The 54,411-nt window shown below is 57.7% G+C and overlaps 3 protein-coding genes across 3 annotated transcripts; all 3 read right to left on the reverse strand.

Annotated features, from left to right (window-relative positions):
• Nucleotides 1-4,312: 4,312 nt before the first annotated feature.
• Nucleotides 4,313-12,260, reverse strand: ABCF3 (ATP binding cassette subfamily F member 3). The gene is made up of 21 exons (XM_004603058.2): nt 12,125-12,260; nt 11,768-11,915; nt 11,591-11,670; nt 10,981-11,027; nt 10,690-10,787; nt 10,476-10,598; nt 10,064-10,330; nt 9,817-9,897; nt 9,675-9,734; nt 9,534-9,590; nt 9,410-9,432; nt 9,247-9,302; nt 8,941-9,141; nt 8,781-8,857; nt 7,270-7,314; nt 7,046-7,178; nt 5,824-5,912; nt 5,633-5,724; nt 5,408-5,540; nt 5,177-5,264; nt 4,313-5,103 (listed from the first exon to the last, which is right to left on the reverse strand). Exons 1-21 carry the CDS (start codon nt 12,195-12,197, stop codon nt 4,945-4,947), a joined length of 2,130 nt encoding a protein of 709 aa, XP_004603115.1. The 5' UTR covers nt 12,198-12,260; the 3' UTR covers nt 4,313-4,944.
• A 2,534-nt stretch (nt 12,261-14,794) lies between these two features.
• On the reverse strand, nt 14,795-24,016 carry AP2M1 (adaptor related protein complex 2 subunit mu 1). The gene is made up of 11 exons (XM_055128429.1): nt 23,863-24,016; nt 21,983-22,098; nt 20,201-20,466; nt 19,287-19,369; nt 18,664-18,799; nt 18,430-18,571; nt 17,885-18,004; nt 17,649-17,784; nt 17,464-17,561; nt 16,986-17,097; nt 14,795-15,407 (listed from the first exon to the last, which is right to left on the reverse strand). The coding sequence occupies exons 2-11, from the start codon at nt 22,054-22,056 to the stop codon at nt 15,273-15,275; spliced, it is 1,302 nt and encodes a 433-aa protein (XP_054984404.1). The 5' UTR covers nt 22,057-22,098; nt 23,863-24,016; the 3' UTR covers nt 14,795-15,272.
• A 1,542-nt stretch (nt 24,017-25,558) lies between these two features.
• Nucleotides 25,559-43,661, reverse strand: DVL3 (dishevelled segment polarity protein 3). The gene is made up of 16 exons (XM_055124576.1): nt 43,241-43,661; nt 35,664-35,733; nt 35,144-35,265; nt 34,908-35,017; nt 34,683-34,818; nt 34,478-34,571; nt 34,296-34,365; nt 33,544-33,683; nt 33,368-33,444; nt 33,221-33,288; nt 32,951-33,100; nt 32,394-32,525; nt 32,044-32,211; nt 28,632-28,847; nt 28,132-28,542; nt 25,559-27,306 (listed from the first exon to the last, which is right to left on the reverse strand). Exons 1-16 carry the CDS (start codon nt 43,399-43,401, stop codon nt 27,275-27,277), a joined length of 2,157 nt encoding a protein of 718 aa, XP_054980551.1. The 5' UTR covers nt 43,402-43,661; the 3' UTR covers nt 25,559-27,274.
• Between the last annotated feature and the right edge of the window lie 10,750 nt (nt 43,662-54,411).

Genomic DNA, 54,411 nt, shown 5'->3' on the forward strand with positions numbered 1-54,411 from the left:
TGGATTCAATACCTGGCAACTTGTATGGTCAGGAGACCCTCCAGGGGTCTCAGTAAGCCCTGAGCATGGAGGGTGTTGGGCATAAACCAAAAATAAATAAAAAAGATTATTTACTCAGGACAGGGAGTGGGCCTCAGCAGTAGAGCACAGGTCTGCATGTGGGTTGATCGCCAGCATTGTAAAAACAAAAACAAAACAACTGACCCAGGAAAGGCTGGTTTGCTGGATGGAGATGCCATGAGTAGACCAGACTCATCCCAGGCCTGCCTTTCCCACTGCACCTGGAGTTTTGTGGTGCCAGGGAACAAACCCAGGGCTTCATCCATGCAGACCAAGTACTCTACTGTTGAGCACCTGGCCCTGAGCCCTGCCTGAGTTTTATTTGCTTGGGTTTTAGGCCACATCCGGCAGTGCCCAGAGCTTCCTCTTGGCTCTGCACTCAGGGATCACTCTTGGCAGGGTTCAGGGGACTGTACGGGGTGCTGGGGATCAAACTGGTTTTGGCCGTGTGCAAGGCAAACATCCTGCCTGTTGTACTCTGTCTGGCCCCGGGTTTGGTTTTTCCACCACACCTGGCAGTTTTCAGGGCTTACTCTTGGTTCTGTGCTTGCTCCGGGATCAGTGGCCGTGCTTGGGGGACCATATGTGGTAGCGGGAGCAAAGTAGGACTAGCTGTGTGCAAGGAGAGTGTCAACCCCCAAACTATCTATCTCTAAGGCCGCCGCACAATTTTTCAGTCATTGACAATTGACGAACAACCTGGTACCTGAGCTGCGCAGGGAGGAATAGACACATCTGCAAGAGTGTCAAAGAAGTTGTTAAGAGGACAAAGAACCTCCAGCTCTGGGCACATCTTTTTGATTCCACCGTTCTTCCTGCACTAACATACGCCTCAGAGACCTGGGCCCTACGAAAACAGGATGAGAACGCTATCAAAAGGGCTATCTATGCTTGAAATATCACGTTTCACTCAAGTGAGAAAAGGAATCCGGAGTTCCGACCTCCATCGACGATCAAGAATCAGGGATGCTGCCTCGTTTGCCAAGGCATCGAAAATCAGATGGGCCGGACATGTAATGCAATTTGGAGACGACATCTGGACTAGAGCTGTTACCGACTGGATTCCACGGGACATCAAAAGAACGCCTGGCCACCCACCTAGGAGATGGTCAGACTTCTTCGTCAAAACCCTGAACAAACGGTTTGAGGCTCTTCACGTTCCTGGATCGACAGACACCATTGGGCTACACTACCATGTGACAGGGACGAACGGAGACCTAACTGGTGCCCGCTTGAGCAAATTGATGAGCAACGGGATGACAAGTGATACAAGTGATACAAGTGACAGTTGACCATGTCGAGTCAGCCACTGAGCGTTGGTCGAATGGCTGGTGAGCTGTGCTGAGAGCCATGTTGGTCTAGCCCCGGCCTGTCACCCACTGTCATTTCCTCACCTATGAAATGGGTGACTGTGCCAGCGCTAGGGTCACGAGGATTGACACAGCAGGTCAGGTACCCACGTGGTGCCCATCATGCAGTGGAAGGCCAATGAAAACTGTCAGCCTGCTTTCTCAGTGATGAAAGGAAACAAAGGCAGCTCCTAGCAAAGGGCCACTGCCCTGTCTGAGCCCCCATACTGGCTCCACTCTGGCCCGGCCCAGGGGCCCTCCTGGGTCTCATGTCCCTCCTCCCTGCCCTTTCTGTGCTCAGAGGTCACTCCTGGTAGCTCTCAGTGGACCATAACGTAGTGCCAAGGACCAAAGACAAACTGGATCTGGGTTTACTCCTATACTCTCTCTTGGGTCAAATAGCACAAGGACTTGCTCATTTGGGGGCCACACCTGGCTGTGCTCAGTGCTCACTCCTGGCTTCATGCTCAGGGATCATATGCTGTGCCAGGGAGCAAACTGGGAAGAGGTGGGTGCAGGGCAAATGCCTCCCCCCTTGTAGTCTCTCTGGCCCAGGGAACCACAATCCTGTAACGCTGGTTTATGATGGAGAAAGGACAAACCCACGGTCTGGAAGCTTTGGAGGCCCTTGGGCCGGGCCTGAGCCCAGCCTGCTAGTGGCTGGAACTCCCCTCGAGGGCTGTACCGGTAAGCAGGGTGGCTGAGGGAACAGCCCCAGGCCCAGGGAGGGGCCCCTAAATGACAAATGAGGCTGGAGTCTGGCCATGGAGAGCCGGCAGCACCTTCCCCGCACTGGTCACTAGTTTGCTGGGAAAGTAGTGGGACTCTGGCTGTGTCCGACACAGCTCAGCCGTGCTATGGCACCAAAGTGGACAGTGCTCTCAGTGGCCCTTGTGAACGCCTCGTAGAGCTGGCAGCCACTCAGCGCCTGACCCCTACCCACTGGGGTGCCTGTGGCGCTGGAGGGAAGGCTGGCAGGGAGGCCAGGGTGCCCAGCGGGCTGCCGTGGACACGTTAGTTCTCCCTAGCGGCCGCCAGGAGCCACTGGGTGGGGGGGTCACATGGCAGGCTCTCTGCCCTCTGCATGGGACTGGTGTCGCACCTCTCATTTTCTGCTTTTTTTCTTTTGGTTTTTGGGTCACACCCGGCGATGCTCGGGGGTTACTCCTGGCTCATGCACTCAGGAATTACTCCTGGCAGTGCTCAGGGGACCATATGGGATGCTGGGATTCAAACCCGGGTCGGTCGTGTGCAAGGAAAACGCCCTACCCGCTGTGCTAATGCTCCAGCCCCTCACTTTCTGCTTTTAAGCCAACTGTTCCTGCTGAGTCTCGTCAGGGCTGGAGCCCACCCCACACTGCCTTTGGCAGCAGCAGCTGTTACCACCACCCCTCCTACGGAGCTGGGGCTCACACCCAGGACTCACACATCCAGACCAAGTGCTCCACTGCCGGGCCACCTCCTAGCCCCCCTCTGCCATCCACGTTAACAGCCTTCTCACTACTTTTGTAGTGGTGCCAAGGGCTGAACCCAGGGCCTCGCTGAGGGGTATGTGCTCTGCGCTGGGCCCCTCCCCCAGGCTAAGCTATTCTGTTCTGATTTGTTTGGGCCGCACCCATTGATGTGCAGAGATCACCCACGGCAGTGCTCGCACGCATAGGGCCGGATTGAAGGAGGGACGGCCTTATGCAGGGCCAGTGCCTTCACCCCTGCAGGGCCTCGACAGGTGGCCTCTGCCAGTCAGACAGGGCGCAGCACTCAGCAGAGCACTCTCAGCGCGCAGCACTGCCCAAACCATCCCTGACGCCAGCTGGTCTAGCTCGCAGGTCACCGCGAAAGTCTCCACTACCTGATAGAGAGGAACTGTGAGCTTCTATTACCCTCAAAGTACCCTGCGAAGAAACCAGATAGGAAGATTCAGTGATTTGTTGTGATTCTCCAACAAATTTTGGTGACCCCAGTGAAACTAGAAACGCAGCTGGCACTTGGCCTCACCCAGCTCCAGCTTCACACACAAAGCCACCCTTCCTCCCCAAGAAACCTGGGGTGACAGCTCCATGGGGGCGGGGCACATGCTCCCCCGACCAGCCTGAAGCAGCCCCCAGAAGAGCGGGGTGCAGCCCTGAATGAACACTGCCGGGTGTGCCTTAGCCCCAAGAAATACAGCAGAGCAGCAGACACACCGGCTGGGGTGTCGCAAGGGGCTCCCCGTCTGACAAGGGCGGAGAGCTGGGTTAACTGGCCGCCCCCTTGGTCCCACGCAGGCCTGGAGGCTCTCAGGGGCTCTGAGAGAGCAGAGGCCTGGGTCCAACTGGGGAAAACACCCTTCTTATGACCCCCCCCCCGACTTCGGCCACCTGCAGGCACCTTCCCCCTGTGCCAGGAGGCGCCAGCAGTGCCTCCCTCTGTTCGTCCCTCCTCCGACCCCCACCACACCCACAGCAGTCCACCAAGATGCCTGGCCGAGTGCCTCACTCTCGGAAGTCCACAGCCCCTCCAGCTGTCGGTGGGCGCGAAGCACGGGCTCTACTTCAGTGCTTTCTGCGTAACGAGTACAGGTCAGCGGAGTCTCGGAGAAGTATCTCCAAATCACACTAAGGCTTCCGTTTTGTTTCTTGGGCCACACCCAGCAGTGCTCAGGGCTCACCCCTGGAGGGCTCAGAGACCACTTGGGGTGCCAGGGGCTGAGCCCATGTTAGCCAGTGCAAGGCAGGCGCCCTGCCTGCTGTACCATCTCTCTGGGCCCATAAACCCCTCTTCCCTTCAATGCTTTCCCCTCACCCAAGAGGCTTTCGTCTTGGCCAGGAGTCCTGTACCCATGAGTCTCTCCCGACTGCCCTGCCCACCTCCCCAGCCCAGCCCGACGGGGTCAGAGGGAAAGAAAGCACAGCAGACTACGCAGGCCAATGGGCGACAGTTTCTCAGCTTCACTTCTGCACAGGAGAGGGCCGCCCGCCAACAGGTCGAGGCTGGTCCCCCTTGGTTCACATCCCCAGGGCCCCCTTCTTCAGGGGAGGCAGAGCCTGGCCAGGCCCCCATCAGTGCCGGGACACTGCGAAGTCCAGCAGCTCGCCCAGAAGGTCCACCCGCAGCTCCCGAGCCCAGAGTCTGTCCAGGGCTCCTCCCAGTGACGGGTGCTCGGAGGCCGCCAGGATTCCCTCAGAGGATCAACACCAAGCATCCCGGAAAACGCCAGCCAGAGCAACGCCAGCCAGAGCGGGCGGAGCGGGGCCTCCCTGTGGCTCTGCAGCAGCCAAGACCGGGCCAGGGAGATGCCGGGGAGGTTTAATGGACACAAGGGGGCAGTGCTGGCAGGCACCCTGGTCCCCTTGCCCCGAGACCAGTCCTCAGAGACACGGAGAGGACGCCACTGGCCGGGCGGGGCATGACGTGCTCCGGTCAGGAGGTTCGGGAGTAAGGCTGTCCCCTAAGTGGAGGCGAGTCCATCGCCTGGAAATGGCGGTCAGGGGTGGCCCAGGGGTCTGAGTGAGCAGTCCACGTCCTGGGCCCAGTCCTCATGCTGGGGGCGGGGGTCCTAGAGGAAGCCCTCCCGCCGGAACTGTTCCTGGAGAAGGGCGCGGTACTGGTCGAATCCCCCCTCGACCCGGGTCACTCCACCGCCTTCACACACCCACAGCTCCTGGCAGACCAGCCGGATGAAGCGCTCGTCGTGCGACACCAGGATCACTCCGCCCTGGAAGACAGCGGGGTAAGGGGGGCTCAGGGAGGAGGGGGGCGGGGCGCAGGGGGTGCAGGCACTCACGTACCCTGAAGGTGTTCAGTGCCCGGCCCAGGGCCTCAATCGTCTCCATATCCAGGTGGTTGGTGGGTTCGTCCAGGATGTAGAAGTTGGGGCTGGAAGGCAGAAGGCAGGAAGGTGGGCAGAACGCCCCCCGCCACGGAGGCTAGAGACTCATTTTCTTTGCACTCAGGAATTACTCCTGGCTAGAGACTCATTTTCTACCAGACAAGGGGGGAGCACGGCAGGGAGGCCTCACCAGGGCATGGTCATCTGGGCAAAGGCCACCCGGCTCTTCTGCCCCCCGGACAGGCTGACGACAGGGCGCATGGCCAGCTCCCCGGAGATGCCATAGCGGCCCAGCTGGTGCCGGTACTCTTCCTCGGGCCGACCTGGGAGAGAACCATCCATCCGAGGCTGCCACCGCCTCTACACCGACTTGGGCTCCCCGCAGGGAGGCTGTGCGGCAGGGGTCAGGACGCACCGGGAAACTTGCGTGCCAGCAGTTCCACGGCGCTGACGTTCAGGTCCAGCTGCTCCACGTGGTGCTGGCTGAAATAGCCGATTTTCAGGTTCCTGCAGGGAGAGGAGATGGAGGGGCGTGGAGGGCAGGCTCCGAGTGTGGGAATGTGCCTCCAGCGGAGAAGCACTCGGCGGGCAAGGACGGGCCCTTACCTGTGAGCGTGCCGGATGCCCCGCACGGGGGCCAGGTCCCCCATCAGCAGCTTCAGCATGGTCGACTTCCCAGCCCCGTTCTCCCCCACCTAGGAGGAAGGGGAAGACTTAAGAGTGAACACGGCAGAGGGAAGGCAGAGGGAGGCAGAGGGAAGGGAGGAGAATCCGTCTTGGTTGGGCATGATGGATCCTTCCTTCACCAATGGAAAAAAACATTTCGTTTTGTGTTTTTGGGCGGTGCCCCGTGGCACTCACTCCTGATCCCAGGTGGTGCCCGGGACCATGTGTGATGCCCAGGTCCAGCTGAAGTCAGCAGTGTGGGAGCCTGTCCTCTGCTCTCTCTCGGTCCTTTCCCCTGCCCCCCTTCTTCGGGGCCACACCTGGCAGTGTTGTTCAGGAGCGACAACCCCTCCTGAACAATCATCACAAATGGCCTTGCTTGGGGGGAGGGGGAGTCCCTGAATCCCCGGGAGATTCAAGGTCAGTCACAAGCAAGATAGACCCCAAGAAGCAAGCCATCTACTGCTTGACAATGGGGTACGCTCCACGCAAAGAAGACGCAGGTGTTTTGTGGGTGCACTTCCAGAAACCTCCACTGTAGGCACAGTGTGGACACGGGGGTCCCCGTGGTGCGTGCGGTCCACCCGGGATCGGAATGGGGCTCTGCAGACACCACTGTGGAGGGGGAAGCCGATACACAGAGGGAAGCAGCACTTGGCCACCTGCTCTCCCGGAAAGCCCGACAGCGCTGCCAGGTCAAGGCTGAGGACACTGTTTGGAAACCAGGCTGGGAAGCGCAGGGACAGGACCTGCAGCGACACTCCTGCCTTCACCTTCCACCGAGGGAGAACTCAGAGCTGAACCCGTGTCCTCTGAGAATTCACACAACACCACGCACGGGCCTTCCTCGCTACGGGGGGGGGGGGGGGCGGCGCTGGGAGGGTAGAGACTGGCACAGCAAGCCCTGCCCAGGCCGACTCCCGCTCCCACAGTGGGTGGGAGCAGCCACGCTCAGAGCCCAGAGACAGCCAGCAGGGTGGAGCCGGAGCACCGCAGATAGGGCACTTGCCTTGTGCATGGCTTACCCGGGTTTGACCCCCGGCACCCCAGAGTCCTGAGCCCTGCCAGGAGTGACTCCTGAGCACAGAGCTGGGACTAAGTCCTAAGCACAGCTGGGTGTGACCCCCCCCCAAACAACAACAACAAAAAGAAGCCAATGTACCACACAGATGCGAGACTCGAGATCGGCAGAGACGGACAGACGGTTGAAGATGACGTGCTTCGGATCATAGTAGAAGTCCACCTCGTCAAGCTGCAGGATGGGTGGAGAGAACTTCTCAAAGCCATCGGGGAACCTGCAGGAGGTGGCGGTGAGGAGAACAGAGCACTCACCCCCCACCCGCCCCCACCCCAGCTTCCCCGCTGCCCCCACGGCCCAGCACTCACTTCAGCACTACCTCGACCTCCTTGTCCACAGGTTTCAGCTGGGGTCTGAGGCGAGAGAGGGGCAGGATTTGATTTACAACGAGAAACAACCCCCCAAACCCACCTTCATTTGTTCTTCTTCCCCAAGTAGCAAAATGTACGCTTCCAGCAACAGGTAACACTTTTAGAGTACATTCTGCTGATTTACTATATGCAGAACCACAAGACTATTAGCTCTGCCACCTCCCAGTTACTGCACAGTGACCCGTGTCTCAATGTCACCAAACCCTAAACTTGTGACATTAGGTTTCCCTACCAACAGCCCCTCTGGAAAGACTGCTTGAAGATTCAAAGCTCCAGGGGCTGGAAATAGGGGTCAAGTGCACAAATGCGTACACTTACCGAGTTTGATCCTTGGCACCACATCTGGTCCCCTGTATCACCAGGAGTGACTGCTGAGCACAGAGCCAGCAGTAAACCCTAAGCATGCCCGTTGTGGCCCCAAACCCAAATATAAATAATGCCCCAGGGCTGGGAATGTGGCTCAAGGCCAAGTTGTTTGCCTTGCACACCTGTGACTACGTTTGATCTCTAGCTCCACAAACATAAGTAACAACGAAATGTTTTTAATGGGGAACTGGATAAATCGTACAGCAGGTCAGGTGCTTGCCTTGCACACGGCCGACTCAAGATTCGATCCCTGTTACCCCAAAAGATTCCCTGAGCCCTGCCAGGAGTGATCCCTGAGCACAGAGCCAGCTGTAAGCACTGTGCACTGCCCTATGTGGTCTGAAAACCAAAATCAAAACCAACTTTTTAAATGGGAAAAACCAGAGGCCCATCAATTGATGAATCAAATAAAACACAGTCAACCCAAATAATGGAGTATAATGCGGCCACAAAAAGCCATGAAGGTTTGCCTTGCACATGGCTGACCCGGGTTCGAGTCCCAGCATCCCATTATGGTCCCCTGAGTACTGCCAGGAGTAATTCCTGAGTGCAAAGCCAGGAGCAGCCCCTGAGCATTGCCAGATGTGACCCAAAGAGAACAAACAAAAAAAAGCCATGAAGCAAAGGGCCAGAGAGACAATCCAGTGGCTGGGGCGCTTGCCTTCCACATGTCTGACCCGGGTTTGATCCCCCGCGCAGGGCCGGCCAGGAGTGTTCCTTGAGCGCACAGCCAGGAGCACCACTGGGTGTGGCCCCCCAAACACACGAACAAACAAAAAGGCCTGAAGCAGACCACACACGGTGGGCCGGGGAAACACGGCACACAAGTCACGGGGCTCTGCGAGTCCACGAGTGCAACCTGCCTAGAACAAGTAGATTCGTACAGTCAGGCGGTCGCCAGGGGCTGCCTGGGCAAGAGGACCCTCCGAGAGAGCTGAGGATATTCTGCTTTCCTGCAGAGGAGGGAATGAAGGCTGGGGTCCAGAAAGGAGGCCTAGAATGGGGGCGGGGGAGCGGACTGCCGGGAGAAGCAGGCCTTCCGAGGACCGGAGCCAGGGCCGGGGCAAGGTCATGGTACTCACAGCTTCTCCAGCATTTTGATCTTGCTCTGCACTTGAGAGGCCCTGTTGGCATTGTAGCGGAAGCGGTCAATGAACACCTGTGGGCGTGGGCGCAGGCACTGGTCAGGCCCTCCCCCCGGGGACCCTCACGCCAGCCCCCCAGCCCTGGCCGCCCCCACACCTGGATGTGCTGGCGGTACTGCTGCTGGGCTTCGTATTCACGCTGCTGGTTGAGCAGCCGCTCCTGCTTGCTCTTGATGAAGGTCTCAAAGTCGCCCCGGTACCCGTCGAGCCGCTGACTGTGCAGGTGAATGATGTCAGTGGCGACGGCATTGAGGAAGTTGCGGTCGTGGGAGACGACGAGGATGGTGGAGGGCCACGTCTGAGGGTCACGGGACAGGAGGCGCATCATCTTCCCGTCTCCCAGTGCTCTTGGGTGTGTGGGAAGCCCCCCGCCCAGACCTGCCCAGCACCCACAGGCACTGACCTGCAAGTAATTCTCCAGCCATAGGATGGCCCTGACGTCCAGCATGTTTGTGGGTTCTGCGAGGGTGGGACAACACGTTTGGGGTTGGAAGGCCGGAGGACTGGGGACTTGGGGTGCTGCCAGCCTTTCCACCCAAAGTCAGGGGGTGATGTTTCAGCCTCACCATCCAACAGCAGAAGATCCGGCCTGCCGGAAGAAAGACCATGAGTGAGTTCCAGGGCCCCGCCCCGTGGCCTCCACCCAAATAACCGAGGCCTGTCCTCCCCACTCGGACCCACTAGACCTACCTAGCGAACAGGGCCCGGGCCAGGGCCAGCCTCATCCTCCAGCCACCGGAGAACTCCCTGAGGAAAGACAGAGCCACATCAGGCTGGGCCCACTGGCCAGAGCCGACGGTGCTCGGAGTCAGGACTGCGGGGGCCACTCACCGCGTGGGCTGCTGCTGCATGGCAGGGGTGAAGCCCAGCCCCGCCAGGATGACCGAAGCCCTGCGAGGGAGAGAACGGAAGTGGGCGCGAGCAGGCGAGAGGGGAGGAGGGGAAACCTGGGCAGAGGGGGGAGTCCACGTACCTGGCGGGAGCCTTGTCCGCCTCAATTTCCTCCAACTTGGCGTAGATTTCCGCCAGCTGTGCTGCTTCCGAGCCCTCAGCCCTGGGGTGCGCGGGGGGAGAAGAGCAGTCAGGCAGGAGGGCGGGCGACGGCTGCCAGCACAGGGACGCACACACAGCAGCCTGGGCGCGGGCAGTGGGCCTGCCGCTCACTAGGACGGCCCGTGGCCCAGGAGGGGGACGATGCCCCTGCTGCCCGCAGCCCTCACCTGCCAGCCGCGATCTGGGCGCTGAGCTCGCGCTCCCGCTGAAGGAGGTCCTCGCGCACCGTGTCGCTCTGCAGCACGCTCTGCAGGGCGGGGGTGTCGTCCCCGGCCACCTCCTGCTCCACGTAGAGCAGGGAAATGTGGGCCGGGATCCGCAGGCTCCGCGTGGCCAGCATCTTCAGCAGCGTGGTCTTGCCCAGCCCGTTGCGACCCACCAGCCCGTAGCGGCGCCCCCACGCCAGGTTCACGTCTGCCCCTGTCAGCAGGACCCTGCCAGGAGAGGGCGAGGAAGACAAGGGAGTTCGAGAGAAGGGCGCCCCGCAGTGTCAGCCAGAGGGCCGCCTTCATGAAGATGCCCCCACGTCTCCCCGAGGAAGCAAAGCCCTGGCTGCCGCCGCCCCGCCCCCTCGCTGACCTATCACCAAAAGACACGTCGAAGTTCTCGATCCGGATGTCATAGGATTTGTTCTTGCCAGATGATTCCAAGCGACTCTCTTTCCTGCTGCCTGCCTGGCTGGCCGAGGCCTCTTCCAAGACTCTTTGGAGGGAGACAGAGATGCCTGTAGCACCCCAGGCCACCCTTGTGCCACAGCTCAGCTCCTGCCGCCACCCTTCCTGCCAACACTCACGGGGTGCCGCCAGTCTTGAGTGTGTCCTTTTCCGAGCGTTTCTCCTGCTTTGCCTTCAGTCTCGCCTCGGCCTTCTCCAGTTTCTTTGCATTCACGGTCTAAGAGTCCACAATCCATCCAGTCACTCTGGGTAGAGGCTCCGAAGGGCACCCCACAGAGAACCCCCCTCAAGTTAACCTCCCTCAACAGATGACGCATTATTGCCAGAATCAGAGACGCCGGGAAAGTGGGAACCAGAAATCGCACGCCCCCACCCCGCAGCTCCTCCAGACCTGCCTCCCACGTCCTCACCGAGGACTGTTCCCGCTTTAGCAGTCCGGGAAGTTTGGTGTCACAGTCTGTAAGCAGAAGAAAAGCAGTCACCTTCTCCCTGAAGGAAGGGGACCTAACAGCAGACGCAGACATTTTCAGGAAGGCCGCACAGTCCTGGAGCTACCCTCCCACTTAACCCAGCCAAACCCACGCCAACCCTCACCGACGAAGAAAACAGGGGCTGCAGCAGAGAAGCCAGCTGGGTTTGCTGTGTTGTGATGTGTCCTGGGGAGCCAACCTTGCTTGCACCCCCACCCTCGACATCCTCCACTAGCAGGCCGCTGGCTCTGAAGCTGCAGAATTGGGGGAATGAACCCAAGCCCGGGCCTCTCCAAGGTCCAAAGGTTTCCCACCACCCCCGAGAGCTTGGCCATTTCTCCCACCAGCTCTATTTGCCTTTAATAGATACAAGAGATACTATTGCCTTCAATAGACACACTAGCTCCTACCATCTGGCGGGTGAAAAGAGGTACCAGGAGTTCTGAGCTGGAGGCAGGGGTGGGGCGGAGGGGAGGACAGGAGGGAGGGGAGGGGAGGGGGAGGTGTCTGAGGGACGAGGGCTGACAGCCGATTGGCCCGTCGCGCTCACCGTAGTTCTCTGTTATCTTGGATAATTGGATGGGCGCGTCCAGTAGGACCTGGCTGTTTCCCTGGCTCTGTGGCTCGGCCCTTGGGGGTAGGCAGACAGCACGGGGTTAGGGGTCGCGGGGCAGGGCTCGGCGGCCCGGGGTGTACGCCCTGCCCACCCCCGGGCCCCGGCACGTACAGGCGCAGGGTGTTGTACATGCGCTGGCACACTGCCCTGATGCCCGCGTCATCCTTGCTGTCCCCGGACACCTCCTGCAACAGTTCTCCCACGGCTTCCACCAGGTCATCCACCGACTCGAAGTCCGCGCTGCCGCTGTGCAGGACGCCTGGGCCGGCCGCGATGGGGCGGGGAGGACGGTCAGCGGGAAGGGCGCGGGACCCGCACGCAGTCCCCCTGGCTCCGGGGCCGCGGCCCACGGGACGAGAGGTCACGCAGAGGAGAGGCCTAGCGGGCGGCCGGCGCCCCGCCCCCCCCGCGGCCGGGCCCTCGGCGTCCCCGTGGGGCCCCCCGGCGCGCCGGCTCGGCCAGGCTCACCCGTCACGTAGTCGAAGACCTGTCCATCAATCTCGGGAAACTCGCTCCGCAGGATCTCGGCGCAGGTCGCCATGTTCCAGTCGGGCTCCCGTCCGCGCAGCCGCCGTGGAACCCGGGCCAAGCCCCGCCCCCTGTGAGTCGGCCCCGCCCCTACGGCGCCAGCGTCGCGGTGACGTCAGAAAGGCGAGGCGGCCGCGGAGGGGCGGGGCGGGGAGCCGGCCGGGGCGGCCGTGCGCAGGCGCCGTGGAGGCGCGGTCCAGCGGCCCGCTCTGCGCTTGCGCGGTGGCCTCCCACCACCCCCACCCGGGCGGGGGGCGGGGCCTGCTGGGACAGGGGGCCGCGCGGGGGCCGCTGCGACTCCCGGCTTATCTCGCCGCGCGACAGCTGGGGCCGCCCGAGGGACGGACGTCGATAGAGCCGCGCTCGCGTGTCTGCGCGCCCATTCGGGCCCGCGTCCGAGCCCGCCCACAGCCCTGCTGACTCACGGCCGGCTCCGCGCAAGCGGGAGCCCCCCGGGGCGGGCCTGTGCCACCGCGGGATTTCCCTCACCCCCCCCCCACCCCCGCCACCTGGCGGCGGCATCACGGCCCTGTGGCCTGTTGGCCTTGGGTGTACTTGAGAGTTCTGCCCGGCGGATTCTGCCCATTCAGCCTTTCCTCTGGCCCCGGGCACACCCTCCTCACCGCCAGAGAAATCCGCGCCAAGATTTGGGGACAAGGGGAGGGGCACACCCGGCGGTGCTTGGGGCACCTTATGGGGTGCCAGGGATCTACCCTGGTGGACAAAGCAAATGCCTGTTGTCCTACCTCTCTGTCTCTGGGACACCAAAGGTGTGTGACCGCTCACTGACCTCTATTCCAGACCTAGATCCTTTCATTGCTGCTTTATATGGAACTTGTATGTTCTTTAACGCCTAAAATGGTTCCATGACATCGGTCATTCGAATTAGGCAGGTGACAATGTGAAGAATCAATCTTAATATTTGGGGTTAAAAAAAAGCGAGTATACCTTTAGCTCGAAAAGGATACTGAAAATGTTAGGAATTCTGATGGAGGAATGACAACTGATTTATTCAAAACACATTCCAAAGGGCTGGAGTCATAGTATACATTGGGGAGGGCACTTGCCTTGCTGGTTACCTATACCTGGGTTAGATCCCGGCAGCCCCACCAGTGATCTCTGAGCAGCGGCACCCAGAGTAAACCCTGAGCACCACTAGGTATGGCCCCCAAAACATTGCAAGAGGGACTGGAAAGCTCAGAGGGTTGAGCACATGGCGTTGCCGTACAGGAGGACAGGAACCCCCAGCACAGAGCCAGGAGTAGCCCCTGAATATTCCAAGGTGTGAGTAACCCCCCCTCCACTTCAACACTCCAAAATAAAAATAAACTCCAAATGCTACAAAAGCTCAAGAGAGAATTTATAACGTAGCTGAGCTTGAGAGAATTCATTACGCAGCTGCTTCAACTGGGTTAGACTCAGGATGACTATCCCGTAGTTATGGAAGAAAGACTGGGTATCAACAAGAGGTTTCAAAGTTAACCTCCTAGTGAATCTCAGGAAGGTATTTCTCAGGGGAGAAGGCTTAGGCAGCCTCCACTTCTGAGACTGAAGGAGCACAATGGATCTTGTTCAGCTTTCATGTGACAAGTTGGGGAAAAATTTCAAGTGGATGACATTTGGCAAGGATGGAGAGATGGGATGTTGTGTGAAGGGCTTTGGCCAACTGCTGGAGCCGGATGATGAAAATGAGGGTTTGTAACTGGCAAGTTCTGTTGGAAATTTTCTGATCAGTATGTTTACGTTGGTATGTAAAAAGGTAAAATCAAACTGGTGAGAGCATGTCTTTTTTATTTCCTTCCCCCTCCCACCAAAACATCAGCAAGACAGGGGATACTCTGCTGGTATGACGGGGTTCTTGGGTAGGAGGCAGGAGAGAAGTGCAGAGATTGGGAGAGGCCGAGGCTGGGATAAGGTGGCATGATGAAGCTCAGAAGTCAGTTTCTCAGACTGGACGGACGGGCCAAATGAAAATCTAGTGGCATCTGCTAGCTGGGCAAGCCCCAAAGTGCTGGGTGAATTAGGGAAGAGTTTCTCCCCTTGCGGACCTGGAACCAGGCTGCCCAAGTTTTCCTCCCGGAGGTGCCAGGAACCAGCAGGTGAGGGGAGGAACTTGGATGGCTGAAGCCTTTTTGCTCTCCGGAGAAGCCTGCATTCTTTCTTGAATGTGTATCTCTCTCTCCTCTATAAATTTATTTCAATAAAACTACTTTGCTTCAGGGGTGGGAGAACAGTCCAGGAGGGAATGCATTTGTCAGACCCAGATTTGATCCCTGACATCCCAAATGGCTCCCAAGCACTGCCAGAAGTGATTCCCGAGTACACAGCCAGGAGTAACCCGAGCATTGCTGGCTGTTATCCCCAAACTTAAAAAAAATGAACCAACTATTTTGCTTCACCTCCTCTTGTGCACGCACCCCCCCTCACACACACATCCCTAAAGATTACTAAAGAACTCAGATGGCCCGGAAGGGGCTTGCATTTGCTACGACAAGCATGAGCCTTGAGAGCAGGGAGCTTCCAGAATGGAAACCTGGACTCCAGGGAAGGGCAGCCGCTCGTGCCCCGCCACGCTCCCCACCCAGCCCCCACATCAACACAGCCAGCAACTCCGTTCTACAGAGTTTATTGGGTTTATAACTGGACAAAGTCACACTTGTACAAAATGAAGCTCACACTATCCCAAAGCAGAGCAGGGACTGAGGGCTGGGGAATCCGTTACTGGCCTCGGGGGGAGCTCTGAGGGGACGGGCAGCCAAGCCTTCCACTCCAGAGAGATGTGGCCACAGGGGAGGGAGGAGAGAAGGGCCCACCTGACTTTGGTCACAGAACTCAGAGCTTAGCAATGGGCCAGGAAGACAGATGGATGGAGGAGTCGGAGCCCCTGGAACCAGCCTGCCCAGGGGGTCCAGGGACCGCCCCCCCAGTTCCGCTCGCAGTGTGGTTGGTCCAGACCTAGACTCAGGGGCTGGTGCAAAGGGAAGGCAGCAAAGCAGGAGGGAGAAGACACGGACGTGTGGTGGCTGGCCAGGGGCACACGGGCCTTTGGAGAGGGTGGGGGGGGCGGCAGGCTAGCGACGGCGGGAGGCTAGCAGCGGGTCTCATAGATGCCGCTGCGGCCAATGTAGCGCACCCATTTGATCACATCGTGGTCGCTGTAGTTCAGCTTCGGTTCAAACACCTTCAAGTAGCGCACCTTGAGGCCAGAGGGTGCGAATGGCACCTGGAAAGGGACGGTCCAGTTAGGAACAGGGCCTGCCTATGCCTACACGTTCTGACTCCTAGGAAGCCCTGCCCTGCCTCACCGCACTCTCAGCGTGAAATAGAATGAATGGGGTCTCAACAGCAGGGGCGGGGGCGGGGGGGTAGATGAGGGGTAGGAGGACAGAGAGCTAGGACAGGGGGTAGGCGTTGCCTTGCACAGGACAGACTCAGCTCTGATGTCCAGCACTGCGATTAGTCCCCTGAGCCCCAGCAGGAGTGACCCCTGAGCACAGAGCCAGGAAGGAGCCCTGAGCATTCACAAGTGTGGCTCAGAAAACAAAACAAAAAAACAGCTAAGGGATCCTTGAAGAGATTACTAAAGAAAAAATTATATCCTAGCGTAACTAGCAATCATTTTAGGTTTAAAGTCAGGCCCTGCTTGTAATAACTTGAATCAATTTGCTTTAATCAGTAGGAGGCAGCAACCAGAAATGACTCGATACTTAAGCTGTTCAATATTATGCGCTTAAAATAAGGCAGAGAAAATTATATGTCTAAAATACACAAGCAAACTCAGCCCTTTTTTCTGCCTGCAAGGAAACTTTTTGTCTTATCTAGCAATCAATTTAAAAATATTCAAAGAACTGGGGCTGGAGTGATAGCACAACGGGTAGGGTGTTTGCCTTGCACGCGGCCGACCTGGTTTGATTCCCAGCATCCCATATGGTCTCCTGAGCAGCGCCAGGAGTAATTCCTGAGTGCAGAGCCAGGAGTAACCCGTGTGCATCGCCAGGTGTGACCCAAAAAGAAAAAAAAAATATTCAAAGAACTGTTTTAAGAACACACCAAATGAAGCTGAAGGTTTCTGTCTGGGTGGTGGGGACGGCTTAAATGAAGCCATCTTTGCACATGGGAGGCCTGGGTTTGGTCCCCGCATCTCAGGGTTCCCCAAGTACCACTGGGGGTGTGTGTCCCCCAAGCATGGAGCCAGAAGTAGCCTCCAAGCACCACTGGCACAAAAACAAAACAAAAATATTCTTTCTTTGGGGTAGGGGTGGTGGTGGTGGTTTGGGGCCACATCTGGCAGTGCTTAGGGGCTACTGGCTGTGTGTCCAGGAGTAACCCCACACAATGCTTAAGAGACCATACATGGTGAAGGAGACTCAAACCAGGATCACAGCTGACACTGCCTTCGGGACTCTGGCCCCTGGACTCTCTCTGGCCCCCCTCAAAAGACTTCTGTCAGTGTGAATAGCAATTTCTATGGAAACTGGAAGGGGAAAGAAACGGGTCCATGCCTCAAGGTCACTGTGCCTCTCTAGGGCTTGGTTTTTCCTTCTGCGAGGTGCAAAGGTTGATCAGAAAGATCTCTCTTGGGCTGGAGCGATAGTAGTGGGTAGGGTTGGCCTTGCATGTGGCCAACCCGGGTTCGATTCCCAGCCTCCTATATGGTCCCCCGAGCACCGCCAGGAGTAATTCCTGAGTGAAGAACCAGGAGTAATCTCTGAGCATTGCTAGTGTGACCCAAAAAAGAAAAAAAAGATCTCTCTTTCCTGGCACCCTCTGCCCTGGTTTAAGCCCCTCCTCCCCCCCATACCTCAAAGTTCATGGAAATGGGGGGTCGAGCCCATTTCTTCTTGTCGTTGGTCGGCAGCAGTTCAATCTCTGCACTGATCTGAGATTCCTTCATGCCTGCCATGCGCTTGATCCTGGAAACAAAGGCAATGGGCAACACTTGCCCCTGGTAACCTGAAGGACCCTCAGGGAGGGTGGGGTGTGTGTGTGGCGGGGGAGGGGGGTAGCAGAAGTGCTCCGAAGCTTATGGGAGGTCCCTGAAGAACCAGTTGCTGCGGAGCCTTGGGTCCGTTCATTCCTTAGCACTGTGGGTGGCGGCTTCTATGGGGAGCCACTGGCTGACCGCCCTCTGCTCTCGGTTCCACAGGACTCTGGTCAGTGCGTGCACGCATGCACTCACACACCAGGAAGGGGCGGCAGCCCACCAGCAGAAACACCGCCAGCTCCCCAGCACCCACCCACCCACCCCTGGCTCCCTCTCTCAGGGCGAGCAGACTCACTTCCACACGATGGCGTTCTCGCTGGCCTTGTACTTGGCCTTCCCCTTCATGCAGATCACCTGCACCCCACTCGTGTTCAGAGGGGTCGGGATCCTCACCTGGAAGGGACACGGGCATGCTCAGGGGGACTGCCCAGCCCCGGCAGCCGCCGCCCTGGCACCTCCTCCCCGGCGCCTCCTGCTCACCTCAATCTTCTGAGCAAGCAGGGAGGGCTTGAAGTTGGACTTGATGACCACCTTGACCTCCAGCTTGGTGCGCCCCACCTCCCGCACCAGCGGGATCACGCGGAAAGGGAGGATGATGTCCTTGGTGGTGCGATACCTTCAGCGGCAGGGAGCAAAGGGGGGTGTTAGCCTCTCCCTGCCAGCTCCCTGCCCCGTCCCACCCCGCCCCCTCGCTCCGCCCCCACTACCCCCAGCACCTCATGAGCTCAAACTCTCCGTCGGGAGGGATGAAGCTGATGCTGCGCTCCGAGTCGAACTTGCTGAGCCGCACGCACTGGTGGAAGGTGCAGTCATCGATGGCGATCGACTGCTTCCCGCTGTGAGCAGGACACAAGGCTGCTTCAGGCCCCAGCGCCGTAGGGGGCGTGGCCTGTCCCCCGAGCCAGGGAGAGGTCTGCACCTTGAAAAGCTGACCCGAGTACAGCTTTCTGACCCAGAATGAGCGGGGGAGCGCGGGAGCTTCACAAGTGCATCATGTGCGGGTGGGGGCGGGAAGGAGGTGTCTGTGGCCCCCGACCCAGAGGGGCAGAGGCCAGGAATATGCACAGAAGCGCCTCTGGTCCCAGAAACCCGACAAGGGGACAGTATGAGGCTGAATCCCCCCACTCCCTGAAGCAGGGACAAAAGCACAACCACCAGCCACACGCTTGCGAAGAGGCACCGGGACCAGACGCAAGGCCCGCGGAGCTCGCGACTGACTAGAGCCACTCGTCCCTCCGCCCGCCATGCCCGCGCTCTGCACCTCTTGCTGGTCTCGTCAGCTGTGCCTTTGCCTTGCTTCTCAATGACAATCTTGTCGTTCATCCCAAACTTGCACTCGGGCATGCCGCTCAGATAGCTCTTCATCACCACCCGGCCCGACACATGGGCGCTCAGCACCTGTCCTGGAGAGGGACAGAAAAGCCAGGGAGCTGAGTGAGGCCCAGCTCCGGGGCTGGCCCCTGCCGGCTGCCCCCGGGGGGCCCCGAGGCCTTACCCTGTGGGGACATGAGGAGGTTGACGCTCTCCAGCACGTCCAGGAAGAGCTCGTTCCGGCGATACTTGATGCCTTCCCGCCGCCAGCCGATCTGCCCCGTCACCTGGCTGGTGATCTGGGACTGCTCTTCTTTTGTCTACATGGGGCCCCCACGAGACAAATGACATTGACCTGGCTCCTCTCCCTCCAACCTCACCATGAACCCCACCCGAGTCCCCACCCATGTCTGGCCCCACAAGGCCCTGGGGGTGGAAGGGGCAGGGAGGAAGCGGAGAAACAGTTACCTGATGCTGAGAGCCAAAGGGTGAGAGGGGTGACCCCAGGGGGCAGCAGCGGAGCAGACAGGAGGAGGAGGGTGGAAAGAGGGAGAAGACAGTGAGGCTGCGACCTCAGGGGAGGGCACCAGCTCTCCCTGGGGAACACCAAGGGCCCCGCCTCCCCGGGGCAGAAGGAAAAAATCGCTGGGGTTGAATTCTGAGGAAGGGAGGTGCTGAGTCGGCTGCAGTTGGGGTGGGACCACAAGGCCTGCAGAGGGCTCCGGCCAGCACTTCCTGCCGGGCTGGGCCCCGTCAGCTGAGACAAGGAGGGGGTGGGGCTCCCGAGGGCCGAGTCTGTCCGGGTACCTGGCTCTTGATGCCTTGCTGAGTGATGAAGGTTTTCAGCGCGCCTGTCTCAGAGTTCTGTGGGTAGCCAAAGTCCAGGATCTCTGCAAAATGAAGGCCCTGTCAGCCCCGGGAAACACTGAAGACTATTTTCTTGTAACCCCTCCCCTAGTCTGGCTACAGCTGGCCACTATGGCTCTGGCAGAAAAAAATCGTCCACTACTGCCATCTATATCCAGAATTTGTACTCAAAAGAAAGCAACTGAAGGGTCAGATTTGTTTGGTTTCATCCAACAGTCAAAGTCAACAGAAGAAGAGTCACACATTGGTGCTTAAAAAGACCGGGAAGGAAGGAACCTACAAAGCCTGCCAAGGGGGGAGCTGGAGACAGCACAGCAGGTGGCCACCTGGCTCGTCCCCTGGCTCCCCACAGGGTCCCCAGAGCATTGCCAGAAGTGATCCCTGAGTGGGGCTGGAGCAATAGCACAGTGGGTAGAGCGTTTGTCTTGCACGCGGCTGACCCGGGTTTAATTCCCAGCATCCCATATGGTCCCCTGAGCACCGCCAGGAGTGATTCCTGAGTGCAGAGCCTGGACTAAGCCCTGAGCACCGCCAGACAGGGCTCCCAAAAGCACAGTTATCAAAACCAAATCTTACAAATGAACCATACAACCTCAGGGACTCGTACAGCCCCCTCTTCCGAACCAACCTCGCGAGCTGCGAGGACGGTCAGTAAACTGAGGTCTAAACCCCCAGGGCAGAGGGGGAGTGACACTAGCTGCAGGGTCCCGGCCCCCAGCAGCTCCCCGTGCTCGCCTGCCTGGGGCCTGCCTCCAAGCAGCCTCGGGGTGTCAACCTGGACCATCCCTCTTGGGGCTCAAGAAAGGCACCGAGGGCACCATGCCCCCAGCCCAGGCCGCCGGCGCCAGCCTCACCATCCAGCAGCTCGTAGATGAGCACGAAGTTGTTCTTGATGTTCTCCTCGCTGATCTTGCCGAAGTAGGCCGCCATCACGTCACACATCTTATAGAGGAACTCGAAGACCATGGCGGCGTTGACATTCTGCTTGGTGACGGCCGCCAGCCAGATGTTGGACCGCTTGACATGGAAGAAACTGGTGCGAGCGATGTTGGTGACAGGGCTGCGCACCTGCTGCCGGGCGTGGATGACATTGACCCGGAAGGCGTCCACCGCGTTCCTCCTGGCAGGACAGCACCCAGGATCAGCACCCAGGCGGGGATCCGCCTCCGGCTGAGGGTCCCCACCCACTCACTGCGGAAATCCAACCCCTGGCCCAGTTCGGAGGCCTAAAGGACTGGGGCGACACCTTTGTGACGCCTAGAGAAGGGACGGGGATGGGTGGGGCGGAGGGATGGCCCAGGCCAGCTGGGAGAGGGGCAGTCTCGAAGGGAAGACCTACCTAGGTGAGGTAAGGTCCAGCGGGCTGAGAGGGGCTGTTCCCGGCCGGAACCCACGAACCCAGAGGGGCCCCAGAAGACACTGAGCCAGGCGTGCCCCGGGGCCGTGGAGCTGCACACCCTGCTCTGGCCCCTGATCTCATCCCAGGGCCAGCTCAGAGAGGAAAGAGACTGAAGAAGACCACGATGGGGGGCAGGGCCCCCACCCACCTGTGCCTCGGCAGCAGCTTGACAGGCCGCTTACCTATTGCTACGGCAGCCAATGAGATGGGATGAGAGAAATGACGCCAGCAAGAGGAGGAGAGTGACAGCAACGAGAGAGAGGGTTAGACACCACACACTGGGGCGGGAGGGCAGCACGCACCATGAGGAAGACGCCGACAGCCAGGGGCCGGAGTCGAGAGCAGAGCAAGGCGTGCGGGCCGGTGTGTGCCCTGGCCTGGTTCGCCCAGGCCAGCCAGGGTGAGAGAGGGGCACAAACGGGGGGCTGCCAGCCAGGCATCGCCAGGACCCTCCCCCATGCCCCCCCACCCCCCAGGGGTAAAGGGCCACAGAGGGCAGGCCAGCTCATCAGCAGGAAGCTGCCCCTCCCCCCGTGGGAGGGTGTCCGAGCTGTCCACCCAAGCGCAGTGAGAAAGAAAAACAGCCTGGCCAAGCAGACGGGCCTCATCTCCTGAGAGCTGGCAAGGCAGCCCCTAAGTCAAGAAAGCACAAGGACATGCAGGGGAGCAGCGGAGGGGGGAGGCAGGGAGAGAAGGAAGGCTGGGCCTCCTCAAAGGCGAGGGACCAAGGACAAACAGCTGCTGGTGATCTACTGAAGGGTGAGGAAGGCCTCCGGGGAAAAGAGCTGAGCCTGCAGCCTGCCTCCTCCCGGGCGGGGGCTGGGGAGGCTGAGAGAAGCCAGAGGCATTTCTGGACTGGCCTTTTCCGCCAGATCAAGCAGAGCCTCCAGCAGAGCTACCGTGTCCCTGCCCTGGAGACAGTCACCCCCCTCCGAGAAGGGTGCGACCCGCCCGGGCATCAGCGCTCGTGTCTACTAAGGGGCACGGGAGGCACGGTGGGCAGGAGTGGCCCAGGCTCTGGGGGCACCGTCATCCCACTGGTCCCATCTGGGGCACCGTCAGCCAGCCGGGCTGCCAGGCATCGCCACGGGGCCTGATGGCCGAGCAGCTGCGCTTCCAGGCCCCAGCGGAGGGTGTGGGTGGGCCGAGTCACGCCTCTGGGTGGGCACAGACGGGGCCCTGCCATGCCGGGGAGAGGGGGCAGGGGGGCCACAGCTGGCGGGGCCAGGGCACTCACCCGATGTCATCTCGGTAGACCCGGGAGATGAGCACTTCTCCCTTGTGATTATAGATGAACAGGCCTCCAATCATGGCGGCAGCTCAGTCTCCGCAGCCCATCCTCCGAGAACTGACCTGGGGCGGGGGTCGGGCAGGGAGGGGCGGCTCAGCCCGAGGCCAGGGTCGGCGCCCCCGCCCGGCTCTCTCTCCGGGCGCGCCCTCCCCGATGCCCGGCTGCAGTTCCTGTTTATCCCCCGCTGGAAGGCGGTGGGGGGGGGCCCTGGGCGCCCTCCCCATGCAGGGGCTGCGCGGGGCGCCCTCCCGGCCTCTTCCTGCCGGCCTCCCGGGGCTCGGGCTGGGGCGTGAGTCACGCCGCGGGCCCGCCTGCGGCTGCGGGAACGGCGGTAGGAATTACTCCCGCTCCGCGGCCCGAGGGCCCCCGGGCACGGCTTTGGGAGCACCCGGCCCCGCAGGCTCCATCCCCTTCCGAGAAGGCGGAGCGGCCGGGCGGCTCGGCGTTCGCCGAAGTCGCGACATTCCAGGAAAGGGTGTGCGGGCGGGCGCGCCGCGCTCCCACCGCTCGGGCCGCCGGCCAGATAAGCGGGCCCGGAGCCTCCCGCGCGCCCGCTCCCAGCCCCCCGCCGCCGTGCAGCCCGGCAGGGCCCGGGCGGGGGTGCTGCTGCTGCAGAAGCGGAGCCATCTTCCAGCGGAAGCGCCGAGATTCGCGCCCCCCACCCCGCGCCGCCGCCTGCCCGGCCGCCGGAGACGCCCCAATTTGGATTTGGGGGGTCCGATCCATTTGGCCTTGGGGGGTTCGTCTAAGTTACAGTCCCAGGTCTGCCGAGTTCAAGCCCTAGTCCGTCCTTTTTTGGGGGGGAAGAGAACGGAACTGGTACCCACTGACCCCAAAGGCCCTCCACGTCGGAGGGGGCCTCGGGAGTGGTCACTCTGGAGGGGTGGGGGGACAGCTCTCACCCTTGACCAGTCCCCCAAGCCGCTGGGAGCGGAAACGCGAAATAGATGCAAGAGCCCGGGCAGAGGCCCAAGATCACAGGTATCAAGTGTAGGGAGCTGGGGCTCCGGAGGAAGGGGGGGATGGAGCCAGGGCGAGTGGAATATCCAATTGAGGGCAAGGCCTGGCAGCCGCAGCCGGGCACGGGGGCCAGGCGAAGCCCCCCAACCCCCAACCTTCGCCAGCACACAGCCGGGCGAACGTGGGGGCAAGAGTCCCTGGAAGAAGTCTCCAGGGGGGCAAAGGGCACGGCTTGCAAGAGCAACGGCGGGGGGTGGGGTGGGGTGGGGACAGGGGACTGGGGGCCCGCGGCCGGCCCCGGGGGTCGGGTATGAGGGGGTATGAGAGGTCTGGGGGGTGGGCTCTTCGCCCTGCGGAAGGCGCCGCGGGAAGAGATGGTCCCGCACGGCGTGCAGGGCTGTCACCGGCCGAGGAGGGGGCGCGGGGCGCCCCTCAATCGGGGGGAAGGGGTCGTCGCGGGGGTGGGGGAGCCTGTCACGGCCCTAGGAGGGCGGCCCGCCCGGCTGTCACTGTCCGGGGCGACGGCGGGGTGGGGGTGGGCGACCGTCCTTGCGCCGAGGGCGGCTGTCACGATCCCCGGGAAGGGGGTGCCGCGCGGGCGTCTCCGCGCGGGGAAGATTCCAAGCGGGCCTCCCGGTCCCGAGGGGGGCGCCGGGCGGGGCAGGGGGAGGGCGCCCCTCCCCACCCGCCCCGCAACCGCGCCCCGGGCGCCCCCGCCCGCCCGCAGCTCCCGCGGGGACCCGGAGGCAAAGGCCACTCCCGGGTGTGGGCAGCTGGCGGCGCGGCGCGGTGCAGGGCAGGGCCGGCGGCCGGGCGGGGTGCCGGGCGTCCTCCCTCGCGCCCGTGGGGCCTGGTCCCGAGCTCACCTGGTGTCCGCGGCCCCCTGCTCGGCCGGCCCGGCCACTCGCTGGATCCCAAGATGTCCGCCCGCCCCCTGCTCGCCTGCCCGCTGCCTCGGCTTTCACCGCAGTGCCGCGGCCCCGCCCCGGCCTCCGCCGCGCCTGCGCGCCCGCCGGGACTACGAGTCCCGTCAGCCACCGCGGCCCGCTCGCGCCGGCCGAACTACAAGTCCCGACTGCCCCGGGAGCCTCCAAAGGGTGGGGAGCGGTGCCCCGGAGAGGGAGAGGGGCGGCCGGGGCTCGCCCTGCGCTGCACGCCGCTCGCCGGGCGCTGCACGCCTGGCTTTCGCCTCTGGGTCCTTCTGGGAATTGTAGTCTCTGGAATCCCTCCCGTTCCCGTGCCTTAGCGTGTTTCCTAGCGCCTGGCTGATGTGGAAGGGCTGTTGAGGCCTTTTCTGTTTCTGAGTCCAGGACTGGCTGTCCAGGCTTGACACACGGACACCAAATTTGTCAGGAGCACTTGTGCTGAGTTTACTTCGAACATCACCTCTCGTTTCCCCCAAGTCTTGCCTTGATATGTTTGCTCCAGATTTGTGTCAGGTTTTTGTTTTGTTTTGTTTTGATTCCTGATTTGGAGGCCACACCCGGCGGTGCTGTTTTGTGCTTCGGAGCACACACTCGCCCAGGTGGTCGGGGAGCAAACCCCAGGCGCTCAGCAGCTTGAGCTATCTCTCTGGCCCTGCAGGCCCAAGGAGCAGAGCGAGGGGCTCATCTTCGGAAAGCACTTGCTGAAACTTTGGAATGTGCCTGTATTGCCCCTTAGCTACATTTATGCGCCTCTGAGTCCCTCCAGACCAGAACCTATATATGTCTTCTAGTGACCGATGTGTACGTTGCTTAGAAATCTATTGGCAAGGGGGCTGGAGAGGGAACAGTGACTTGCACGTGGCTGACTCCAGTCAGATCCCCAGCATCCCATATGGTCCCCCAAGGGATCACTAGGAGTGATCCCTGAGTGCACAGACAGAAGTCAGCCCTGAGCACCACTGGGTGTAACCCCCAAAAATGAAAGGAGGAAGGAAGGAAGGAAGGAAGGAAGGAAGGAAGGAAGGAAGGAAGGAAGGAAGGAAGGAAGGAAGGAAGGAAGGAAGGAAAGGTGGACTATTAGTAGTTAAATTATTTTTTGGGGGTTGGGGGAAATCACACCTATATGTGCTCAAGGCTCACTGCTGGTGGTGCTGGGGTCCACAGCATGCAAGACAAGTGCCTTAACTCTTGTACTATCTCTGGTCATTGGTGAGTTGACATTAGTTGAAAATTAGATTTCTGAATTCTCTAATGAAGTGAATTTCCCACCCATGCTGTGAGACAGGGAGCCCCAGAACATAACTCCTGCAGGATCTGAAGAAAACCTGTCGGCTTTCCTCCTTCCATGGGCAGACATCCTGCCATTCCCCTGGGCCCAGCCGAGCAGTCATGGACGAAGGGAAGAGAGGGGAACCCTTCCTGACCCTGCATCCTGCTGCTGGAAACCAGGATGAAGCAGGGTGCAGGGCTGGCCTTCCTCACTCTGGATGGCCTGATACTAGACAGTGACAGGACACAAACCTTAGTCACTACAGAACCAGAACTTAAGGCCTCACTCTTCCCATTTCCAAATGTTTCATCTTCCACAGAAATCCTAAACCCATTCTAATTCAGAGCAAAATAATAATAGTAGTAGTAGTAAATAATAATAGCTACCATTTATTGAGCACCTAGTCTACTGTGTGCCAGGCACTGTGCGAGGCACCTTTCGTACACTATCTAATTTAATCCTCACAACAACCCTGTGAGGTAGGTATTATTATCGTCATTTTACATACGAGGGAACTGAGGCTCAGAGAGAATGAATAATTCTATCACGCAACCAGAAGAGTAGCAGAGCTGGGATTCAAACCCAGAACCACCGGACCCCAAGTCCCATGCTCTGGTGAACTAGAGGCAGAGAAAGGAGGGCCAAGTTCAAAGAAGGTTGATGGAGCGGAATGGCTATGATATGGTGACCAGTAAGACATCAGAAGGAACTGGAGGCCCCCAATACTCCTAGCTGGCGAGCCTGTGCAGACTGTATGAAGGAACTAGGGCTGGAATTTAGGATGACATCCTGAAAGGGGGAAGGCGACTTTAGGCCCCACAGACATGCCCGTGGAGCTGTCCAGTGGGTGACAAAAACGCAGGTCTAAAGACTGGAGGGAAGTGGGAGCTGGAGATAGAGACTTGGAGATCACCAGCATGTCAGTGGCAGGAGGGTGATAGCCTTTTCTTAATTTGGGGGGGACAAGGGGGTTTGGACCACACCCTACACTGCTCAGGTCTTACTCCTGGCTCTGCGCTCAGGGATCATTCCTGGCAGTGCTCAGGGGACTACGGGCAGTGCCAGGGATCAAAGCAAGTCTGTCACATACAAGGCCTTATCCCCTGTACTATCTCTCTGGTTCCTGGATGACATCCTTTGGGGGAGTAAAAGAGGAAAGAGAAGAGGACCAAAGACAGAACATGGGGAGCACCAACACGGAAGGCAATGACAGAGGAGTTCTCGAGAGTCCAACAAGGCAGAGGATAAAAGAGAACAGTGGGGGGCGGGGGACAGCTGGAAGCAAACCCAGAGCTCCAAGTCACTCTCGGGACAGAGCCCTCACCTCGAAACCCCCAGGGAATACTGGTTCAAATGAACAAATGCCCACATGCCTCAGAGCCTGGGGCCCTGGCCTTCACCTCATATTCGATGCTCCGGGCTTAAGAGCGTGGGAGCCTAGGGGAGCCGGGAAATCTCTAAATGAGCTTTAAGATGAGTCAGGCTTTGCTGCAGCGGAGGGGACGCAACCTCTGCGACCTGGCTGTCTGCAGCCCCAGAAGCCCCTGCCGGGCCTGCTCTGGGCTAGTACGGCAATCAACAGGAGGGGGTGTGGGGCGAGAACGACCGGTCCGCGTCCTGGAGAATCGTCCTTGGGGCTCAGTGAGCCCCAGCCTCTGGGCTTTGTGCAGGTAGAAAGACAAAGGGACTTGTGGGAGGCTTGAGGAAGGGGAGACAGGAGTCTGGGGACCAGCCCCACAACCAGGAGAGGACTGGGAGAGAGGGCCCAGCCCTCTGGACAGGGACCAGCCCTGAGGCTTACGAGAACTTTGCATAGGCACGTGTGTGTGTGGTGTGTGTGTGTGTGTGTGTGTGTGTGTGTGTGTGTGTGTGTATACCCCATATGTGTTTGTGGGAGAGAGAAAAGGGGAAGTCACAAACAGGTGAGTGGCTGGGGCCCTCGCCCCCCAAAGCCTAGTGTCTCAACATGCTGAAGTGTGGGGGTGGGGCGGGGGTGGGGCTGAGTATCCTGGGGAGCCCTGAGGGGCTGCTGAAGCAGGGTTCCTGGTCTCCTCCGAGGCTGGGCCTCCCCTCGCTGGGGACTCACAGAAAGTCAAACAGCCCGAAACTCTTGGCTGCTCCAGGCCCAGGAAAAATGGAGGGAGGGGAGAAAAAGAAAGAAGAGAAATGTTTCAGGCTCGGAGACGAGCAGAGCCTGCGTGTTAGTAGGATTAGGGGGCTGAACGAGCTGGCACACAGGGCAGTCGGGGGGGCAGGAGGGGGAGAATAGGGAGGGTCCCCGAAAGCCACTAGCAGCAGCTCAGGCGGTGAAGGGGAGCCCTCTGGGCTTCTGCCACGGTCAGCCCAGGTGGGGGCAAGCAGGGAAAGTTCCTGGGGGTGAATTCGGCCCCCGTGGGGACCGGCCAGCGGGCAGACAAGGCCGGGTTGGACAGGTGAAGGAGCTCTTGGCGGAGGGTATCAGGACAATGGGAAACCTGGAGAGACTGGCACACATGCTGGAGGGACGGGCTACCGGAGGGGGGCAGCTGACTGCAGAAAGGGCGCTGAGGACGAAGGCCGCACAGGGAGGGGCGGACAGGCCTCAGAGGCCCAGCTGCAGCGGCCCCATGAAGTGTGCACGGGGAGAGGCGGTGGGGCAGCACCAGGACAGGGCCCGGGCTGGGAAGGGGCCTGGAGTCCTGGGTGGCGGTTAGTGGCGGAGGGCACAAGCCGGGCGGTAGCAGGTTAGCGCTGCGGCGGCGATCGTGGGGAGACCCACCCGCGCCGCGCCCAGCGAGCAGTTAGCGCGCCAGGATTTAGTTCCGTTTATTTCCCTTCCAGGTACAAGACAAAAGTAAAAAAGGCAGAGGGAAGGCAGGCCAGAGGAGGGGCGGAGGGGCGGAAGGCGGGGGCGGGCGGAGAGGGGGGCCCTGCTCACATCACATCCACAAAGAACTCACTGGGGTTGCCCATGGCCATGCGGAAGGACTGTCTGCTGGCGGTCAGTTCGGGGGGCACGGAGGCCAGGTCGCGGCCGGGAGGCGCCCCCGGGGGCCCCATGGCCGCAGGTGGCGGGGGCATCATCAGCACGGGGGGCCCGTAGAGCGGGGGCACGCCCGGGGGCCCGTAGCTGGGGTGCGTGTGGTGGCTGCGCAGGCTGCTGGCCAGCGAGTGGTGGCTGCGGTGGCTGTGCTCGCTGGCGGCCGGGCCCGAGCGCTCGCTGGGCGCCCGCTCCCGCGGCCCGCGCAGGCTGCTGCGGCTCGTGTGGTCCGACTCGCTGCCGCTGCCGCCCGACTTGGAGTCCCCGGCCTTGGGGTCCTTCTCCTTCCGCCGGTCGCTGCCGCTGCGGTTGGAGCCGCTGCTCCGGCTGCCTGCAGGGGCGGAGGGGGCGGGCACGGCGGGGCTCAGCACCCAGGACCCCCACCCCGGCCCCCACCCCCGTGCGCTCTGCACCCCTTACCTTCGCTGTGCTGGCTGCTGGCGCTGCCCCCGCCATAGCTGTAGCCCAGCTCTGGGAAGCCGGGGTGCGGGTTGTAGGGGTGCGGGGGCGGCGGGTACTGGTAGGGGAAGGCCATGGGCCACGGGGCGGCCCCCGGGTGCGGCAGCGGTGCCAGCGTGTCCTGGTCAGAGGCGCCGCTGGAGCCGTCGTGGTCGTGCAGGGCCAGGTTGGCCATGTCTGGGAGGAGGGGAGGGTTGCATGAGGGGGGTTCTACGTCCTGGTCCCCTCTCCCCGGCAGGACCGGATGACAGCCACAGCCTAAACACCAGAGCTCACTCCCTCTTCACCCCTCTGCCACCTGGCGGAGAGGGGGCACAGTCCCAGGGAACCCCTCCTCTGGAAAGCCCTCATCACCCCTTCAGAGGCCCCAGATCATGACCCCCACCACCCCAAATCTGGATGCCCAGGAGGGCATTCTGTCTCTTCCTCCAGGGGCAGCCGGAGGCGATGACACACCCACATCACAAGGGGCTCCCCGGGCCCCCTTACCAGAGGTAGATGAAGGAAGTATGGAGACACATTTTTGTTTGTGGGCCACACCTAGCAATGCTCAGGGCTTACTCCAGGCCCTGCACTCAGGGATCACTCCTGGAGGCTCAGGGACCGTATGTGACGCGGAAGATTGAATCCAGGTCAGCTGCGTGCAAGGCAGGTGCCCTCCCCACTATACTATGGCTCAGACCTCTAAAGACATTTTATCTAGATGAGGAAGGGAAAGTCCTAAGAGGGTGGCCCACTAGACTGTGACCAACCCAAACAGTAGCCACAATGTAAGAGCTGCTGACTTTCGGAGGCCTGGAGAGACAGAATAGCAGCTAGGCGTTTGCCTTGCGCAATTCTGACCTGGATTCAATTCCTGGCATCCCATGTGGTCCCCTGAGCCTGCCAGGAGTGATCCCTGAGCACCATCAACAATGCACCTCCCCCAAAAAGTCATTAAATAAAGAACTGTTTACTAATAGTCTCAAATATTCAATAAAATTTTTTTTTAAATAAAAAGTATTTTTTCTGCATTGATTTTTAAAACAAAAGAGAACTGTTTACTTTCTCCTTACCTCACCAATGAGGTTGTCAGCAGGGCGTAGTATTGAGAGAACAGGTGTGGAGGGGGAGGTGGTACATGACCTTTTGCCCTCCCCCCTCTCAGGACTGAAAATAAATGACTGAAAGCCCGTAGGAGGGGCCAGAGAACTCAATGGGCCAGACCACACCTTTCAGGTAGGAGGCCAGGTTGGACTCCCAACATCAAATAATCCCCTGAGCAATGCTGGGTATGGCCCTAAAACCAAACAAACAAACAAAATGAAGGCTGGGCCTCTCGGGGCCCTGAGCGTCCGTGTTCCAGTGCTGCTGAGGGAAGCACGGGGAGGTGAGAAGGGCCCAGAGAGCAGCGGAGAGGCGTCCCCTGTGCTCGGTCCCCATGTCCTGCCAGGTCTGGCTCCACAGCTGGCACTGGCCTCACTGTATTCACGTTACGCCCATCAGGGCGCTGGTTCCCCGATGAGAAGGGAAATAACTAACTGCTGTTTGTTTTTGGGCCACACCCTGGGTACTCAGGCCTTCTCCTGCAGGCTCCTGGTGGACCATACGGGAAGACGAAACCTACGTTATCCATTCTAGGCAGGCGCCCAGCCCGCCGTACTATGCTCCGGCCCCAGGAAAGCACCTGTCCTGTCAGGATCTCCCTGGCCGGGCCTCTGAGGGCCTGGGTTGAAGCAGAAGACACAGGAGGCCCCAGGGAAGGAGCTGAGTCTGCCGAGCAGATGCCACCCACTGCAGCCCTGAGATTTGTGTATCCCTTGGGCTTTGGGTCAGGCTGTTTCTTCTGATATTAATAACCACACTTGATTGAATCTAAGAGAACATTGAATGCAAGACACATCTAATTTTGGAGATACCGAAATGTGGAAAACAACAACAAAAACCAATTATTCTTGGTCAGACAGAGAGTACCATGGGTAGGGCTTGCCCTGCATGTGGCTGACCAGGGTTTGATCTCTGGCCTCCCATACGGTCCCCTGAGTACCACCAGGAGTAATTCCTGCAGAGCCAAGAGTAACCCCTGAGCAGTGCTGGGTATAGCCCCAAAACCAAAATCCAAACCCAATGTCCTCTTAAAATTGCTAACTACACAGCTTTTACAATGCATAAGCATGAGAACACCGTCTTGGCCCTCAGCCCCAGGAGCCATGGTCTGCCTGAGCCCCCCGCCACCCTCACAAGCCCGGCCCAGCCGCTCTACACTCAGGTGATGTGTAGCTAATGATCCCAGGATAAGTGTGTAGCCAGGAACATACTAGCTGGCTCACCCCAAACCCTATGCACCAATCACTAGTCCAGGGGTCCCAAGGGATCCCAACTTCCCCAGGGACTCTCAAAATCACTCAGTGACCCCCTGGAAACCAATCACCTCTAAGCAAACAGAAAGCGCCCCCCAACTGCACCAGCTGCTACAGTCCCCCGCCCTGTCCCCCCCACCCCCTGCCAACAGCTCCCATATCTCCTGGGGAAGGGGAGTATCATCACTTTGGGGACAGGGTCAAGTGTCTAAAAGTTAACGGGAAGCAATTTCACAAAACGGCTGCCAGGCCACAGATAGCTCCATGGGTACAGCACTTGCCTTGCACGTAGCTGACATGGGTTTCATCCCCAGCACACCATATGGTCTCCCGAGCACTACCAGGAGTGACCCCTGGGTGCAGAGTGAGGAGTGAGTCCTGAGCACTGCAGGGTGACTTCAAACCAAACCAAACCAAACCAAAGAGAAAGGCTCCCTCAGGCAGGAGTGACTGGTGTCAGCCAGGAGCAGTGCTGTCCAGGCTGGAGGCCCCCATAAACTCAGAGGAAGGGGGTTCCCTGCACTCTCCTGCTCAGTGACCCCCGCTGGCTTGGCACCCTCGGGATCAACTCCTGGGTATTGCCTGTGGTACGGTGTAGGCCTCACCGTTTCCCCAGCAGAAGCGTGAGGCGCAGCCCAGGGGGTAGTGGGGTTGTGTGAGGAGGCTGCGGACATGGGGTGCGCCCAGGGGGACCGACATGGTGCTACAGCCATGTCCCTGCAGTACCACACAGGCTGGGGCGGAAGAGCAAAGGCTCGAGAGATCCAGACCCAAGGTCTCACGTGTCTAACTTAGCCTCTGAAGTCTCCGTTTCTTCATCTGGAAACGGAGAACGATCTGTCCCCAGGAAGGCAGAGGGAGGTCCGAGGACCGGGGGAGGGGAGGTGTCTGAAGCCACGGCCCGTGCCAGGCGAGAATGCCAGAACATGGGGAGGTGATGCGGGCGCCCTGTGGACCCTGACATGGGTGCCCTGGAATCTGCCCCAGCCGTGGGCACCACCCCTCCAGAAGGAGACAGGGCAGGGGGCACGTACTGCCACAGAGATCACCAAAGATGTAGTAGCACTGCTCGGAGAAGGTGATCTTGTTGACGGTGTGGCGGATGAAGCCGGCTTTCAGCAGGTTGCTGGCATACTTGCGGGCCTCGCGCCGGTCCGTGAAGCCTTCCACGTTGTGGTACAGCCAGTCCACCACGTCGGAGCCTGCGGACAAGGCCGCCACTTGACTCAGGGCCACCCGACCGGGACTCGCGTGGCCTCACACAAGCCACCAGGTGGGGCTGGTTCTCGCTCCAGAGAGGGGCCCCCAGAGAGGTCTTGGGCCCCTGGGCTGCCCCGCCCCATCACACAACACCTCCCCCCTCACCACCGTGGGGTCTTCTCACCGATGAACGCGTTGGGGATGGTGATCTTGAGCCACATGCGATCCCGGACCTCCAGCCCGGATTCAGGGGAGGCCATGGCTTTCACTATGGCTGCCATGTCACTGTGGATGGACAGGTGGAAGTCGTCTAGGCCTGCAGTGGGAGGGGCAGAAAACAGGCCTCAGACTTAGTCAGCTCGCTCACCTCACCACTGTGAGGCAACGGGGCGGACCGGCCCGCACGGGCACGCAGTGCGCCCTTCCCTGACACCAGGGGCCGTTCATGTCTATTCTCCAAAGGGGTCTGAGAAGAAAGAAGCCCCATCAGTGATGGCGGCAGACTCGGCAGCCCTTTATGGAGCGCGGACTGCAGACCACACGCCGGGACGGATGCTTGACCGAGAGCCCCTTGGTGAGACCACGGGGAGCCGGCAGAGGGGGGTGGTCACTGGTCCCAGGGACAGGAGGTGCTCAGCACAGGCTCTGAAGCAAACCCTGGTGAGTGAGGGTTGGGTGGGCAGCCGGGGGGATGCGGGGTGTCCCCTCGGGGCGGAGGCGGGGCTCGGGCCGGACACTCACGCTCTGTATCAGGGATGGAGCTGGTGATGGAGGAGCTGGTGGAGGTGATGGTGCTCAGGGAGGGGCTCATGCCGTAGGCGGGGAAGGTGCCAGTCATGGCGGCCGTGTGGGAGACCCAGGCCGCAGGGTCAATGGGCCGGATGGGCTCACCTGCAGGGAGGAGAAGTCAGGGGCTGCCAGAGCCCTGGAGGGGGGGGTATGTGGAGGAACAGGGCACCTGAAGAAGCGGGGGATGGGGGGCTGTCCCAGGCTACGCCCCCACCTACTTACTCCTGGGCAGAGTGAAGCAGCCCCGTGGGCTTGGGTCCCAGCACTTGGCTACAGTCAGGGTGATGGGCCTGGAAGCATGGCAGGGGTGGGTGAGGGCAGGGCATGTGCCCCTGCCCCACCCCGCGGGGCCCGTCCCTCCGTCCCTACCCTGGCTTGTGCACGATCTCCCGCAGCACCCGCACAGCGTCATCATTACTCATGTTCTCGAAGTTGATCTCGTTGACCTGGGATAGGGGGACCAGGCGGGGGGGTGGGGGCACGGGTCAGGGCTGCAGAGCTGGCGGGGGTCCTCCCCCACTGGAAGGGCCCTGGGAGGGCAGTACCTGTAACAGCATGTCTCCCGGCTCGATGCGGCCGTCAGCAGCCACGGCCCCACCCTTCATGATGGAGCCGATGTAGATGCCCCCGTCCCCGCGCTCGTTGCTCTGGCCCACGATGGAGATGCCCAGGAAGTTGTATTTTTCTACGGGGAACAACAAGCTCTTGAGGGGGGAGCGAGAGTCATGCTTAAACCTGGGCCTTTCTTAGAGAGGGCGGACAGGGACAAGGGCCAGCATGGACGGAACCTGGCCTGGGCACCAAGCCTGTCGCTTACTCTTCTCCTGTCCCATTTTACAGGGGAAACGCTGGAGACCTGGAGGAGCTCAGCAGCTTGTCTAAGGCAGTGAGCGACAGAGTCAGAATTCAGACTCAGACTGACATTCGGAGAGCCGGTACAGGGCCAGGCGGACAGCCAACTCTGGTTTAATTCCCGGCACCACATATGGTTCCTCCAAGCCGCCAGGAGTGATCTCAGAGCACAGAGCCAGGAATTACCCCTACGCACTGCTGGGTGTGCCCCCTCCCCCAAGTAAGCACAAAACAACCCTAAATGCCAAACTTGGGGCACTGTGCATTATATTCCGCTCTTTCCCAAAGGAAGTGCCGAGGGCAGATATCAGAAGACAAGACAAAATGGTGGGCAAATGGGAAGGGGGCGGGGAGGGGGGTCAGCAGTCACGCGCTCCAGGAGGCTCGGGCAGATCCTACAGTGGGGTGCCCACGGACACGCGTGTGCGGTGCAGCACCGACTCACCCATGTTGAGCGTGACTGTGATGATGTTGAGTGACATGGTGGAGTCCGTGATGCTGCTGAAGGACGAGGACTGCAAGGGCCCAAGAGACCGCGGCCCTGAGCGGCAGGCGGCAGGACCTCCGTTCCCGCCCGGCCACTCCTCCGGCTGGGTGCCCGGCTCCCACCCACGCCTTGGTCCTCACCCGCTCAATCCGGGACACCTTCTGCTTCCGCCGCCGCCGCTTGTGCCTCCTCATCAGGCGCGAGGCGCTGCTCTGCTCCGTGGAGCTGCTGAACCTGCGGGGCCCACAGTCGGTCCCCACCAGGCTGGCCCCGCCCTGGCCCCCTCCCCGAGGCCCCCTGCCCAGGCCTCACCCGCCCCTCAGAGCCCGGGTCCCAAAGCCCCACCTGCTAGTGGAGTCGTCTTCGTCGGAATCGAAGAAGCTAGTGGTCTCCAACTCGCTGCTCATCAGGGTGGAGGAGCTGTCGTAGCCCCCCGGCTCTCGCCGCCGCTCCCCCTTGGCTGTGCCGTTGAGCCGAGCGGCTGCAGGGACAGGGGGGGCTGCTGGCTGACAGGGCCCGGGCAGAGGGCGAGGGGCAGCCGGGGCGGGCAGGGAGGCGGGGAAGGCGCACCATGCTCGGGGCCATCTCTCCGGCGCGGCCGCTCGCGCTGGGCGGACACCAGGGAGTCCGTCTCCGTGTCGTTGTCCAGGTTCTCCTGGCTGCCCCCACCAGCATGAGGGCTGCAGCGGGGAGAGGACTTGGTGGGGGACGGGGCAGGCTGGGGGCTCCCTCCCCCAGCCCCGGTCTGGACTGACAGGCCACGCCCGCCCCTGGCACGGGCCCTCCCATCCACAGGTCCCACTCACTGGAAGGACGGAGGCCGGGAGTCCCCGATGCCCCCGGTGCGCTCCAGGGGCGGCGGCAGCTCAGCCGGGTTGTCCGCACCAAAGGGTGCTGGCTCGGGGTGCGAGCCCTCGGCGGATACCAGCTGAGAGGTGGGAAGGGGGGAGGGTGTGTGGGCAAAGGGAGAGAAAGGCACGCGGGCCGGGAGATGGGGAGGGGAGGGGTGGGAGGGTGGAGAGAGGGGACTGCAGAAGAAGGGGAAGAGCAGCCCCTGGGTGGCTCGGGGGCCACAGCAGTGGGCTGAGGGAGACCAACAGGTGTCGGAAGGGAGCTGCTGGGACCCAGGAGGGAGCCAGGTGGTCCCCCAGCGCCCCTGACCTAGCTCTGGCCGCTGCCTCTCCCGGCTCCCCCACGCCCCCTCTTCCCCCAGGCTAGGGTGCTCCCGTCTAAAGGCTGGAAGGCAGGCGCAGAGCCAGCAGAGGGTCTCGGGACGGCCCACAGCTCAAGGGGACAGGGACACAGGGAGGGCGAGGAGGTGCTTACCCAGGACACCACTCGGCCATTGAAGCAGGGAAGCTTGGCATTGTCGTCTGAGATCTCCTCTTTCACCACTCTGCAGGGAAAGGGGGCGGGCTGGAGAGCTTTCTGAGGGTGGGGATGCAGGCACCCGCACAGCCTCGCCTCTCAGCTGGGAGGGAACCCACCCCGGGGTGGTTCTACAGCCCTGCCCGGTGCCCAGGCGGCCGCCTTACTGGGGGACGACTTCCAAGACTCGGGATGAAGGAGATGCCCCACTGCCCGCCCGGCTCCCCAGGATCTCAAGCGCCTTCACCATCTCCACAGCCCTCCCAGGCTGGCCTTGCTCCTTCCCGTCACTGATGCGTCCTCTCCACACCCCTCCACCCACGAGTCACGCCCACAGGCACAGTTCAGCCCTAGCTCAGAGTCTCATTTCTCACACTCACAGCCTCGATAAAACACAGACACAGGGCCAGAGTGACAGTACAGCAGGGAGGGCGCTTTTGCCTGGCCAGGTCTGGGTTTGATCTCCGGCATCCCATATGGTGCCCTGAGCACCACCAGAAGTAATTCCTGAGTGCAGAGCCAAGAGCAACCCCAGAGCATCACCAGGTGCAGGCCAAGAACCAAATAAATAAAACAGGCACAGACAAGGAAGTGCAGACTCAGAGGGTCCCCAAATGCGCCTGCACAGTGCCACCCCACCATCTGTAGTGTCACCCTGTCAATTGTGGGTCTGAAACACTGTGTACAGTAAGAGGTGCTGAGAGGAAGAGCCACCACATAGCCCTAATTACAGTTCAGTGTTAGTTATTATATTTCAGTATTAGTTACTGTTGTTACTCTACTGTAACTAATTTGTAACATGAACTAATCAAGTCTTTGCTTTAAGGTTCTGAGGCTACAAGGGATGTGCTCAGAGGTTATGCTCCGTTCTGGGTGGAAGTTTCACTCCTGGTGGTACTGGGGAAACCATATGAGGTGCCAGAGACGAAACTGAGGTTGACTGCATCCAAGGAAATTGCCTGACCCCTGGGACTATCTCCAGCCTTGTTTTTACATTTAATTCTTTTGTTTTGTTTTCGGGTCAAACCTGACCATTGCTCATACTCCTGATTCTGCACTAAGGAATTATTCATGGCGTTTCTCGGGAGACCATATGGGATGCTGGTGGATCAAATCCAGGTTGGCCACAAGCAAAAAAATAGCTTGTGGCCTCCCTCCCCACTATATCATCTCTCTGGCCCCTTGGCTTTATTTTTAAATGGGCCTCCCAAGCAATGCATGCCAGTCCCTTAAGCTATCTCCATAGTCACTACAAATTAATCTCTTTCACAGGCCCTAAAAAGATTGTACAGAGGCCAAGGCGTTTGCTTTGTACATGGCTGATGCTGGTTTGATCTCTGGCACTGCCAAGAGTGATCCCTGAGCACGGAGTTAGGATTAAGTCCTAAACACTGCTGGGTGTGGCCCCAAAACTAATAAATAAACCCTACTATGGTATGCTTGCTTAGGAAAATCTGTAATTCATATTGCGGCTGGTACTATTTGCTGCTTGAGGTGTTCTTGGGGGTCGCATAGCCTCTGCAGATGGGGTAGGGGCTATAGTGGCTCACTAACCCCACTAGTGAGTCACGAGTTAAGCCTATGAGTCTGAGGCCGGAGAAACAGCACAGCAGGTAGGACACTTGCCTTGCGTACGGCTAATCCAAGCCCCACAGGAGAGGTTCCTGAGGACAGTCGGGAGTTACCCCTGAGTATCACCAGGTGTGACCCCCAAACAAACAAAAACATCAACAAAAAGGAGTCTGATTTTAGGGGACTGGAGCAACAGACAGTGGGTCTGCAGCCTGCCCTGCACGCAGCCTACCGGAGTCTGATCCCCAGCACCACATCTGGTTCCCAGAGTCCTACCAGGAGTGATCCCACAGGACAGAGCAATGAGCAAACCCTGAGCACCATCAAGGTATGCCCAAAAGCCCAGGGGCAGGAGGAGCGGGCAGGAAGAGTGTGAAGCCTGGCAGCCTAACTCCAAAGCCTTTATTCTTAGATACTACACCATCTCAGCTCTGTCATCAGAACGTATAATTTTCACATCAGACTTGCCATGCAGACATTATTGTACAGATCCTCTTTTTAGAAATAAGGTAACAGAGAAATGTTCTGTGTCAAGGAGCTAGAATTTGGCCCCAGGTGTCTCTGGCCCCTACGCCCCCCAACCCCCGGTTCTGCTTTTCTTCACCTCACGTTCAGTCCCTTACAGAGGCCGTGATGAGGGGGCGGGAGGCAGTGAAGGGGAATCCGGGCTGTGTGTGAGGAAGGCGCTCGGCCCCGGGGTGCGGGGGAGCACAGTCAGGCTGCGGCTACAGTGTGGGCTGGGCAGGGGACCGGAAAAGCTAGAGGAGGCCGGGACGCTTGTGTCCGGCAGCCCGGAGCAGAGATGCGGGCGGGAGTGGCTGGGCCTGGAGCTAGGAGCAGGGGGAGGACAGCTAGGCAGGAGCTGGAGCAGCTTCTGCCCTGGGCCGGGACGTGCTTGGCTCCTCGCGATGCTCGCATTCTTGGACTCACAGCCAAGTCCCAGGGCCACGCCTGCCCTCCTCCCTCCCATCTCGCTCCGGCTCTGCCACCATTTCCTACCCCACAGCGACCCCAAGAAAACGGCCCAAGTCACCCAAGGCTGACAGACAGAGCAGGCTAGAAAGGGAGAGAGGCAGCTCGTGTCCCCCCCATTATAGCCTCCTGGGAGAAGGCATCGATCAAAGGGGAAGAAGGTGCGGGGACCACACAGCAGGGACTCAGTGACCAGCTTGAGAGGGCCTGGGGGGGGGCAGCCTGTTGCAGAGTATCCCCCCTCCCCATCTGTCCCCAGCAGCCCCCCATCCAGTCCCACGGTCCAAATGCCTCCTCTTTCTGGGGGTCACTGGCAGGTCACCATGGCTCTGCTGACTCAGGCATCAGCTGATCTGCGGCAGCCTTGGGGGACCCGGGCAGGCGGCCCCCTCCCCCTGGTGGGGTTTTCATTCTCTTCCTCTGTCACTCACACACCCATGCATGCGCGGTCACACAGAGATACACACTGCTACACAGACACACAACATACATGGCTGATACATGATACAGTAACGTACACTCACATGATATATACACTATTGACATGATACACAAACTGACACAGACACGTGGTACATACAGACTCACAATATACACGCACTGATATACACATAAGATGCACACAATCACATAAAATATACATGATACACACTGATACACACATATGCTAATATATACACACACACTGGTACACATCCACATAATATACATGGATACTCACACAATACACTGTTACCCACTCACATATCCACACACTAGTACACACAAATACACTCACACAACACACACAGAGACACATCTCAGTGATACATTAACTGATATATACAGACACACATGATACATACACATACCACTACAGACACACACAAGATATACAGACATGCAATGATACACAAAATATACACACACTGATACACACAATATATACAGATACATAGACATATACAAACAGTATACATACTATACAATATATACACAGGTACACATGATAGATACACAAACTCACACATTGTACACACACGATATATACACACTGACACAGACACACTCATACCCCAAGCAGAATCAGACCGATCTGGGTTCCAGTTCTGATTCTGCCACTGGCCTTCCCAACCTAGAGAAGTTTCTCCTATGTTCCAAGCCACTGTCTTGTCCTGATGAATGGGACTCGTAACTCCCTGGCTCTGTCCCGGCCAACAATAAAAGCAGGGTGTCCTCTGCCATGAGGTGCACGTATCTGATAGCAGGGAACATACAGACGCGCACTCGAGCCGTGGCCCGCTCAGCAGTGGAGCCTTTGCTGGGTCCAGAGAGTGTCAGGCCTGTATCTGCCACTGCCAGCACCTCGGGAAGTGTTCACCCAGGAGCCCGCCTTGTCCCGGCCAAGCTCCGACTCAGTGGATGGTTCTTGGAAATATTTACAGGTAGGAAGGAGCAGCGCAGCAGGCATGTCCCCCAGACAGGGGCTGAAGGGAAGGAGGGAGGATGGACAGGATCGTGCCAGGACCGAAGAGACTTAACCCCCAGGCCCGAGATAGGACACCAGATAAGATGTTAGCCTTGCACATGGTCTACTCAGGTTCAATTCCCAACATTCCATGGGATTCCCCAGGAGGATGGACAGGATCGTGCCAGGACCTAAAAGACCCACCAGGCCCAAGATAGGACAGCAGGTAGGATGTTAGCCTTGCACATGGTCTACTCAGGTTAATTCCCGACATCCCATGGGATTCTCCAAGCCCACCAGGAGTGATCCCTGAGTTCAGAGCCAGGAGTAAGCCCTGAGCATCACCGATGTGGCCCGAAAATTAAAACAAAAACTCAACCTAGGGCTGAAGCAGTAGTACAGTGGGGAGGGCATAGCCCTGAAATAGAAACAACATAAACCAAACCTCAAAACAAAACTCCACTCACGCGTGGCGTGACTGCTCTCAGTGGGCCCTTGAGGGGCCAGCAATCTGCTGCCTGGAGAGCTGTCCCAGAGACAGTCCTCTGTGGTGGACACTCATATCTGCCCTCCTGCTGTCCCCAGTCGTGGGCTCCAGATATGTGTGGAGAGGGGGCGGGGAGGAGAGAGCTTGGCAAGCCCCAGGGCATGGTGACCGGGGTCCACACCGGCCAAGTCAGTATGTCCACTTGCACTGAGCTCTATGGAGAGCCACGATCAAGCTCCCCGGCCACCAGAAGAGCCACATCTCCGAGAAGTGGCGCCCGACCAAGCTCGACACAGAGGAGTGTGAGGCATAGGACGTGCTGAGGGGTGCGCCGTCCAGACGCCTGCAGGGTTGACACTCTCTTAACTGTGGCCCTCTGAACACACAGGGGCCCTGCATTCCTGAGTGCCCTGGAGCTGCCCCTCCCGAGTCCCTGCTCGCCGCCTGCATCCCTGCACCCCCAACACATCGACCCAAAGGGCAAAAGAATTAAGAGCCAGAGATAGGGGGGAAACACTCCGCAGAAGGTACAGAGGCAAGTAGTATGTGACTAGGAGAGGGGGGAACAGTGGGTGACCCAGCTGCCATGGTGCCCCCACCCACCCCCAGCTCCAGGCCATTTTAGTGGTGGCACCTGTCCTACCATCCGTGACCTCCCTGGTGCTGGAAATGCAGACTCTCTCTCCATTTCCCAAATCATTCAAGTGGGCAGGGTCTATGCTGGGCTTGACAAATACTTCTGCAGAGCAGGTGCAAGTTGGGGTGTCCTTGGGGGTCACAGACTAGAATGTCCAGGGGTCGCCTGGAGAGCCGGCAGGCTGCCTGGTCAGAGCCACTTTCCCATCGGTTGTCTGGCCTCTACCTGCCCCTTCTCTCCTGGGGGTAAATCAGTAGCAGCCCCACCCCCTGGACAGTTTGCTGAGGTTCAGAATGTCAAAAAAAAGGAAGCACACACAAGACAATGGGGAAGAAAGGGGGTGAGATGGTACAGTTTAGACACTTTCCTTGCATGCACCTGACTAGTTCCATCTCCACCGGAAAAAAAAAAAACCTAGGAAAAAAATTAAATAACATACTAGCAAAAAACAACACAGCCCCCCCCCCCCCATACCAGCTGAAGGCCTTCAACAACTCTGGGCTCACAATCCTGATGTGAAATCAAAAACGGTGCCCATTACTGGGTGATGCCAAGCAAGTCACTTAAATTTCCTGTGCTCGTTGCCGCTCGTTTGCAAACTGGGACTCTTACTAAGTATTTCAGGGACTCAGTTAATAGGATGTTAATAGGATTAAATGAGTCAAGATCTGAAAAGCACTTAGATGAGTGCTTGGCACTGCAAAAAGCACTGGCTAAAATATAAGCGCCAAGAATCCATGCGTCTTGGTGATGCCTCTCTGACAAGACAGCCTCCCCGGCTCGATCATCGTCCTTCCGGGGATTAAAGAACAACAAAACCCAGCGCCTTGCTCTCATATCAGCATTGTTCTCCGACCCGCTGGAGGGGTCTGCTCGGACACTCTGGAGAGGGTGTTTCGGGGACCACCAAAGTCGGCCAGGGAGCTTCAGGTGGTACCTCAATGAGTGCTGCCTCACCCCCAGTTTAATAGTTTTTATCCGTGACATATTTTATGAGGCAGGAGCTCGGTGCTTTCACACTGATTGGGTCCCGCTACTAAAGGGTGACTGAGCTGCCAGGGCCTGGGAGAACACTGCTAAGCCAAGGGGAGTGGATGGAAAGGGGGGAGGATGGGTCCCTGCGAGCCCAGTTGGCCTGACAGCAGCCTCAAGAGAGGGGCTGGGGGCTGGGGCCAGGGTTGAGCAGGAGGTGCGGGCGGGCCTCTGCTGATGAACCCCTCTCCCAGCCCAGAGGCCAACTGGTCTCCTGGGCTGCTCCAACTCCGCCAAGGCACCCACCCTGGTCCCCTCCCCCCCACCCCCTCCCCCTTTCAGGCTGATCCCACTTCAAAGTCTCTTCACCACCAGGGGTGTCAGTTTCTGGACAGAGGCCAGACCATCATTACTATACCCTTACTGTACCCAGAGCGCCCCACCCCAGGCACGCACAACAACAGACCCGGTCCACTTCGGAGCACAAAATCTCCCCGCAGCATCCAGCCCTGCGCTCCCAAGCCCCGGAGCAGCGACAGCGGAAACCCACTGGCTGGAGCCAGGAGGCTCTGGGCCCCTCCACCCTCCCCAGGGGGCCGTGTGATGAAGCCGGGGAGAAGGCTGCCCCCCTCACTCGGCTCCGCGGCCTCCAAAGGGCTGGAGAGGTGCCTTCCCTGTGGGCCTCCAGGCCCTGCGCCCAGTCAGTGCGGGGCAGGTTGTGGGGGCCTCCCCCAGTCCCCTGGGAGTGGGGGGGTGCGAGGGGCCGGCCAGGCTCCCCCATCCAGGCCAGCTGCTACAGAGCCTTCCGGCTCCAACATTCCAGCCCTTCTTAAAGGAGACGTCGCGACGGGCAACCCCCCACCCCTCACTGTCCAGGCGGGGCCCCTGTCCCCCCGCGGCCTCCCGGCCACCCCTCTGGAGGAAAATACACCCCCCCTCCCCTCCCCGTGTGCATACTGTGGGGGAGATGGGGGGACGGGCTGGCACCCGGCTAGCCAGCACCCCGCAGGAAGGGCTCGGGGGGGCTCCGCTCCCGTGACAACATCCCACCACGCGCCCCCCACCCGCCAAGGAAGAGGGGGCGCCCGCGAAACAAACATCAGGCGCCCCCGCCTCGGGCACCCCAACCAGCTCCCCCTCCCCCATGGTTCAAAGTCCCAGCGCCGATACTCCAAATATGGCTGGGAGTCGCGGGGCGGCAAGGCTGGGAGAGGGGCGAGAGGCCGGGGGGCCGGCTGGCCGCCCCCAGGTGCCTCCCGCGGAGGTGCTCCCTGCGCGGGCGGGCCCGGCCGGCGGAGGGGGCGTGTGTCTGCCCGCGCGGGGCGCCGCTGTCTGCAGCGGGGGTCGGGGGCGGCAGTGGGCAGCGACTCCGAGGGCTCCCGGGGACGGCGGCGCCCCCCACCGCAGGGTCCCCGGCGAGGCGCGGCGCGGCGAGGGGCCGTCCTCACCCGAAGTCGTCGTCCATGGACTTGAAGAAGAACTTATAGCTGGGCCGCTGCAGCACGCCCTTAAAGTCGGCCAAGGTGACGCGCTCCGCGGGCAGCGGCAGCTTCACCAGGTACGGCGTCTCCTGCCCGTCCAGGTGGTAGATGATCTTGGTCTCGCCCATGGCTCCGGCCTCGGGCCCGGCGCCCCGCGCGCGGCCTGCTCGGGCGGCCGGGCCGGGCCTCTCGGGCGGCGGCGCGCGGCGCAGCCCAAGGCGCAGCCCAGCTCGGCTCCCTTGTTCTCCGGCCGCTCCCGGGTCCCAGCGCCGCCTGCCGCCGCCGCGGCCGCCGCTTCCGCTCCCCCTCTCGCCGCTCGGCTGGCGACGGCGACTCTTCCGGTGGCCGCGGCCCTCCTGGCTCGGCGCTGCGGCCCGGCGCGCTGCCCGCCCCGCCCGGGGCCCCGCCCCACCCCGCCGGGCCCCGCCTTCCCCCTAGGCCCCGCCCCTCCCTTAGGCGCCGCCGGGTAGTGCGCCGCCGCCGCCAGGCCCCGCCCCTCCCCGAGGCCCCGCCCCGCTTCGCTCCGCCCCCGCCGCTGCCGCCGAGGCTCCCGGGCCAGCTCCGCCGCCGTCTGGCCTGGCGGAGCGCTAGGGGCCGATCGCGGAGTCCCAGGCCCGGCAGGGAGCTGGCGCTGGTCGCCGAAGGTCCAGGAGACACGGGACTGTGTGCTCTTGAAGCCTCTGGACCTACTAGAGGAATGGGCTGCTTCTCCGCCCCAGGAGAGCGTGGTCGTGCTGGCGTTTCTTTGGCCCCCCAGAGGCGGGGGCTGGGAGTGGGTGTTGATTTTGACCACGTGTCGCCGCCGGAGGCTTCGGGGGACCTCGACCTGTGTGTCCCTTTAGGGTCTGTTGAAGCTTAGCTGCTGTCACTGTGTCTACCAAACTGAACTCTTTAGGCGACAGAATGGGCTATGTTCTAATTCCTTTTTATAACCTCGACACTTAGGTGCCAAGTCGTGGCTTAAATGGATTGAGGGCCCGAGACAGAGGGATTAAGGCACTTGCTTGCCTTCTCTGCAGCTGGCCCCTAGATCCCCCAGCACAACAGCCAGGAATGATCTTTAGCATTGCAGGGTGTGCCCCCTGCCTCCCAAGTAAAATTAATGGGTTGTGGGTTGAGAGACCAGCGCGTGAGATTGAAGATACAGGGTAGGGATGCCGCTCAGCCATAGAGCTCTTGTCTTGCGTTGTGTGAGGCTCTGAGTTTGATCTCTGGCACTGGAAAAGAATGAAGATGCATGAACGCTTAAGTGTCAAACCAAGTAGAATGTTTCCAGTAGCTCTCCTCACCCTCTAGCTTTTCATTCATTTAACACATCGGTAGAGCCTATTCTGAGCAAGTCATGAGATACCACAAAAATAAGATAGACAGGGCAGTCCTCAGGATTTGAGCTCATGTAGAATGAGGTGCACCAGCTAGTAAATAGCTTCAGGGAGACAAATGCTCTGAGAAGATAACTGGAGAGGGCCAGGGAGATAGCTCGAAGGGCTTTGCATTGCATGGTGCATGTGGGTGGGGGAGGCTTGGGTTAAAGCCCCCAGCACCTCCCCAAGACATAGTAGCCTGAAGCACCACAGGGTGTGGCCCTCAAAATAAAACAAAAAAGATAGGATAAAGAAAATAAAGCAGGAAATTAAAAAAAATAAGGACGTGATTTTAGTTGATCAGAGGAGGGTTTTGCACTAGAACTAAAACTAAGAACTGGAGGAGGGAGATATCCCCAAGAACTAGTGTGCATGCTTTGCATAAAGGAGCCCAGGTTCAATCCCTGGCACCTCATGGATCCTAGAACACCACTGGGAGCCACCCCAGAACAAAAAGCAATGCTACAGAAAATTTTGTGTGCCTGAGCACCAAAAATATTGTCCCCTCCCCCCCCCCCCCATCCCTCCTTCCCTCCTGTTAAAGAACTGGAATGGAGGAAGAGGCTGTAGAAGATCTGGGAGGAGGCCCCCAGTCAGAAGGCATCGCCAAATGGCCAAAATCTGCCAATTTTGAGAAATGAGAAGGCCACAGGATATTGGTCCATGGGGTTAAAAGGTAGTCTGGGACCATATTATACAGGTAGGCTTAAGGCACAGTAACAAGAATGGGGACCGACTTTGTACTCTGTTACTGAATTAGCATTTCAAAAGTAAATCACCTCTTCTGCACATTCCCTGATGAATTCCAGACATCCTCTGCATGGTTTTCTTTTTTTTTTTGCGTCACACCCAGCGATGCACAGGGGTCACTCCTGGCTCATGTACTCAGGAATTACCCCTGGCAGTGCTCAGGGGACTATATGGGATGCTGGGATTCGAACCCGGGTCAATCGCGTGCAAGGCAAGCGCTCTACCCGCTGTGCTATCACTCCAGCCCCTCTGCATGGTTTTCAAAACCATTTATAATCTGGGGCTGGAGCAATAGCACAGCAGGTAGGGCATTTGCCTTGCATGCAGCTGACTCAGGTTCGATTCCCAGCATCCCATATGGTCCCTTGAGCACCGCCAGGGGTAGTTTCTGAGTGCAGAGCCAGGAGTAACCCCTGTGCATCTCCGGGTGTGACCCAAAAAGGGGGAAAAAATTATAATCTAACTTGTATCTTTTACTGCCTTTTATTTCATTATGACTTGGCTTAATGTTTTTCTTTTCTTTTGTTTTTTTGTTTTTTGTGTCATAAATACTCAGAGCTTACTCTGGCACTGCACTCAGGGTCACTTCTGCAGGGCTTGGGGGAGCCATAGGGGTGCTGGGAATTGAATCATGGTCAGCAATGTGCAAGGCAAGAGACCTACCCACCGTACAGCCCCAGATTTTGGTTTTGATTTTTTGTTTGGGGGCCCATATCTGGCGGTGCTCAGTGCTTACTCTTCACTCTCTGCTCAGGGATCACTCCTGGGGGGCTTAAGGGACTATATGTGGATCTAGGCACCAAATCCTGGTCGGGCACATGCCAGGCAAACACCTTACCCCCTGTATTATCTCTCCTGTGATTTATTTTTTTGGGGGGTACACCTGGCAATGCCCAGGGACTACTCCTCACTCTGTGCATGGGTATTGCTCCCAGAGGTGATGGGGGGCCCTGAGGTGCCGGGGATCCCAAATGCAAAGCATGTGCTCAGCTCCTTGAACCAGCTCTCTAGCCCACAGGTAATATTTTTCACTTCTGCAAATCTAGCTGTTTTATTTGAGTCTTTTAGTTGGCTTCTTTGTTGATTTGTGGCCAGGGGAATGAAACCAGGGCCTCATACATGTACATGTTCTACTGCAGAGTTTCATCCTTGGCTCCACCCTGCGTATTATTGTCCCATGCCTGCCTTTTTCTTCATTTTATCAATGCAATGTGTGACAATCAAATATGCATGTAGGACACCAGCCCCCAGTCCCATTTCTCTCCTGCCCTTGGTGTGTCTTCTTACCTTTCACTATTTGATTTATACACTCTAGGTGTTGGTTATTGGTTTCCACTTTCTTTTTTTTTTGGCAGGGTAGGGGGTGGAATACACCTGGCAATGCTCAGGGATTACTCCTGGCTCTTCACTTAAGAATTACTCCTGGCAGTGTTCAGGGGACCATATGGGATGCAGAAATCGAACCTGGGTTGGCTGTGTTCAATACCAACACCCAACCTGTTGTGCTATCACTCCAGTCCTGATTTTCACTTTTTGACAGATAAATTTATTTCTCTTCCACCTTCACTAACATCTTAACATTTTGGGGGTTTAAATAGATACAGTGGGGCTGGAGCAATAGCACAGCGGGTAGGGCGTTTGCCTTGCATGCGGCCGACCCGGGTTCGATTCCCAGCATCCCATATGGTCCCCTGAGCATCGCTAGGAGTAATTCCTGAGTGCAGAGCCAGGACTAACCCCTGTGCATTGCCGGGCGTGACCCAAAAAGCAAATAAATAAATAAATAAATAAATAAATACAGTAAGGATCATTTTGACAATGAACGAATGCTTCCTCTACAACACTGTTTCTTGTGACACTAATCATTCCCTTGCTGACTGGAGAGGATAGTATAGTGAATAAAGCATTTGTCTTGCACACACCGACCAGGGCCAATCCCTGGCATCCCACATGGTTCCCTGAGCACTGCCGGGATTAATTCCTGACTACAGAGCCAGGAGTAATCCCTAAGCATTGCTGGGTCTGACCCAAAAGCTAAGGGGAAAAAAAAATCCCTTGCCTTTTCATTTGCCTTCTTCTTTATGTTATATACTTACCATTTCACATAATCTAATAGTTTCTCAGTACCTAGTTTGTTCCCTCAGTCAAAAATATATTAAGGGGAAGTTAGAGCGATAGCACAGCGGGTAGGGTGTTTGCCTTGCATGCGGCCAACCTAGGTTTGATTCCCAGCATCCCATATGGTCTCCTGAGCACCGCCAGGGGTGATTCCTGAGTGCAGAGCCAGGAGTAACCCCTGTGCATCGCTGGGTGTGACCCAAAAAGCAAACACACACACATATTAAGGGGGGCACAAAGAAAGGATAGGGATAAGGCACTTGTCTTGCATACAGCTGACCTAGCTCCATCCCTAGCACCCCATAGAGCCCCCTGAGTCCCTCCAAGAGTGATCCCTGAGTACAGAGTCAGGAGTAATCCCTGGGCACTGGGGGTGTTGCCCCAAAATTCTTGCAGTCTGGTGTCTTCTGCTGCCTTGCTCTGACCTCACTGAGGCTGTCACTCCTGTATGTTCTCTCTTTCCTCCTAAGAATTCCTTTCAGATCTTCATTTCCTGGATGCATTACTCCTAATTGAATAAATATACCTTTTGATATCTTCTCTTGAAACTATGCAAATTTTAAAATAATCTCTGAGGTTACAGAGAGATCCTCATGGACTGAGAGCATGCTTTTCATGCAGGAGGCCTGAGTGAGTACTACCAGGAGCAGCCCTTGAGACAGAGCCAGTGGTAGCCTCTAAACATAATTGATGTGGCCTAAAAACAACAAAAAAAAAACCAACATAACAACAAAACAGTTGTTTTTGATAACTTGCACATCTGAGTTGAATGCACTTTCCCTTAAACTTTGGTGAATTAATTATTTTTACTTTGGGGCCAACTGGCAGTGCTCGTGGCTTTTTCTACTTTGCTCAGGGATCATTCCTGGCAGTGCTCATGCATGTAATGTCTCTTCATCCCAAATTCACTTATTTTTGCCATGCTGGGGATTGATCGTGGGGCCTCATACATGCAAAGCAAGTACTTTTCCACTGGAACCCATCCCTAGTCCAAGTCTGGAGAAGTTTGAAGGTGTCCATCACTCCATTGTCTTTGGCTGCTATTTTCCGATGCCTTTGTATTGACTTGCTTTTATTCTCCTTGGAAGGCTTAGAGCAGTGCCCTCTATCCCTGGGCTCCCAACGTTTCTGTGCTCATAAATTCTGCTAGGCACTTTGAGAGTCCTTCATGTTTAGAAATTCAGTCAGTTGGGCATGAAGGGGCAATACAGCCCCTAGGATGCTTGCCTTGCATGTGTCCAATCTGGATTCCATCTCTGGCACTGCATGATTCTCTATGCACCAGTAGGAGTGATCTTCAAGCACAAAGCCAGGAGTAAGCCCTGAGCACAGCTGGGTGTGGCCCTCAAAAAGAAGAAGAGCAGGAGGAGGAGGAGGAGGAGGAGAAGAAGAAGAAGGAGAAGGAGGAGAAGGAGAAGGAGAAGGAGAAGGAGAAGGAGAAGGAGAAGGAGAAGGAGAAGGAGAAGGAGGAGAAGGAGAAGGAGAAGGAGAAGGAGAAGGAGAAGGAGAAGAAGGAGAAGGAGAAGGAGGAGAAGGAGAAGGAGAAGGAGAAGGAGAAGGAGAAAAAAAAGAAAAGAAACCAAGAAAAGAAAGAGAAACAGAAAAATAAAAAAAAGAAATTCAGGAATTTTTTTTTTCTTTTTGGGTCACACCTGGCGATGCACAGGGGTTATTCCTGGCTCTGCACTCAGGAATTGCTCCTGGCGGTGCTCAGGGGACCATATGGGATGCTGGGAATCGAACCCGGGTCAGCCGCATGCAAGGCAAACACCCTACCCGATGTGCTATTGCTCCAGCCCCAGGAAAATTTTTCTTGATTTAAAGCATCATTGATGTGTCCCCCATTCTTCCTGCAACTGATTATTAGAGGTATTAGAGAGACCTTCTGCGTTGACTCTTATTTTCCCCTCAACCTTATCAACATTTCATTATTGATATTTCATTATTGATTTCCCTTTTTGGCAGGATTTTCTTTCTCTCTCTCTCTGTCTCTCTCTGTCTCTCTGTCTCTCTCTTTTATTGAATCACCATGAGAACAGTTACAGGGCTTTCAGGATCAAGTCATACAATGATCAAACACCCATCCCTTTACCAGTGTACATGTTCCACCACCAAGAACCCCAGCATGTGGGGCTGGAGCGATAGCACATCAGGTAGGGCGTTTGCCTTGCACGCAGCTGACCCGGGTTCAATTCCCAGCATCCCATATGGTCCCCTGAGCATCACCAGGGGTAATTCCTGAGTTCAGAGCCAGGAGTAACCCCTGAGCGTCGCCAGGTGTGACCCAAAAAGCAAAAAACAAAACAAAACCCCAGCATAACCCTCCTCCCACTCCCCCCCCCCGCCTTTGTGGCAGATGATTTTCACTTTACTCTCTCTTTACTTTGATTATATTCAATTTTTGACAGAAGACCCACTATTATTATCTGGAGTTTCCTCCCCCCCCACAATCAGACCTGTAGAAATGGCATCATTAGATCATATGTTTTCTATTGTTGATAAGAAAGAGCATATGATGTTGCACGGTCGCAAAAGCGGCTGCCCAGTTTTGGGATTTTGGTATTTTAGTAATTAAGCCCAGAGGTATTTCTGCTAGCAGCCACTGCATTCTGAGATTGGTTTGTGTTTGGCAGGATTTTCTTAACATTATTTCCATCTTCTTTTCTTTATCTAGTCAACCAGGTAAAATGCTCACAATTGCAGGTGAATATAAGAATGAATAAAACTCCCTCTTATTTGCCTCTATTGTCTTCCAGATATTAGAAGAAATAATTCATTTATTTAGTCATTTATTGTTGGAGGTGCTGGGGACCAGGCACACCTTACAGTATCTGGGAGCCACGTGATGCTGGGGATCAATTCTAGGTCCTCACTTTGCCACTGAAGCCGTGTTCTCAGCCCTTAGTCACTTATTTTATTTTATTTTATTTTTATTATTTTGGGTCACACCTGGTGATGCACAGAGGTTACTCCTGGTTCATGCACTCAGGAATCACTTCTGGCAATGCTCAGGGGACCATCTGGGATGCTGGGAATCGAACCCGGGTCAGCCGCGTGCAAGGCAAACGCCCTACCTGCTATGCTATCGCTCCAGCCCCACTTATTTTATGTTTTAAAATTTTTGGCCCACACCTGCTGGTGCTTAGCACTTATTTCTGGCTCTGAATTAAGGATCACTCCTGGCAGGCTAGGGGGGACCCAACAGGGTGCTGGGGATCAAATACAGGTTGGTTCTGTGTCAGGAAAATGCCCTCTCCACTGTAGTATTGCACTGGTCCCTCACTTATTTTAATTCCTAAGCACTTGCTTCATTCTCAGATTTTTCTTTTCTTTTCTTTTTTTCTTTTTTTTTTTTTTGAAGAGGGCCATACCCAGTGATGCTCAGGGCTTATCCCTGGCTCTGTGCTGAGGGAATCACTCCTGGTGGGGTTCAGGAGATCATATGGGGTACCACAAATTGAACCCGAATTCACAGTATGCAAGGCCACCACCTTACCTGCTGTATTATTGCCCTGGCCCTGAATTCTCAGATTCTAGTTTTTAAAGCTTTCCTACTGTGCCACACCCCCTACCTTCACCCCAGTTATTATTATCTATTTTAGGGACACACCTGGTAGTGCTCAGGGATTACTCCTAGGTCTGTGCTTGAGGATTGCTCCCAGGAGTGCTCTGGGCCCCATGTACTGCCAGAGATCGAAACAAGTCTCCCACAAATGATGCTTGTGCTCCTGACCCCTCAGTGTTTTTTAGAGCGGTACACTAGGCAGTACTCAGGCCTCATTCCTGGCTCCGTGTTCAGGAATCATTCCTGGTGGACGTGGGGAGTAGAATCTGGGTCAGCTGCATGCAAGGCAAGCACCTTACTTGCTGTACTACGTCTTGGCCACCTGATCCCTCAATTCTTATGTTTTATTATTTTTGGAAGGAAAGTAGTTTTCTTTAGGGAATGAAGAGAGAGGGGTAATGGTGGGCGGGGGGGGGGAGAGAGAGAGAGAGAGAGAGAGAGAGAGAGAGAGAGAGAGAGAGAGAGAGAGAGAGAGAGAGATGCATTTAAGAGAGAATGTGGTCTTCTCCAGAGGGGAGAGAAATGAGGGTACCCCATCAGTAACAGAAAGGAGTTACACATTGATTTGAGATGGGGTGACTCCCGAAGGGGGCGCGAGGACCATAGAGCTAGCACAGGAATGAAGGCACTTGCCTTGCCTGAGGGCAGCCTGGATTGGCACCACAGATAGAATGTGGCCTGGAGCGCCACCCAACCACCTCAGAGCAAAACACCGCATAGGAGAATGGGGATAAACTGCTTCTTTTTCTTTTCTTTCATTTTATTTGGGAAAGTGTCAGGAGAGCTAGAGAGAGGGAGAGAGCAAGTGAGAAAGCTTCGCAGGATGTGGTTGGCAGAAAATTGTGCTGATTCTTTTTGTTAGCGTGTTTGTCATAGGCAAGTCTCTCGATTTTTTTTTTGGGGGGGTCACACCCGGCGATGCTCAGGGGTTACTTCCGGCTCTGCATCTCAGGAATTACTCCTGGCGGTGCTTGGGGGACCATATGGGATGCTGGGAATTGAACTCGGGTTGGCCGTGGTGCAAGGCAAACGCCCTACCCGCTGAGCTATCGCTCCAGCCCTGGCAAATCTCCCGATTTTAAATCTTTCTTTCTTTGTTTTTCTTTCTTTCTTTCTTTCTTTCTTTCTTTCTTTCTTTCTTTCTTTCTTTCTTTCTTTCTTTCTTTCTTTCTTTCTTTCTTTCTTTCTTTCCTTTCTTTCTCTCTCTTCTTTCTTTCTCTTTCTTTTTCTCTTCTTCCCTCCCTTCCTTCCTTCTTCCTTCCTTCCTTCCTTCCTTTCTTTCTTTCTTTCTTTTTTTTTTTTTTTGTGTGTGTGTGGTTGGGGGAATACCTGGCAGCACTCAGTGCTCAATTGTGATGCTACTTAGGGACCACAGGCCCGTGAGGAGTTAACCTGGGTTGGCCACATGCAACCTTAACCTCCTACTATCTCTTCAGCCCTTTACCCCCTTCCCCACCTGAGTGTTGTTTTACACAGTACCAGGAACTCAGACATACATGCAAGGCATGTGCTCCCACCACTCCCCTCACCTCCAAATTTTGAGGATCATGGCTGTAACTTTTGCGTTTGTGTGTGTGGATTGGGGGTTGCTTTGGGGAAAATTTCTGGTAGTAGTCAGGGCTTACTCCTGGTAGTGCTCAGGGAACCATATGTGGTGCCCGGGGTCACACTGGGGACAGCTGTGTGCAAAGCAAATGCTTTCACCCTTGTACTAATTAGTCTTCTGGACCACACCTCTGAAGCTCTAGAACTAGTTTTCTACTTTTTAAAAAATTATTTTCATTTAAAAAATATATATTTTCGGGGCTGGATGGAGCAATAGCACAGAGGGTAGGGTGTTTGCCTTGCACGCAGCCAACCCGGGTTCGAATCCCAGCATCCCATATCCCTAGCACCGCCAGGAGTAATTCCTGAGTGCAGAACCAGGAGTAACCCCTGTGCATTGCTGAGTGTGACCCAAAAAGTAATATATATATATATACATATATATATACACACACATATATATAGGCTGGAGCAATAGCACAGTGGGTAGGGCATATATATATAATATATATATATTATATATATATATATATATATAAAATTTTCTTGGTTCCAACTCTGCTTGTTTTGGCCTCCATTCCAAGTTGGAAGTGCTGCTTAAGCGACCATATGCGTTGCCAGGGATGGAAGCAGGGCTGGCTGCATGCAAGGCCAGTGCTTTATTGCCCTATTATCTCTTGGCCCGTGTACAGGGCTCTTAGCAGTTATTATGACCAAGTGAAGGGAGAAATGGTATTTTTTTTTTTGCTTTTTGGCTCACACCTGGCGTTGCACAGGGATTACTCCTGGCGGTGCTCAGGGGACCATATGGGATGCTGGGACTAGAACCCGGGTTGGCCTCGTGCAAGGCAAACACCCTACCTGCTGTGCTATTGCTCCAGCCCTAGAAATGGTCTTCTAGAAGAAACAAAATATGTATTCTTAGAATTTCTAAAAAATTAGGAGGCCAGGGCCATGGTACAGCAAGTAGGACGCTTGCCTGGCACGCAACTCTGCTGGCTCATCCTTGGCACCCCATGGATCCCTGAGTCCTCAGAGGTGACCCCTGAGTGTGGAGCCAGGACTAAACCTGAGAGCACTGCCAGGTGTGCCCTCTCCCCTCCAAAAAATTAGGCCAGAGAGATAGTACGGAAGATAAGACATTTGCCGTGCAGGGGACCTACCCTGGTTGGCTCCCTGGCACCACATGTAGCTCTGAGCAGCACCAGGGGGCTCATGAGTACGGAACCAGGAACAGTCCCTGAGCATTGCTGGGTGTGGTCCAAGCCTTCTCTCAAATTTGTGCGGGGGGAGGGGGGTGTGCAGTGTTGGGTACCAGGTGGTACTGGGAATAACCTGGGGTTCGCTCACACAGAACATCGCTTTAGCCCTTTGAGCCATCTCACTAGCCTGTTTCATCCCTTTGATGGGGCTTTTTTCTTTCATGATGCAGATCCTATTAGTTGAGAAACTCCTGACCTCTGGGTTTAGGAAAGCTTCTAAAATTATTTCTTGGGGACCGGAGTGCTAGTTCAGTGGGTAGGGCATTTGCCTGGCACAGAGCCGGCCTGGGTCCTATCCCGGGCATTCCATACGGTCCCCCAAGCATCGCCAGGAGCAATTCCTAAGTGCAGATGCAGAAGTAACCTGAGCATCGCCAGGTGTGATTCCCCCTACCCCCACCCCCCATTATTAAATCCTTTCCTTCGGGAGTAGGAATAATTGCTCGATTGGATGACGTGGAGATGTGGGGTGTGTGTGTGAGAGATGGTTATTTTTTGGGTCATGGAGTACCCTGGCTTGGTGCAGGTGCCCAT

This window comes from Sorex araneus, chromosome 2 (genome assembly GCF_027595985.1).
Source record: "Sorex araneus isolate mSorAra2 chromosome 2, mSorAra2.pri, whole genome shotgun sequence".
In the NCBI taxonomy this organism is placed as follows: Eukaryota; Metazoa; Chordata; class Mammalia; order Eulipotyphla; family Soricidae; genus Sorex; species Sorex araneus.

Excerpts from the sequence above, each read along its gene's own strand:
- DVL3 (XM_055124576.1), bottom strand. The coding sequence starts at position 43,401 with ATGGGCGAGACCAAGATCATCTACCACCTGGACGGGCAGGAGACGCCG. Across the intron at positions 35,266-35,663 it reads ATGGCCGAGTGGTGTCCTGG|CTGGTATCCGCCGAGGGCTC; the intron begins GTAAGCACCTCC and ends CCCACCTCTCAG. Across the intron at positions 32,526-32,950 it reads CTCCATCCCTGATACAGAGC|GCCTAGACGACTTCCACCTG; the intron begins GTGAGTGTCCGG and ends CTCCCACTGCAG.
- AP2M1 (XM_055128429.1), bottom strand. The coding sequence starts at position 22,056 with ATGATTGGAGGCCTGTTCATCTATAATCACAAGGGAGAAGTGCTCATC. Across the intron at positions 17,785-17,884 it reads GGAGAGTTTGAGCTCATGAG|GTATCGCACCACCAAGGACA; the intron begins GTGCTGGGGGTA and ends CTGCCGCTGAAG. Across the intron at positions 15,408-16,985 it reads CCATTTCCATGAACTTTGAG|GTGCCATTCGCACCCTCTGG; the intron begins GTATGGGGGGGA and ends GTCCCTTTCCAG.
- ABCF3 (XM_004603058.2), bottom strand. The coding sequence starts at position 12,197 with ATGGCGACCTGCGCCGAGATCCTGCGGAGCGAGTTTCCCGAGATTGAT. Across the intron at positions 11,028-11,590 it reads CAAGATAACAGAGAACTACG|ACTGTGACACCAAACTTCCC; the intron begins GTGAGCGCGACG and ends TTCTGCTTACAG. Across the intron at positions 10,331-10,475 it reads GACGTGTCTTTTGGTGATAG|GGTCCTGCTGACAGGGGCAG; the intron begins GTCAGCGAGGGG and ends CTCTCCTGGCAG.